At 33.6% G+C, this 72,089-nt stretch overlaps 1 non-coding gene across 1 annotated transcript; it reads left to right on the top strand.

Annotated features, from left to right (window-relative positions):
• The first annotated feature begins 35,541 nt into the window (after positions 1-35,541).
• On the top strand, positions 35,542-35,648 carry LOC138396123 (U6 spliceosomal RNA). Its single transcript, XR_011235603.1, has one exon. It is a non-coding gene; the product is annotated as a U6 spliceosomal RNA (small nuclear RNA).
• The last annotated feature ends 36,441 nt before the right edge of the window (positions 35,649-72,089 follow it).

The following is a 72,089-nucleotide window of genomic DNA, read 5'->3' as shown; positions in this document are numbered from 1 at the left end:
GAACATTTAACAAAATAGTCATAGACAGGACTTACCTCAAAATGATAAAAGCCATATATGACAAACCCACAGCCAACATCCTACTGAATGGGGAAAAATTGAAAGCATTCCAACTTAGAACTGGAACCAGACAAGGTTGCCCTCTATCACCACTTCTATTCAACATACTGCTGGAAGTTCTAGCCAGAGCAATCAGACAAAAGAAGGAAATAAAGGGCATCCAAATGGTAGCAGAAGAGGTCACACTATCACTTTTTGCTGATGATATGATCTGATATCTAGAAAACCCTAAAGATTTTGCCCTGAGACTAGTGGAATTAATAAACAAATTCATCAAAGTCTCAGGTTGCAAAATTAACGAACACAACTCAGTAGCATTCTGGTAAGTGTTAAATAGAGTACTTTACTGTATTCTGCTTCTATCCAGGGTATGCAACAATTAAACTCAACAAACTGATCTGCACCTTTAAGAGCAGAACAAGTCAGCTGCTTTCATGAAAAGTGGGCAAGTGGATATTTGCAAAGTTATTACACTGGTTTTAACAAGTATTTAAATTTTAAAAAAATCCCTGTATTATAACTTAAGTACCAATAGTTATATTTAGTAGATCAAGATTAGCAAATCAAATTAATTGAAACTGAAAAATATTACCATGTCTAGCATATTTAGGAACTCAGTCTATGGTTCTAGAATTGTGTTTCTCTGAAATTTCTATAAAAATAAATCAAATTTTCCAAATAATGTTTAGCATGACTACTAAACATTTAGATAAATGACCTCATTTTTAATATTTCAACAGATAACTTGAAATTTTGACAGATAGTCTTTATTAAGCCTGTTTTTCATCTTTTTGATTTTTACCAATTAAACATCAAAATTTTAATTAAATCAAATTGTTATCCTTTAAAGTTGCCAAGGTGCATTTTTTAATCAGCTTTATATGCCATATAATTCTACCATTTAAAATGTATAATTCAATGTTTTTTAGTATATTCGCAGAGTTGCACAACTATCACTGCTCTCTGAACCTAAAACATTTTTATCATCCCTCTTCCAAAAGGACCTCAAACCCATTAGCAATCACTCTCATCACCACTCCCAGGCAACTACTATCTACTTTCTGTCTATTATGAACATTTCATATAAAAAAATAATGCAATTTGTAATCTTTTATGACTGGTTTCTTTCACATAGCGTAATGTTTTCAAGGTTCATCATGGTGTAATATGGATAAGTACAACATTCCTTTCTATGGCCAAATAATACTCTGTTGTTTCAATACATCACATTTCATTTACCTGTTAATCGGTTGGAAACAAAATTGAGAAATCATTTTTGTGACTCTATTCTTTCAATTGGTAACAGTGAATATGATAGTTTCATATTGTCTGCTTTGAAGGGATTCTGACATTCCTTCATTATCTGGAATGAAAACGTTATTTAAAAAGAAAAATCTAGAAAACTTGAATGAAACCTTTGTTAACAAATAGTTGACAAATCCAAAAGCACAAGCTTATATTATTTGAATCTATCCTATAATACATGTTTTCAATGTACTAGTTTGTTTTAAATAGAGAATCAGTTTTCCTACAAATAAGTTGGATTTTAAAGTGGAGGATGCAATAGAATAACAGATAAAGCTAATAAATTATTTTATGTAACAATAATTTATGTATTTCTAGAAGTTGCACACTCAGAACCAAAATAAAAATGCAGCCCCATCTGCCTAGAATATAAGCTGTTAAAAAAAACAGCTAAATTAATAGGGTCATTAATATCAATTAATTTTACTCAAGTGGTACAAAAGATCACATTTATTAAATTAATGCAAAATAATGAAAAGTTCATGTACCACATTACAAAGTTAAGCTAAAATTATAAAATAAATCCTTTTGAACCAAATGCAAATATCTACATTTTTATTCAGCTTTAAATAACACTGCATTTGTTTGAAAGTGATGGGGTTCAAGACACAGTACCCTAAAATAGGCCACTTTGTCCTTTGAGAAAATAGCAGAAGGAAGGTCACTCCAACCTTCCCCCAGTCCTTCTCTTCTGAAATACATCGTAAAACCTAGGATTTTATGACCTCTTGACGCAGGTCATAAGACCCTCATGTGAGAGGTGCCCTCCCTTTATTAGAGGGAAAAGAACATCTCTGAATATGAAGGGTCATAGAGAAAAATTTGAACAAACAGGCTGTGCCATGTTTATTACTATTAGATCGTACTTTTTTACCCAATCATACTTCTCCACGACTATCCACTTCATCACAACTAGCATAAAAAACACAAAGATTTACCCATTTCTTTGGGTCTTCATTTTCTTATTAGGGCTCCTATGTCATGTTAAACTTATTAAATAAATTTGCATGCTTTTCTTCTATCAATTTGTCTTAATGAGGTTTTTTTTTTTTTTTTTTTTTTTTTCAAAGCTACCCAGGAACTCAAAAAGGGTTGAGGAAAATCTTCTCCTCCCTTACAAAAAATAAAACATTTTTAAAAAGGAAGTGGGCAAACCAGAGTCATTTAAAACTCTCTACCTTGATTTCTTTATTGTAATATATTGAAATTGGAGTAGTTCATCTTTAAGTCCCTTCCTGTTCTCAAATTCTGTTTCTTATGATACTATTATTGGATCTCTATTGTGTCAGGGAAAACCACGGCTAGATGTTTAATCAAACTTTGTTTATTTTCCCCAAGGAATATATGTGGTATAAATCATATTGCTTTAACCACCAGATTTCAACGCACAGAATTAAGATATTATTTGACCTCAAGTTGTCATAACGTGTGAAAATGCAGTATGCAATTTTATATGCTTTCTTGTGTCTTCTATGCATTCTGTAAGCTTTTCCATTTCCCTTCTTCCCATGGTTATAGATTTCAAGCATCTGAATTTTATTTTAAGTCAATTGGAAACATTAGGTTGATGTGGATTATACACAGGGGATCTGAATGGGAAACTTGTTTATTTCATCCATATGGGTTTATTGTAACTTCACCAGAAAAGCCTACAAAAGAGTACCTCAGTGAGAGAGAAAATGGCATTATTTTTATTTTCAACTCCAAAAGGGAAAACTAAAATTTCATCCCAGGGAGCATTCCATCTAACCAGATCACTCTTATGTTAACAGAATCCAAGCCACGTGGCACTGTCTTGCACTGCTGAACTTAAAACTACTTATTACTGCACTCCCCTGGAAATCTAATAGAGTTTGAAATTCAGAATACTCAACATCACCTGACAGGTTTCTCATTTCAAATGGTCAAAACTCCTGAGAAATGCAGGAATCTATGACCCCTTTCTAATGGCCTGATGATGTTTACTCTACTTGAATACACAAAGGGCCTTGTACTCTTGTTCCCCTTCAGTTGCAGAATCAGGACAAGCAAGGACATGTTTCTTTATGATGCTTTCCCTAAGCTTCATTTGTGGTCATTTGTTACAAGGTGACATTGTCTTTGGTACTGGGACTTATTAAATTCTCTCCTGAATGAGTCATATTGAGGTACAGAATCTGAGATAAGCAGACTTCTTCAGACTGACTTATTTTTCCAATCTAATTCTCTTAGACATTAAGTTGTTTGGAAAGCTCTGAAAGGATAATAATGGTGTCTTAGTCTCTGGTTTTCATGCATTGTCAGAGGCTTTGGAGATAGTTTAAGTTAAACAATTTAACTACTTAGGATATCACAAAAGGAAACCATGGATATCCAAACATCATAGAGAGTGAAAACAAAATACATTAAATAGCGATGAGTTTCATGATTTCTGACATTATGGAATGAAGCTTGAAGGGGTTAGGCGTTTTTAACTCTTCAAAGGCAGGGATACTTTAACAGTCAATTTCTAAAATGCATAATAACTTCTCAGAAAATTCAAGAACCAGTTCTAAAAGTTATGCATATTATTTCACTGAGAATCAAAAGTAGTCACATTCTGAATTTTTTAAAATTAAATTGCAAATAGAGAAACAAAAATATTCCTGATTCAGGAACATATGTATACCTACCTAACTAAATGGATCTATCAATCTATTAAGAGAGAATTTCAATATATCAATAACTACAAATGGAAGAGCTAATTTGGTGAACATTTTATTGGTAATAATAACTAATTTTGTGACTGTGCTTTCCTGTTATTATTTACTCCTGATTGCAGCCCAATGCTAGATATAGATTTTATCTTGTTTCACTTCGTGTAGACAAGGAAAAGTACTGAAGGACAAAGACATTCTATTATATTGCCCAAGGTCATACAACCAGTAGATGGTAAAATGTAACTCAAACCCTGGCTGCTTTAGTTAGCATGCTTTATTCCTTACAGAAAGGATTTATAAAATAGTTTTAGGAAACTAGTATTTTATGGATTTCTAGAAAGTGCTTTCTGCAAAAACACACAGCTACCTATTTTCAGGTCTGGTTGTATTAATAGAAAAGCTTTCCTTTGAATTGATTGGTATAAGGCAAATTGATTGTTCACCTTTTAGATATTACGATGATAGCAAAGTTATAGCAACTGACCTAAAGCTAATTGACTTAGTAAAGCTGTGAAAACATTACCTCTTAGAAAAGGGTTAGTTTTGAGTTAGTAAATTTCTCTTTTTACCGAATAATTCTTCAATGGCTCAATTAGATACTGAAGTCCTCTATATTGTTAGAGAAACCTGTCTTTAGTTATAAAATCAATTGCCATCCTTTTACTTCCCTTGCCTTAAAGTAGGAAGTGGCAACATTTTTCTGTAAAATGCCATGTAGTAAATGATTTAGGTTTTACGAGTCCCATACAGTCTGTCACTTATTCTTCTTTCATTTGTCTTTTTTGTTTGTTTGTTTTGTTTTTGTTTTTGCTTCCTTGAAATCCTTTAAAAAATACAAAAAAAAAAAAATTAGTTATGAGCTTTACAGATATAGACCACAGGCCAGTTTTGGCCCAAGAGTCCATAGTTTTTAGACCCTTGCCCTTTGTGTGTCTTGTCTTCTAGAAGTTGTTTCATGACAGTGATCAAAGTTCATTATATAAAGTTTAAATTTTATATACCTATGTATATACATATACACATAAAATACATATAAACAGATATCTGTAGATATTTTAAAATGTTTTTGACTTGCAAATTTTGTTTATTTCCATGCAGCTAACTCATCTTATTTTAGAGTTCAAAGTGCTTTGCGTGCCATGAGATAGTCTGTCTTTTTTTTTTTTTTTTTTTTTACATATGGTCTCCATAAGTGTTATTTGAAGATTTTCCAGAAAATATTCTAATTTGGAAGAGCTATGTTACTGTCTTTGCACTCATTTCAGATTGGGAAGTCTGCCATCAAGTATAATATATATTGCTAAAAAATTTCAGTGTTTGAAAACATCCCTAACGATCTTTCAACTTTTTCAATTTTTATCTTTCTAAAATGCCCCTTCTCCTGTGCTGCCAGCATGACATCACTGATCATGGAGTGGGGTAAGATATGTACTATCAGCTTCCACAAGCTGGTATGCACAGGCTCTACCCACACCACTGGCCTGAATCATTGTTTATGCCCAAAGACAAAAAAATAAATAAACAAAAGCTAGTAAGGGTTGTCTTACTCACATTGTTTCTAGCTTGACTGCAAGTTGTCATTTTCAATCTCTGTGTTCAGACTACAGCCAAAAGAGTAATTGGCCTTGAATGCTGAGTTATAATAGTAGAAAATATTTTTAAGCATTGTATGCAAATATTGGATTTGGTTGAGCATTTAACTTTTGTTCAATGGGCAGGAAGGACCTGGATGTCTTAGAGTGATTTCAGGTTTGTGCTATCTCAGGTAATCTCTTGGAAGTGGGGGATCTCTTCCACATAAGTCTTACAGGGGATAATTGAAGAATAATTTTATGCCAGGAAAAAAAAATATTTCCAGTGAGTGTTTCTCGAAACACTTATATTTTATGTATGCATTTTAAGGAAAGCTCTTTTATTATTCTCATCTCTATCACATTATTTTCCACATTGTTTTAGAATTATGTGTAGGCTTGGAAGCTTCCCTACTAAATTTTTTAAGCTCTTTGGGGGGTAGAAAGGTTTCTTTTTATAAAATATTTTTTTACTGATGCCCACCAAGTTGTATGACATAGAGAGGATTTTAATAAATATTTTGTTTTATTTATAAATACACAGAGGAAAGCAATTATGTATGTATGAGTGAAAATGCAATACGAATAGAGACTTGATTACAGAAATCAAACAGAATGTTATCTGTTAACATTTCTTTTTCATACTCTAGGTTTTATAACAAAAATATCATAGAACATTCTAACAAAGTGGCAAAATCAACAGATCAAAGTACAGATGCATTCTTTGTCATACATGGAATCCTCTTCTGATAATTACTTTGCTACTGCTAATTGATTTGCAGGTGCAATCTTAATAACATTCCGAGCATATTAGCAGGTAGATCCCATCAGACTCCTGAGATAGCAATAAGATAGTTTCATTTTAATCATGTACAACAAGCCAAAAATATGATTGAGGAAAAACCTCATGTCTATAGGCAATTCCCTAGGTCTCTTATTCAGTTTCTTCCTATATAATTTGGTTTGGCTAATGGCATTGCTTTGGATGTATGCGAAATAGTTTAGTCCAATGTGAGAATACAGAACAAAGATGTCTGACTTCTACCTCCAGTAATGATAGCTGCCGACAACTGAAAAATGTGACAAAACATACCTAACAATTTCCTAAAAGCGTACACAAGATGGAGAGGAATTAGTGGACAAAATTAAGACAAATGTGGATATCCAGAGAGGTGAGCCTTGGCTTTGAGGCCACGTTTGTCCAGAGGATATATGTTGACTTAGAATAAGCAGATCTCTGTTTTTATTTTATGATATATAATGAACAAATGATAAAATTCACTTTTTAGTGCAATTTTATGAGTTTTGATGAATATGTACAATTGAGTAGCCATTACGGCAATGAAAATAGAGATTTCCGTCATCATCAAAATTTCTCTCGTGGTACTTTGCCAATCTCCTTCCCAGATTCCCATGCCCGGAAACCGCTAATCTGATTTTCATCCCTATACCTTTGTCTGTTTAAGAAGTCACATAAATGAAATCATGCCCTCTGTGCCATACTTCTTTCCTTAGCATAATGATTTTAGATTTATTCAATATTGCATATTTCACTGTATGAATATATCACAGTTTATCCATTTACCAATTGATGGGTATTTGGGTTCTTCCCAGTGTTTTGCTATAAAAAATAAGACTACTATAAACAATACTGCACAGTTGTTTATATGAGCATAATTTTCATTTCTCTTGGTTAAATGCCTAGGACTATGATTGTATATTATATGGTACATGTATGGGAAGTGTGTTTAACCTCATATAAGAAATTACTATGCTATCTTTCAAAGTAGCTATACAACTTTGCAACCATCAGCAATGCATGAGTGATTCAGTTTATTCCATGTCATCACCAACACTTGGTATTATCAGTTTTCTTTCTAATTTTAGTGATTTTAAAAGGTGTGTAGTGGAATTTCATTGTGACTTTATTTTATATTTGCTGAAAACTAAGGATGTTGAGTATGTTTTTCATGTATTTACTTGCCATTCATATATTTTTTCTACACATATTTGTCATTCACGTATATGATTCTAAATTGGAGGGGCAAGTCCTCCATAGAGTTTGGGTAGGAATAGGGAAGAATTCAATGAAGAACTTTTGTTCTAATCTCATAAGCTTTTCTATAATTCTCTTACTTGCACTGATAATAAGAAAAGATTGAGGAAGCATTAAATATAAAGCAATTTTCAAAGTGATAAATAACATTATTAATAGTGAAAGTAGACATCTTTGAATTGTTTAAGACATAAAACATTACTTTAAATGTTTTACTTTAAGGGTAACATTGGTTATTTGTTTTTAGAGCTTTTATTTATCATGTTAAATAGCAGTTTTAATTAGAACTATTTTTTTAAGGAATTGATGTTTAATTTAGCCAAATCATCTTTTGCAGTCTATTGAGTTTTTTTTTTTTTTTTCTTCTTTGGATTAATGATGTGATGAATGCTACAAATAGACTTCAGAATATTAAACTGTGTATTGGGAAATAAAGCCAACTCTATCATATTTTAAATTTTTTTAGTACATTTGTGGATTAGATTTGTTAGTTTCCTATTAAGGATTTTTTTCATTTGTGGCAAAATCCCCCATGCTTTCTTTGTTAAAGAGCCTTGATTTATTTGAGCAGCAATGAGCCCAGCTAAAGGATTACACTGCTCAGACTTTCTTGATCCTAGCTGTGGCCTTGTAACAAAGTTGTGTTTATTCATTACAAGAAATATTGTGTGTGACTTCTAGGAAATCTTCTTAAATGGATCTCATTTAGCTATGAGATACACCCCTTTGTTCTTCCCCTTTTCTCTTTTTTCAGCCTGGAACTTATACATTTGGAGCTCCAGCACCATTCTAGACTATAATCTGAGACGGAAGCCTCATAGAGAAGAGTGGAACAAAAAGGTACCATGAACCGGGGCCTTACATTTCTGCAGCTGCCATACGAGCCCCAACTTGCCTAGGTTTGGGCTACATTTATACAAGAGAAATCAACGTCTATGTTAAGTGTAATTTTGCATTTTCTGCTGCTTCACTTGAACCTAATCCTAGTAGATTAGGTTCATTCATAGTCATAAGTGAGGCTGGTCTGCAATTTTCGACTCTTTAGAATCTATGTGATGTTTTTGATATAAGATATGCTAATTTTGAAAAGTAATCAGGATACTTTCCAGGAAAACCTTAATTCTGAAACAAATAAAACATTTTCCTGAAATTGTCAAGCATGGTTTTAGAAAGAATGCTTACAGTAGCCCCATCTTTGGATTTCAAGCATAGTTTTAGAAATAATCTTGGGAAGTCTTTTCTTCGTTTAAATATTCTCCTTCTCTATTTTTAAAAATAATCTGTTTCATTCACTTTATTCAAATTATGTGCCATTCTAACGTTTTATCTCTTCTGTGTTATATATTCATTCATAATATAAATTTGATCATTTTACCAGATTAAACTTGATATATGTTTATAAAATGAATGCTTTTGACCTAGTCCAAAGACTTGAATCCTGATTGGTCTAATTCATTCATCTTTGTCCCCTTCCTTTTTCCATTGATTGGTTTGGCATAGGCAGGATATGGTTTTATGGCCAAAAGGCTATGAAGGGAAATATATTGGGGAGTCTCTTGTACTGGTTTTCTTGTGCTTCAAAAATGACACAGAAAATACACATTTAGATGTCATGTATGGAAAGGGGATCCTGGGAATGTTATGGCCATGTTGTATACATCAGTAGAGTTTACCTTTGATAAAAAATAACAGACAGAGAGGGTAGAACCAGCACCATTATGGGAAAACTGCCTACACCATACTTAGAGTAGCCCTATCTTTGGATTTCATGCTCTGTAAGATAATACATTTTCTCATTAATCTAGTCAATTGATTCAGAGTTTTCTTGACTTGTGGCTAAAGGCTTACTATTTTCTAATTTTTCCTTATATCTATTTCTTCTTCATGTTTTAATCTATCTAGTTATTCTTAGGTTCATTTCTGTGTTCTCTAAGTTCTCAAGCTGCCTATGAAATAAAATTTGCTTTATTGCTTCTATATTTAATATACTTTCCTCTAAGTACACCTTTGGTCAAATGACAATGTTGATGTTTATTAGTTTCATAGATAAAAATTATTTTTATTAGGGGAGGAAAAATGGCAGAGTAAAGGTGACCTCCTGGCTCCCTACTCCCAGAGAAAGACGAGAAGAACTCGGTCTGCTACGTGCGAGTGGATCGCTCCCCCACAAGAACAGTGTTGTGAAACTACAGAGAAACAACATGGGACACACAACACAGGAAAAAAAAAAAATGAATGGGAGATAGGATCGGGAAGTCTGGAGAGTGCAAGATAAATAATAGAGAATAGAGTGTGGGACGGCCGGGCCCACCTGGCCAGCGAGTGCAGTGGGATCTGACCCACAGGAGAATATCCCGCTTCCCCACTGACCTCCACACCCACTCAGACAGGGACCTGCCTGAAGTCAGTGCAAAATTGTGGCAGTAGATGTTGGGCTCTGTGGAGAGGGGACAACAGTGAGAAGCACCTTGAACTCCCCGGAGCTCTGTTCTGGGACTGCAGTGGGCCGGGAGAGACTGGTCTGAGCTACCACTGGAGGGAGTTAGGAGACAGGCACCTCCCCTCTGGCAGTCAGCAGGACCAGATCAAAGGAGGTGAACACTGAAAAGGGACTCTATACTGGAAAGCACTGTAGGCAATTAGTCTGGCTCAGGGCAGGTCAGAAAGTACAAGAAGTCCTGCCTGACAGGCACGAGATCGTGGGAACGTGACACACAAGAGATAGCAGGTGTCCTGTTGACTCAGCTCCCCAATCTGGCATCTGCCAACTCCTGAACAGTCACCCCCAGTGCTAGCGCTTTGGGGGTGGGCAGCCGCCACTTTTGGGGTCCACAACCCAGATGCTGTGGTACACTATGGTTTCTGGCAGCACCCCTCCTCCAGCCCCAGCCCTCTCGAAATAGGCTCTGCCCTTCCACGACCTGTAGTCAACGAGCCAGGCCCGTTTTGATAGGAGAATTTTGAGTGCTTCCCCAGTGGTGGGAGGCTGGCACCCAAGGGATTCACAGGTGCTGGGGCGCCGGGCCGACTTGGGGATCACCGTTCCCCCAAGTGTAGCGACTTTTGGGCTGACAGTGGTAGGCTCCACCCCTGGAGGTAGTGAGAGGCAAGAAAAGCCACTTTCCCTGTGCAACTGGCGTGAATCTATGGGGCCTTGGCACAGATCAATAGTTTACAGCCCAGTGTCTTGGCCTCTCAGACTGCTTAGGTCATCCAGTAGTATCATAACTCTGGGGCCTGATCTCCACATCTGGGTAGCTGACAATAGTGGGTCTCGAAGTCAGGGAAGGAAAACTCTGACCAGAAGCCACAGCAAGTGCACCAAGTAACCCCTCCCCTCAGGAGCAGCCTCCCAAGTGTGGTGGAAGAACCCTGAACGACATATTAGTGGCTCTCTCTAGTGGCAGATCAAGCATCCATAGAAGAATACACATCCAGGCTGGTAGGCAGCAGCTGTGATCTGCCTTGCTCCTACCACCACTTTAAGGAGGAATAGGGTCCAAGTAACCCTCAGGACTGGCAAGATCCTTCCTAAAGATTGGAGCATTAGTATTCCATACCTGGGGACCAGAAACCAACACAGAGACATCAGATTACCTCAATAACTGGCACTTCCACACAATCTACAACCAATGACATAGAAGATAACCCCACAGCTCAACACAGTGCCTTCCATCTCAAGCTATTAGAGGGCAGCAGGGTTATACACACAGGTGCGATTCACCACATAATAGCTTAAGCTGGAGGGTCAAACTCACTAATCTCCACTGGCAAAAGGTGAAGACAACAGGCAAGAGGTAACCCAACTTGCCAAGATACCTCTAAGGCAATACAAAACCAATGCACCTCCTCCCATCACTGTTAAGGGCGCCCCTTGGGGGCTTGAAGTTAAGGGCACAAACCAGTCCTAGCACTCCCAGTTCTCAATCAGTTACCCTAATGAGAAAGAACCAGAGAAAGAACACAGGGAATATGAAAGAGCAAAGAGAAAAGTCATCCCCAAAAGAAATCATGAGACCCTCAAAATCAGATACTAATTTAAATGAAATGATTACATTGAAGGAGGAAGAATTCTGAATATGGATTGTAAGAAAACTCAGTGAAATTGAAGAGAAAATAGAAACCCAACACCAAGAAACCACGAGAACAATACAGGAAATGAATGAAAAATTCTCTAAAGAAATTGAAATATTACAAAAAAATAAAACCAAAAATCTTGGAAACGAAGCATTCAAGGAACTTCAAAACACAGTGGAGAGCCTTAAAAATGGAATGGATCACACAGAGGAGAGAATCTCAGAGCTTGAAGATAATGCCTATGTGCTAAACAAATCAGACAAAGAAAAAGAGCACAGAAGCAAGAGACAAGAGCAAAACATATAAGAAATGTGGGATTATGTAAAGAAACCAAATATAAGAATTATAGGCAACCTGGAGAGAGAAGAAGAAAATGCACAAGGTCTGGAAAATCTATTTCTTAGAATACTGGAGGAAAATATGCCTGGACTGGCCAGAAACCTAGATATCCAGATACAAGAAGCACACAGAACTCCTGGGAGACTCAATGTGAAGAGGCAAACACCGCGTCACATAATTATCAGACTGGCCAAAGTAAACATGAAAGAGGAAATCCTTCATACAGTTAGACAAAAACAACAAGTAACCTACAAAGGAAAATGTATCGAACTAACTGCAGACTTCTCAAATGAAACCCTAGAAGCCAGAAAGGACTGGGGACTCCTCCTCAATCTTCTTAAATAGAACAGTGACCAACCTAGAATTCTTTATCTGGCAAAACTGTGCTTCATCTACGAGGGAGAAATACAGACTGTCCTGGACAAACAATCACTGATGGAATTTGCAAAGACCAGACCTGCTCAGAAGGAAGTACTCAGACATGCACCATACACTGAACAGTGCAATAGACACCCACCAAATTAAAAACACTCAAGAGTTAAAGCCTACAACCTGTATTCCACAATGGCTCAAGAGGTAAAACAAAACAATAAGAAATTACCCAACAGTATGAACAGAAATTTACCCCAAATATCAATCCTCTCAATAAATGTGAATGGCTTGAATTGTCCTTTGAAGAGACATAGACTGGCTGAGTGGACAAAACATTATAACCCAAGTATCTGATGTCTCCAGGAAATGTATCTAACCCACAAAGATGCTTTCAGACTCAAGGTCAAGGGTTGGAAAACAAACTTTCAGGCAAATGGAAACCAAAAGAGAGTGGGAGTAACAATTCTGATTTCAGATAGTATAAATTTTAAAATAGCAAAGGTGAAGAAAGACAAAGATGGTCACTATATAATGGTGAAAGGAAAAATCCAAAAAGAAGACTTAGCAATTCTTAATATCTATGCACCCAATGCAAGAGTACCCAGATATATAAAGCAAACCCTGTATGATCTAAATAGCATGATAAACAGTAATGCCATAGTAGCAGGGGATTTCAACACCCCACTGTCTGAAATGGACAGATCTGCCACTCCCTTTTGGTTTCCAAAACAATCTATTGCTAAATGACTGCTGGGTGAAGGAAGAGATTCAGATGGAGATTAAAAAATTCTTTGAATTAAATGATAATGGAGACACAAGCTACCCATTTTACATCTGAACATAATACTATGATGCAACATTCCAAATATCTAAAATGGATTCCAACAGATTAGTGTACTAACTTGCTATATGTATCAAAATAAGTATGAAGTACATTTTAAATCTCTCTTTGGCAGCGCAGTAGTACTATTAAATTTTTCAATGACATTATAGTTCTCAATATACAAATACTTATGCATATGTGCTGAATAAATGATGGGGAATAATAAATGGAGGCATGCATGCAAAATTGATATTATAATCTTTCAAATTTAAGATGTTAAAATAAATTTTTAAATCATAAAATTAAAGCTTTTAGTCAAATCTTCACTTTTCATCTTCAAGTTTATTCAAATTATTAGTGTTTATCCAAATCTTGTTATAATTGAACTATATTTTATCACACATACCTATTTCTTAGGTATAATTAACAGCTATACTTCATTTCATTCATATGTATATAAGAAAGAGCTGAGTACTACAGATCTGAGGCCCAATTAGATAATGTTAAAATGTTCAATAATCACCAAGCACTAAGTATAGATTTTTAGGTGCCTTTCTTAGTACATAGTTGTTCATTTATATTATAAATATATTGCTAATTTGAATTTTTTTCGAAGAAAACAATCATCTGAGGATCATATGGAATGAATAATTATAGTAATAATAATTGATGAGTTAGTAGTAATGGGCAGTGATTGAACTGGGTAAGCACAGAATTTTATGAGGCTACTAATATATATCAACTTACTCATAGAAAACTATCATATATGAAACATCTTTTAAAATCAGTAAAAGAAGAAAAGAAAAATAACACATGAAAACTATGCCACAGTCCTTCCAGCACATATATCAAATGATCTTTTACATGGCAAATAAATCAAATGAGATTGCATTGCTGAAATAAAAAAAATCTTAATTATAATGAAAATGCTCTCAGGATATGCTACTAAATAAACACTACATACTTAATTTCTACATTCTATTGTAAAAAATTTACTTAAGGTATGTATGAGTTTTATTAAAATACTAGACAACTCTAACTCTTACATCAATTAAATATTTAAAAGTATATATATGTAATGTATATGTATAGCCTAATGCCTTTATGTGTAATTATCTCACATTAAAGAATAGGATGTTTTCTAGGGACATTGAAGAAGTGTAATAAATACACTTATTATTTCATAGATGGTCAAAATAAATAGATGGTCTATGTAGGTGTTTTTTTTTTAATTTTTTTTGTTTCATTGTTTGTTTGTTTGTTTCCTGGAACACAGTATTTGTGAACTGATAAACAGATGTGGGACCACGTGTGTTTCAAATTATTTCTTTTAGTTTTCTGCTTATTTATAAAAAATGTGTATTATATTTGTTTTCACCTAAAAACAGGAAAAAAAATTCCAAAATATGTTCTTCGTGAAGAAACTATTCAATACTTCTAGAATTGTTACATATTTCAGAATTTAGAAAAAAATGAAACTTAAACATTTAAACTGGAAGTAATTAAGTCTAACATATCTTATTACTGTCTGTAACAAAACAACTAGAGCAAATTATTTCAAAAATATCTGCCTTGGCCCAGTTGTCCACATCTCTCCTAACTAGAACTTGCACAGCTGCTCTGCTTCCTGTGAGAAATACCTAGTGGTTCTTCTGTCTCATGCTGGGATGACTCTGCAGAACTAGTTGGTAAATGAAGCTCCTTTTCTCTCACGTTATTCTTTCAGTGAATGTGATGGTAGCTGGAGCTTTTCAGGAACACACAATAACGTTAAGTTTTGCAACTTGTAGATGTCCTGCAGTGCTTGTTCCTCACTGTTCATTAGTTTAGATTTAAGCTAGGATGCATTAGGCACATCATTAATTGTGCCTGTGGAATTTAATGCCTCAAGCAAAATCACTACCTTGGTAACTTTGTTATAGAGTTCAATTTTATAGACACACAGAGTAAAAACACATTCACTATATATGTACAAGAAGCTATCTGAAGGAAGGATTTCATGATGTCCTTGGTGGCTGTAGCCAAGAGTGAACAGAGAATATTCTGATGATTAAAAATATTACCTACATTTTATAGGTATAAAATTATTACTCATAAAGAAAATATATAAACAAATACATAAATGGAATGGGAGTACTTGTCAAACCTATAATTCTTAGAAGTTGTACTAATGCTGACAGATTAATCTCTGTTTCAATTTGCTTGGTTTGGTTTGGTTGCCTGTTCTGATTGACATTAAATTCTTGAAATGTAGAAAATGGAATATAATTTTCAACCTTGAATTTTCCTGCTCTAGTATTTTATTATTTTAGGGTGAGTATCACACATCTGCTTCACATCTTGCTGTTTACAGTATTCTGTTTCATTTGATTAATAGTGTGATAACACCAAATGCTAAGCCACAGGGAAAACGGTGATGTTTTTATAAATCATTGTTCAATGGCATGAAAAATCAATTTTTTAAATGTTTTTACAATTGATTTTCCTTACGTATGTGTTAATAAAATTGGGAAATCTGCTTATCTGGATAATATTAATGATCATTATGGCATCCAAACACCTATACTTCCAGCTGAGTTTCCATCTATGCCATCAACAGTTTGCATGATTGCCTCCATAGCTCTCTAAATATGCTTGTTCAGTCATTTATATTTCATTTTACTACACCAGGAAATAAGAGAAGCAATAACAGATTACTATTGTCTATTCTACTTAAAAAATTGTTTAGTTCATTCATTTATTCAACAAATACTGATTGTCTACTATATAGATACAAGACAAATCATGTATGTTAATGATTACTTTAGTAGACAAATATGTAATATTCTTTCATTAGTTTTTTGCATGATATTATTTTAACACAAAGTGTTTTTCTAATATGCTAAGCATCTTTTTGTTGGGACTACTCCTATCCACCTACCATGCTTACAGCCCTATATTTTAGCATATCCTTTATACCTCTATTCTCAGGCAGTGTCCCACCTGTGAATTTTACCTCTCTCCTCCTTATAATTTTCTATCAAAACTCATTCATTTACTCTTCCATATCCTGAATTACCAATTGATTTCTAGTTTAAATAGGAAAAATGTTCTCTAAGCATCAATTTGCATTTTTTAAATAAACAAAACCAATTTTAAATAACTGAAGACAGTTTGGAGAACTCTGGACTTTGAAACAGCACCTCACTCAAATCCTGCATTAAAATGAAATTGAATAGTCTCCTTCATCCCTGTATACTAAACTCTGTGTGTTCTAGTGGCTGTATAACCCGGCACAGGGAGATTAAGTCAATAATATGATAAAAAAAAAAAAATACAGGTGCTACACTTGCCAAAATATCTTTCATGTCTTTGGTTGTTGTTATGAGTTGAACTGTGTTTCCCAAAAAAGTGTTGAAATCCTAATCTCCAGTATCTGTGAATGTCATTTTATTTGGGGAAAAAAGGGTCTTTGCAGATGATCAAGTTAAGATGAAGTCATTAAGTTGGACCCTAATATGAGTAGTGTCCTTATGAAAAAGGGAAATTTGGACACAGAAATAGACAAGCACACAGGGGGAAAATCATGTGAACATGAAACGAGATCTAGATGAGACATCTACAAGCCAAGGAATGCCAAAGATCGTTGCAAACAACCAGAAGCTAGGAGAGAGGCATGGAAAAAATTCTCTCTTACAAACCTCAGATGAAACCAATCCCGCTTATATGTTGATCTTTAACTTCTATTCTCTAGAACTGTAAGACAAAAACTTATTTTTTCAGGCACTCAGTTTGTGGTATTTTGTTATAGAAAAGCTAGGAAACTAATACAGTCATTTTCTGTATTCTCTTGTGAAAAAATATGCAGGGGTTGGGATGATAGTGCACACAGAAAAATTTTTTCCAGCATTTTAAATTCTTGATGATGTTGATTTTTTTCTCTCTATTTCACCAGATGATTTCTGCACATACATACTACCCAATATTCTTGCCAACCACTAAATTCATATTTGAACACTTCAATCCAGAAAATCATTAGGACATGAATTGCAGGTTACTTGCTACACTCAGAATCATTGGTAAGTGAAGACCTATTAACAACTCAGTACCTAAGTCAACTCATGTAATAATTTTCAGTTCAGTTCTGCAATTTTTACATATACTAACCTCTTCCACAACAAGTTTTCATATGAAGCTATTATTAGTTCAGTGATACGATTTAGTGGCGATGAGGAGAGAAGCAAGAGGGGCATTTTTGGCCCTATCCTACAAGTGTGGTCTCTCAGGGAGGGGCATAATAACATCTTTAAACAAGGAAGAAACAGCAAATAGCTTCGATAGATAAAGAAGACGTTCTGTTCTTGGGGATTATTCCTTGGGGGGTGAATTAGAGTTCATCTGAATCTTTTGATTTTTCTCAAATGTCCCTATTATTTGTCACATTATTTTTGGCCAATGTCCTACTTTCACATGATTCTTATGCCAAGACTGAATTTAGCTGAATATATAATTCAAAAATCCGAAACATCAAATATGGAACTTTGTTTTTTACTCATTCAGCACAGCAGATAAAGAACTAAGACTCTTTAATAATCAGAGAACTCTACTTATTTCATTCTGTTCCTCAAAACAAGAAGGTAGGTATTTAACTTTGTTATTCTTTTGCTTTAAGTTACTTAAGACCTCAGAAACCACCTCCACAGTCCTACAATTCCTCATCCTTTTGTTTCTTACCCCTGTACTCTCATGATATGACCAAATCTTACCCTTAGCAGGACTGTGATTTTCGTTAAGTTAGGTAAAAATTTAATTAGACATTTCATCACTGTATGCTATAAGCATCTAGATTCGCATAGTGAATATGAGATGATTGACAATATAAGCAATTGCCAATATGCTACATTTTTCTGAGAATTTTTGGCTGCAATTTATACTCTGATTCTATTTCCTGTATAAAATAATGTGTTTTGTTTCTCTTTTTGGTTATAGGTAACAAGTAGTGACTTCCTTGGTCTAATATAAAAAACAAGTTACTTGAAGGATATGGGGGAGTATGCAAGACTGAAGGAAAAGTTGAAGAAATGGCTTGGACTACGGAGAAACCACAGAAGTTCAGGAATTTTTATAAACAGAAAGTGTCGTTTGGCTTGTTATCTATAAATATGCCTAAAACTACAAAAGGCAAATATAACTCTGTTGTTACTAAAAAGTATGTGCCACAAAAGCTAATAGTTTCCTGGTGAATTAAGTCGGCTCACATGAAATAATGAGGACTATCTTTGGCCTTGAAGCCTCCTTTTGCTTAGCACAGTGATCTCTTCCATGAGAAAAAACTAGGCTCATAATATCCAAATGGGCAACTCAGAGAGCAAACTCCAAAAAGGTCGAAGATAAGGAAAAGAGGATTTATGTCCCCTAACTATATTTTTATACCATTTCTGTCCCAGAGAAAATTTCTAAAAAGGGAAGATAAAAAAAAAACATTTATTTATTTGCAAAACCAAGCAGTGAGGGTAAAATAATTCTCTGAGTAATTGAAGTAAAAGAGAAAAGAAACAACAGAATTATTTTCTTTCATTTTTTTTTAATCTTCCCTTCTATTTATGTTATAACTTAGTTGCTCAGATTATATTTGACACATGGTAGGTAACAAAATTTAAGTTTATAACCTGAAAGCTATAAAAGATAAATATACTTTCTTTTCTTAGAGTTTAAAGAAAAAGTTCAGGGAAAGAGTAATGCCATTACCTGTGAGCAGATGACCACAGTTGACAGAACCAAAGGAAGCATGGTCAGCCCAACCAGAACACGATCCATGGAAGGTCTCTTCTTCAAAAGGGAGACATATGGTTGAGTAAAAGAATTTTCTGATTTCTACAAAAACTGCAAGTTATTTTATGTAGCACTAATTCTGCCATGGAATTTATTTACATAAATGAGAAAATGAACCCAACATGGGATTTATTTTTATTGACTATCATGAAGCAAGTGAAATTATAGGCTTATAAAATGCCAGTGTCCTGTAATAATATCTACATATTTTTTTTTTCCAGAAAACAGCTTCTGTTGTACTCTTTTGGAGGGATTATTCAATTGCTGTGTGCTAACTTTTGCTAAAAAGTGAAAAAAAAAAACACAAATGAAAATACATTTGGTTGGCATACTTATCTGACAAAAAGGAGTAACTGTAAAAAGAACTACTCCCAATTGAGAAAAGTCCATTTTAGCTTTCATTCTTGTTTTTCCTGATATGGAAAAAAAGAGAATAGGAAAAAAAAAAAACAAAACATTTTTCACAGGAATTTGAAAAAACTATATTGAATTTTTCTTTCTTTTTTTTTTTTTTTTTTTTTTTTTGTGACAGAGTCCCACTCTGTCATCCCAGCTAGGGTGAAATGGCTTCATGATAGCTAACTGCAACCTCAAGCTCCTGGGCGCAAGCGATCCTCCTGCCTCAGCCCCTGGAGTACCTGGGACTCCAGGGACCCACCACCATGCCCAGCTGATTTTTTCTATTTTTAGTAGAGTCAAGGTCTTGCTCTTGCTCAGGACTCAGGCTGGTCTGGAACTCCTGAACTCAAGAGATCCTCCCACCTTGGCCTCCCAGAGTGCTAGGATTACAGGCATGTGCCACTGCACCCAGCTGGATTTTTTTAAAGCTCAAGGAGTCAGTACAACCAGAAGCTTTGTCAAAACTGCTGTCATGCAAGAGGTGAACAAAGTAGGAAAGACCTGGCTAGAGAGAAATATTAGAGTGCTAAAGTCAAATTATCAAAAGGGTCTTTTAAAATTCAGAGTAAGGTGGTAAAAAAATTAGTATGGCAGATACTCAATATGTTTATCAAAGTATAAACATAATCCTTAGAATAGAAGGCATGAGATGATAACAGAAAATGTCAAATCAGAAGACCTAGCTTGAGACCATACCTCTTTTATTTCTGAGTGCCTGGCACATAGTAGGATCTCTGTCAATAATTTGTTGAGTGGAGTAATGCGTATTTAACATGTCTTATAAATCTAAACATCAGTGCCTTAATTTGTTCATGCCACTATAACAAAATACCATAAACTGGATGGCCACTAAGCAATAGAAATTTATTTCTCACAGTTCTGGTGGCTGGGAAGTCTAAGACCAAAGCACTGGCGGATTTATTGTCTGTTGAGGGAATGTTTTCTCATGCATAGATGGTGTCTTCATGCTATGTTATCAAACGATTGGACTGGCAAGGCAGCTCTCTAGGGTCCGTTTTATAAGGGTACTAATTCCCCTCATGAGAGCAGAGCCCTCATGACCTAATCACTTTCCATTCACCTCATCTTCCAATACTATGACACTGGTGATTCAATTTCAACCTATCAATTTTGGGGGTACACAGATATTCAGACCATAGCAATAAGTCTACATGTATTGTATTTTTACTAAGATGCAGATATAACTTCAGTTAATTATTCCATAAATTGATAGCTATTGTTAACCCATTAATGAAAACAGATTTGAGAATCTACAAAGAACTCAAGCAAATCAGCAAGAAAACATTAAACAAGCCCGTGAAATAGTAGGCAAAAGACATGAACAGAAGCTTTTCAAAAGAAAATAGACAAATGGCCAATAAATATATGAAAAAATGCTCAACATCACAAATTATCATGAGTTTTTTAGACATACATTCTCTAAATTACAAATATTCAGAGAATTTCTAAAGATCTTTATGTTATTGATTTCTAATTCAATACCATTGTGTTGAGAGTGCAAACTCTGACTGAGATACTTTCAAACATATTACATTTTTATGGCCCAGAATAATCTACCTTGGTGAATGTCCCATTTATTACTGAAAGTGTATTCTGCCACTGTTGGGTGCAGTGTTCTATGACTGCTAATTGAATTGAGTTGGTTGGCAGGATTGTTCAAGTGTCCTTAATTCTTACTTTTTTGCATTTGTTCTATTAATTACTGAGAAAGAAATGTAGTTTTATCTATTTCTCCTTTCATCTCTATTCATTGTGCTTCATGTATTTTCAAGCTCATTACCAGTAGCATACAAATTTAGAATTATTATGTCTTCTTGGTGACTTGATCTATTTACCATTGTGAAATGTCTTTCTTTATCCCTTGTAATAGTCTCCATTCTTACATCTACTTGTCTCATATTAATACAAACATTCCAGCTTACTTTTGATTAATGTTTGTATTGCATAGTGTGTTCCATCTTTTTACATTAAACTTATCTATACCATTCTAAGTGGCTTCTTATATGAGGGCTATCCGGAAAGTATGGCTGGATATCTTCTAGATAGCCCTGGTATCTAGTTTAGAGCTGGGTCATTTTTTTTTTTTTTCCTTTACCTATAGGGCAATTCTGCTTTTTCACTGGGGGGTTTAGATCTTTTAAATTTAATGTATTTATTAATCTAGATATTTGATATTCAGTTATTATTATCCTCTGAACCATTTCTTACTTTTTAAATCTTTTCTTGGCTTCCTATTGGATTAATTGAGATTTTATGATTTAATTTTATATCTATTACTGACCTATCATCTATATTTTTGTGTTAGAATTTTTAATGATTGTTTTAACATTCATAAAATACATCTTTATTTTATTACAGTTTTCCTTCAAATAATATTAAGCCAATTCACACATAATATAAGGTCTGTAACAGAATCTTTTCATTGTCTCCTTTTGCCCTTTCTACTTTTTGCTGCCATATATCCTAATTTTACTTTAAACAGTCAATTATCTTTTAAAGGAAGTATAATTATAAAAAGCTTTTTTTTCCCTATTTCTCCATATATTTTATTTAGCTACAAATTTCCATCTGTTCCAATTTTCTTTATGCCTGGAGAACTTTCTTTATCATTTCTTATAGTACAATCTGCTAAAAATGAATTCACACACAGCTTTTGTTTTTCTGAGAAAATCTTTATTTCTTATTTATTGAAATATTTTTACTGGGTAAAAAATTCCAGATTGACAGATGTTTTTTTCAGTACTTTAACAATATTGCTCAATGTTCTAGTTTTCAGTCCCTGATAAAAAAAAAAAATACTGTAAATCTTAAATTCCTTTCCTTATAAATAATGTTTCTTTTTTCTGGCTGCTTTTAGGATTGTCTTCTTATCACTCAATTTCAGCAATTTGATTAGGATGTTCCTTGGGATACCTTTGTTTATTCTACTAGGGGTTCATTAAATTTCTTGGCACCTGTTAATTCATAGTTTTTATCAATTTTAGAAAATATTAAATCTTTATGTCTTCAGTTATCCCCTTGATTCTCTTTCTGAGACTCCAATTACACATTTCTTGCAAAAATTACCATTACACATTGAAACCATTTTTTTTCAGCCATTTTTCTCTATATAGTTCTCTATACTTTGGATAGTTTCTTTCACTATATAATCAAGTTCATTAATTTTTTTCTGCAGGGTCTAGTCTGTTACTATTCTAAATCAACTAACTTTGTAACTTAGATATACATTATTCCTTCTGAGCCCTTTTTAATCTTCAGTTTCTATTCTTATAATGCTCCTGTTTTTTCTGCATTCTTGAATGTACACAGCATACCACAGCTTTTTTCACATCCGTGTCTACTAGTTCCATCATCAGGATCTATTTCTATTGGTTGTTTTTTTTTTTTTTCTTGATTATGGTTCATATTTTCCTGCTTCTGTACAGGCCTAGTAGTTTTTGATTGGATGCCAGGTATGCTGGACATTGTGAATTTTAAGCTGTTGATCACTGCATCTTATTGTACTCCTATACATTTTGTTTTTGTTTTTGTTTACTTGTTTGGTTGGTTTTTGTCTCCTATGTAGTTATATAGGGTAGTTCCAAAGTAGTATTTTGTCTAAGGCTAATTTATTCCCAACAGTACAATGCTACATTTCTGTCAATTCCACCTAATGTTTTGTATATTACGAGGTCTTTTTCTTCTGGATAGTGGAAATACAAGCTTTTCCAAAACCTGTGCGAATGCCAGGACGTTTGCTGTCTATTACTTTCCAGTTCTTCTTTCCTCAGATTTAGTTAATTTTCTCTCATGTTTGTACAGATTGATGTTAAGGCCAAAGACTTGAGGGGACTTTAAACTTCCCTTAAAATTTCAGATACATAAACCTAAATCTTTCTGTAGCATTCTCTAAGTAGATATTCAGTATATATTACATCTGTAGTTATATAAAGCATTCTTAAAAATATGATTTTTACACTTTTATTAAGTAACCAATTTTGTCTTTGTTAATTCTCTAACTGGTATCTGTTTTCCAGTTCTCTGATTTTTTTATCTTGTATTTATTACTTTGTTTCTTCTATATGTTTTTGATAAATTTTCTTATTCTATTTCATGTCCTTCAGTTGGACATTTAGTTCATCAATATTCCATATTATTTCTTTTTTAATATAAGTATTTATATAAATTGCCCTTGAGTCATTCCTTTAGTTGTTCCAGTGGAGTTTAAAATAGCATATTTTCATTAGCATTTTGGTCTGCATTTTAGGCCAAAACTTGTATTCTAATTTTTTGACCTGTGAATAATTTACAGTGCATTTAAATATATGTTTATACATTTTTATAAGTTATATTTCTCAATTTTTTTCTGACTTAATTGCTTTTACTTTACAGAATATCTTATATCTTATATATAATATCAGTTCTTTAAAATTTAATAAGATTTTGTTAATAAATTAGTATGTGGTCAAATTTTATAACATACTAGGGCTTGAGTAAAAGGTATTTTTCTTATTTTTTTATTCTATATATGATGATTAAATAAGTCTTGATAATTTTATTTTTCAAAAGTCTTCATTTTGTTATTCAATTTTAATTATTGTGTACTTAATCAATCAAATACTAAGGAATTTATTTTAACATCTTACAGTATAATAATTTGTCAGTTAATATGAAATTACATTTGTTATATACTTCAGTGAATTAAATATTTTCTCTGTTTTAAATTAACTGTCTTTATCTAAAATAATGCATTTCCCCTTAATTCTATGTTTTCAGCTATTAATATAACCATAAGTCTGGGCTTCTAAGTCAGGACATTTCCTTATTATTTTTCTGTATCATTTTTATACTTTTACTTTCAACGTATCTGAATTTTTCTCTTGTAAAAAGCAAAAATTGGAATTTATTTTTGTCTACGAGTCTGCAGATCATGCTCGATTAACCTCAGCTAATTAAAACAACATTTTACATTTTGCATATGTGTCCCTGGGTAGTCTATAAACTGTAAGCTCTGTTTCCTTCTGCCCTTACTCCAGAACCTAGGCTAGAGAGGGAACACTATCTTCTGGAACATTATTTTTGCCTGTGGCAGATGAAGCAATATGGCAAAGTACATACTCTTAATGCTTTGGCACTGAAGTAACATATGCTATTGCAGCTCACATTTCAATACTCAAAGCAAGCTGTATGGTGAAACTAACTACAAATTATGAAGTGTGCAGTCTTACTATGTGCCAAGATTAAGACAGGGCCCAGACTATCAGGTATAGTGATTAGTTTTATATTGTGGTTTATATATTCTTCATGCTACTTAACTTTTTCATTTTTTCATTACTTTTTTAAATATTATAACCAGTTAAGTGATAAGGTAAGGAAGTTAGAAATATTATTTCTCTGCTATTGTATAGTTCAATAAAATTCTAGAGTTAGAATAGTCCGTTTTGCCCTTTACCTGTTGTTATCTGTAGAGACACCTTTCTGAATGGAATAGCACCTAACTCTTCAGTAGTATGAATTATAATGTGTTTTTTCACACTTAGCTGGAAATATTTAAAGTCATTGGGCTATCATATAAAATGCAAGATTAAGAAATCAGAGGTTCCTCCTGTCTGAATATTTGTGCTATTCATTTAAAATGTTTTTGTAACTAATGAATAACAAAATCAGACTTCATAGAAATTAATTACTCATATAGTTTTCAAAACTATAGAAGAATCTTTGTTTAAAAGAGCATAGCACTAAAATAATTATAGTAATATATTAATCAATCTTTCTAATTTATTAATATGAATTACATAACAATACTGGATCTAGTTCAAGGTATTATATTGCTTAAAATCAATAACACTTCCTTTAGGATCATAAGACTATGGATGCATTTAACAATGTTTAGGTCAGTTCTCTCATACAGATGGGGAAACTGAGGCTAAGAGAAATACAGTCATGTTTCTGGAATCAGAGTTTCCTAATCTTGAGCTTTTGTTTAACATATCTTATTATATAACTGTAATCTCCACAATTCAAAGTCACTTTTCCTCAATTAATATTTTGAGTGTTATAACACTATATTCCTATTGCTCATTATTATAATAATAATATAATAAAATACCATAAATTGACGTTTTGGGGAATATTTTAAGTTATATGCTTTTTTAAATTAACTACAGAATGCTGCCTGAGGAAAGTATAAATGCCAAGAAAATGTTTAGGACTCATAAATTATAAAATTTTTTTCCCAAGAAACATTCAGACATCATTGGTCATCTATTTACTTTATTGAGTATTTTCCAGGGTTCAGTGTTTAAATGATATGTGGTTAGTCCAGACAAACATCACAGATTGTTACAGACATAATGTGTGAGTTATAGTCATGCATAACCTGCAGCTGTCTCTGTTATTTCACATCTATTTAGGACACTCTTTTGTGAAGACTTATGAACTAACTGCCTATGAAATGTCACATATTGTAACAGGGATAGTGACAGGAGCTATGGATGACTAAGAAACATCATGAGTTAGTTTGATTCTGGTGCTATATCTTAAAAGATATAAATCAAAACACATCACATAAGCAAAATACACGAACTATTCAGCCCAGATTCTGAATTCCACATAGGAAAAAAAAACCTGTCACAACATTTAATGATATTGTCAGTATATATTTCTCTAAGATTTGCAAAGAAGATAAAGAAAAAAAAAAAAAGCTCTGCCTTTGTTAAACTTATACCAGATATTTTCTTTAAGTTAATACTTGCTGGGTAGTCAGCTGCTTATTCAAGTGATTTTCTCCCTTTTTTGGCTATTAAGTGATAGCTTTTATGATATTCCCTAAAAATGCTAAGGTATTATGTATTAGATAATGTTTTAGGTGACATAAAAGAATCTGCTTTCTGAATGATCTTTAGTCATTCTATTAGTCCTTTTGTGCTAATATTATAAAATTGATCAGACATTTGTCAGTATTGACAACTTCTTTTTTTTTTTTTTTTTTTTTTTTTTTTGTTGAGACAGAGTCTCACTTTGTTGCCCAGGCTAGAGTGAGTGCCATGGCGTCAGCTTAGCTCACAGCAACCTCAGACTCCTCGGCTTAAGCGATCCTACTGTCTCAGCCTCCCGAGTAGCTGGGACTACAGGCATGCGCCACTATGCCCGGCTAATTTTTTCTATATAGATTTTTAGTTGTCCATATAATGTCTTTCTATTTTTAGTAGAGACGGGGTCTCGCTCGTGCTCAGGCTGGTCTCGAACTCCTGACCTCGAGCGATCCACCCGCCTCGGCCTCCCAGAGTGCTAGGATTACAGGCGTGAGCCACCGCGCCCGGCCCGACAACTTCTGATATGGTGTTTTGGCCCAGAAATTTTAGGGACTCAAATATTTTTAGTTAGTTGCTGCTTCCTGGAAATGCAAATAAGAAATACTATCTTAAAGCCCTTACATCAGAATCTGACACATTTCATTCAGTTTAACAGACACGTATTAAGCAAGCCCTTTTTTCCTCTCCTCATTTTCTTCTCTTATCACCAGGATCACCAGGATCCACTTCTATCACCAACACCAACCAACATTCGAGTCTTCACTAAAGCTGGGAACTCTGATAAGTCATGCAAATGAAAAGATCACAGTCTTGGCCCTTCAGTCATTCATGGTAAGGGTTATATTGCATTGTTATTAGGTGGTTAATCTTCTGTATGTCCCAAATATTGTATGGGACGTATTTATATTGAAATACTATACCTTGTTTTTGTGAAATTCAAATTTAACTGGTGTGTATTTTTATTTATTAAATCATCCTAGCTGTCAGGTATTATGGGAATGAGGGGTTAGAATTCTGGCTTCTCTGAAATATAAACTCAATGCCAGGAGTACTCCAGACCTGGGCAAGGGAAGCATAACCTAATACTTTCTATATGAGGTAGGGAACCTGAGACTTCAAGGCCACATGTGGCCCTCTGGATCCCCATGTGTGGCCCCTTGACCGAATCCAAACTTCACAGAACAGATTTCTTTAAAATTTGGATTCCTTCAAAAGGCTGCACTCAAGGATCCAAAAGGCCATATGTGGCCCCAAGGCCACAGGTTCCCCACCCATCTTAGAATCTGTTTAGCTCACTTGAAGTTACTCTTAGAATATTGTTATTATTTCTTTTCAAAAGAGTAAAATGAAAGATGTTCCATACAGAAGGACATTAGTAAGTGGATACATTAGATTTGGTGAAAAAAAAATCAGAATAAAAAAATATGAAGACAAGTGTGCTCTATTCAAAATGACGAATATTTTTAACTTTCCTATAGAAAAAGTTCACACTTCTACTTAAGCCAAAACATGAAGCATAAAAAGTCATGGAAAAGAAATGTCTTTTTTATGTCCTGTTCAATCTTTAGAGAGTTAAGCTTAAGATAAAGAAAAGTAGCAAGGTTTTTAGAAGTGAAGCTGCCAAAAAGAGTGTAATAATAGTGAATCTACTTTAATTAGAGTGCTATTTAGGAAAGGCAGAAATGTAAACTTTCTAAAGTTTTATTGACAGATGAATTATAGATGCAAGTTCTTGATGGGATTTCCAAAAGCCACTTATGGTTAAAGCCATATTCTGATTTCTCAGGGAATTTCCAGGTGGAGCCATAGTGCCAGGAAGTGTATTTGTGCAATAAGATCAATGGCTTTAGAATAAAACAGACAAGTGTGAATCCTGCCAGCCTCTCCCTCTGGTCAGCTGTATGTAAATTTCTGAACCACAAGAGTCTCATTTTTGATATGGGAATAAAAATACACCCCCATAGGGATATTGTGGGAATTAAGATATAACGTGTCTAACAATCACCAGACACTCAAATCCTAATAAATGGTAACTATTACTATAATTATGCTATCAATATTGTAAAAGAAGTAGTCAGTATAGTCAGTACAAAGATTTTCTTTGTGATATTTTTAATTTTCTCTTCTTTGCAGTTTCTTCTATGATTAATTTCTCATGTTGGTAAAGACCATGTGGCATATTGTTCATTGTCACACTGATTGGCATGAAAGACAGATAGCACATATCATTTCCAACAAAATCTGTCCCTTTTTCCTTCAGGTTTAGAACACTATGCATAAATTAACTTTAACAATAAAATGTACGAAATATTATACTTTTCTTGAAATCTCTGTTTACTCAGTAGCAAATAATAATTGCTATAAAAATTATTACAAAAACTTTATTTTAAAACTGCCAATCAGGCCAGGCACAATGACTCACGCCTGTAATCCTAGCACTATGGGAGGCCAAGGCAGTTGGAGTTTGAGACCAGCCTGAGCAAGAATGAGACTCCGTCTCTACTAAAAATAGAAAAATTAGCCAGGTGAGGTGGCGTGCACCCATAGTCCCTGTTACTCCGGAGGCTGAGGAAGGAGAATCTCTTGAGGCCAGGAGTTTGAGGTTTCTGTGAGCTAGACTGAGGCCAGGGCACTCTAGCTCAGGTGACAGAGTGAGACTCCGTCTGAAATAAAAAAAACAAAAAATCCCTGCAAATATGTTTTAACTAGTAAGACTTCTTTAAGAAGACATTTATCTAGAGTTTTCAGTCTGTGCATTAAGTGGCAGGAAGATACTTCAGGATATCTGAAGTGGTTATGGGGCTTGACTTGCTAATTTCCATTTGTGATCTCATCATATCATTTGTCAATTCCATTCCCCTTTCAATGATTCACTTAGGAATGGACAATGTGTCCCAATTCTGCCTAATAAAACGTCAGAGAAAGTCAGCTTGGGGAATCTTGGAAAGGATACCTCTCTCCTAAAAAGAGAACTGAGGCAGAGAAAGTGTCTTTCTCTGGACACTGTCGTGTCTAGTTATGATGCCTGGAACTATTGCTGCCATTTTGCAACCCTGAGTGAGCAGAGCCAGCTTCAGGGCAAAGTCAACAATACACTTAGGCCAATGGGAGCAGAGACGCAAAGCCTGTGTTTTTGATGATCCTAACCTCTGTGGCATTCCCTACTGCTAGACTACATATTCCGAGCTAATATGTTTCCTTTAAAATAAAAACCAATTAGCATCCTTCCTTTCTGTAACATATAGCTGTAAACAATCAGCACAGATGTTATCCCTCCACAAAAGTTAACTTTCTCCTCATCCTCCTCCTTTTCAATATCATCATTATTATCAGTATTCTTGTTTCTTGCTGGTAGCCTCACTCAAGCTCTCCCTGCGCATGAAAGGCATTGTCTCATCTCTTAGCAGTTTACTCCCCTCCTCTCCATCCCTCAGAGTCAGCCCAAGGCTGTTCTTTCAAAATCATTTGTTCTCATAGAACCCTGTCCTATTTTGGCATGTCACTTAAAGCAATTGTGGTTAAATCAGAGTTTATTAGTTGATTGTCTCTCTCATTAGATTGTAAGCTCAGAAGAGCTGTAACCTTTTCTGCCTAATTTGATGTTGTATATCCAGTGGATAGCATAGTCCCTGGAAAGTAGTTCCAGGAATTCAGTATACGCGTTGAGTGCATGAAAGAAAAAATACAAGTGAAATATATGTGTAAAACATGAGGAATAAGTATCCTACTTTTCAATAAACTAAATTATTCATTCATTCTTAAAATGTGTCCAGTAAATATGCTACTTACACTTGGATTAGGACTTGACAGTATTTTATTGATATTACATATTATAAACCAAGAAACTGTCCCATAAGCAGTATATTTAAAAGAAAAGAAGGGAATTGGGAATGACTATAGAGTTGAGGACCTGAAAAGAAATCTGTCAGATATACCAAAAATTATGGTACTCAGGGGGTTAATGGCTTTTATTTGGCAGTTGTGTTTCACGTTACTTTAATTGGATATACAATTTTCTTTGCGTTTTGCAGTTGACAACTCTTCAAGGACAAATACTGCACCCTGTGGGGGAAGAAAAAAAAATAACAGATTGCCAGATAGACTAAAAAACAATTTAGCACTCAGCAAGAAAAGAAACGAGAACCCAAGTTGAAACATCCCATGTAAACAATGTCACTACATTTCTTGATAAAAAATAAGAAAAGCATGCCTAAACATCTCAATTAGAGAATCAAGGTGAGCCAGACCATTTTCCTTGAAGCACTGCCAAATATTTGACATAAACTTCAATTTGCAGCAATGAGCTTCAAGGTATCAATTATAAGAAAAATTATCTTTTAGAAAAATAAACCAGGAAGAAATATGCTTAATGTTCTCCTCATAAAGCTCATTTTGTTTAATTGATCTGAGGACCTGTCTGCTGAAAGACAGACCTGCCCATTTCTCAATGTATATCAGTTTCTTTTTCCTTTGCTATGATTCAAAGAAAATTATAGATAGTTACATAGATAAATACATACACATATACATATACAGAGGTATATATGTGTGTGTTTATATACATATACACACACATATATATGCAAGTAATTTACTAGGGAACCAAAAGCCAATTACAGTGGGCAGATTGAGTGTTGGTATGTTTTATAAAGAGTCTTCTTTAATTCTTCTTCAATGCATGCAACTCTGTTCACTTTCTTAAACATCTTCTGTTACCAAGAAATACATTTTTAATTCTAGAGTGTTCATAGTATTTTTTTCTCTCTTAAAATTTAACATGCAAATCTAATTGTATTGAAAAATAAGGAATGGCCCTGTTTTATGCTTAAGAGTTCAAGAAATCACCAACTACTGAGGTAGGTTCTCTCCCATGTAGAAAGTCTAATTCTCACTTAGGGAATTACAATCACTTAATTTCCACTAGTGATGCCAAAGTGTCAGCAATCTCTTCATTTCCAGGCAAACATACAATTAGAAAAGATTATTTTCTCCACTTATTCTTACTTCAAGATTCTCTAATACCACACCAACCCCTAATCTACTACTGTTATTAAAATAAGTAAATGAATAAGTGAAAATAAAAGCCAACAAAAAAGAGCTCTAAATTTAGAAAGGGTAGAAAAACGAGCCATTGTAACTGCCAAAATGTTTTATGTAATTATTTAGCTATTTGTATAATTAGAATAATTTCAGTAGCAGTCATTTACTGTTCTTGCTATTGGGGTAGGAGGGAGAAGAGAGTTACCATATCAATATCACGGGAATTGTTCAAAATTAATACAAAAAAAGAGGAAGGGGTTACTATTTTACCACAACCAGCAAACTAAGGCTGTGTGATTGTATTTCACTAGGATGTTTCAAAGAACATTTCTCCATTCTTTAAAAAGCATGCACTTACAAAGTCATTTATCGTGCATCTTTGACTTAGATACTTAGCATCAAGCTACAAGGGCACAGAGATGAGTGCACATATTGTACTTCATAAAAGTATACACTTTGAAGCTATCACATTGGTTTACCTGGAAGCACTATTTCTTACTACTCATCAGGTGTGTGACCTTGGCCAGCTGACTACTTAAACTTGTTTTGCTTTCATTTTTTCATCTAGAAAATACGGACAGAGTGCCTTCTTTTCCTGGAGCATTAATAAACTTTCATTTATAAAGTTGTGTCTTTATGGAGTTGTGTCTAACACACATCAAACGCATATTAAAGATTAACTGTTTTTTTCTATTATAGAATATATAACTTGTCAGAACATTTAGATACATAATTTATTATATACTACCATGTGGTATGTGCCATGTAGAAATATTTACCGTGTTCAAAGAACTACTCATACCTAGATAATTCAAGGAAAGTTTTAGAGAAAAGGTTACTTTTGCCTAAGGGAATCATCTAATTTATGATCTGGCCACCATGATTGAGAGTGAAAAGTAGTGGTATTTATAATTATTCTGAAACACTGAATATAAAGCAAAACTGACCCCAGGAAACCCAAATACATGATCACTCGGCTTTTACCTAGCTTAAACATTTAATTTTGATGGAAAAGGAAGATGAGAGGTGAGATCAAGGGTATCTGGATGCATAATCTAAGCATCCTAAAATGGATAAAGTTTTTAAGTCATAGAAAATAATTTAGTACGGCCTTTATATGGAAATATGGATATGGAGAAGTAAATGAACAGAAGCTGAGATTGTCCTTTCAGCCCCCAAATGGCATTTTATTTTACAGATAATGAAGAATTATTAAATGGTTTGAATCATGGATCTGACATTATCAAATCTACATTTAGAAAGAAAATTCTAGCTGCTTTGCATGGAGGAGAGTGGTGAAAACCTACATGCAGAAAGCTGACTATAGTAGTGTAGGCTGCCAATGGTGAAGATATCAATTAATCCAGGGCCGTAAGAATGGAGAGAAGCGTTGGGATTGAGAGTCATTTTGGAAGTTGATTTGACAAGATGCATTAAGCAATTTGATGTGCAGAAATTAAGGAAAGGAAGAAAATAAAATTGATCCAAGTTCTAGGTTGGATGACTGAATGAATGGTAATTACCTAAGATGGGGAATAAATAATAGGAACAGGTTGGGAGAAGAATGTAAAGAATTGTACCTTAAACACAAATTCTGTGTTTGAGATGTTGCTAGAAAAACTATCTAGGAGATGCCAAGTACACAACTGCACATTGTGGAATGAACACTCTGTGTTATTTGAAAGAACAAGATATTTATGACATTGTCTTCATGTTCTATTGAAATAAATTGAAATAAGACACTAGACATGTACATTATAGTACTTGTCCTTAATAAATATCATTTTTAAAAAATTGTCAAGTGCTTGTATAATTGTTTTGTTTTTCGATGAGAATAAAAAGGAAGTTTTTAACCAAAATTCTCTTAAACTAGCCACCTGGTATAGAGTCATATACCAGTAAATAGCTTACTTTCCTTTCTTAGACAGAGAGCAATAATTGAATAAATATTTCAATTATTAAAATATTTAAAATTATTGAATTGATTGTAATGGATCTTAACTTATTAAAATAAATCTTCAAACTAAAGAGAAAACAAACTGGGAAGCATAAGATAAAATATTTTGAAAGAATCTGTTTATTTCCCTTTTGTCTTTCCCAAGGCTGTGTTGGATGATGGCTCCGGAAGCCAGGCAGGGTACAATGACAGATGGCACCACCTATGTACTCAGCGAATGCTGCTCATGTCAGGGGCACCAGGTGGTCACAGAAGAGGTACAGGGCATAACACACCAAGAAATCCCAACTGCAATGGTCTTTCCTCTTGGACTTGAAAAGTGTCTGGGATGGGAAAGTTGTTTTCTTTAAAACCAATTCTCTTGGCTCTCAGCTTTAGACAAAGTATCACAAGATATGAATTGCTTTGGAATATGTGATACTATTTATTTATTAAGGCAGATAGTTGGCATTAAAAAATTATAGTTTGAAGCACTACATATACCTTAAAATTGTACTGTATTTCTCTCAAACATTTAATTCCTTTTCTTTAACTTAATTGATCCATTAAAATATTTAAATATTTATCCAATTACCTTAAGGTAAATATTGAATTAAAAATCAAAAAGAGGTACAGCTTATCTACAAAGAGAGCAAGGTCATTTTCATTATGCTAAGGAGTTCTGCCTCAGTAAAATTTTTTTTAGTAAAAACCTGATGAGCTCTGTCCATGTGAGATGTCTGCTACTTCTCCTTCTGCTGAGCCACTGGTGTCTGATCCCGAGAACTACAGATGCTAATGCTGAGCCCTTGAGAACAATTCTGCTTCCTGCTGGTGATATATAGATAAGCAGGTGGCCCCATGTCACCCTATCCATGATGTTCTTCCTGGGGGATCATTTCCAGAAAGACAGACTAGAAATGATTGCCAAATGCTTCGAAATACATATGTCTATTTTAAAAAGTTGGCTATAATATTTTGATTCTGCTCTTGCACTCTTAGTTAGCAACCAGTGTTCTATTCCTTTGCTCTCCAAAAGAGTCTGTCCTCCTTTCCAAGACAAAGTCTGGGCACAAGAGCATATACATCTGTCCCATTCAAGTCATATTAAAATGATGTGGGAAGTCTAAGATTGGCAGAGAGAACTGTAGTTGGGACAGAATGCTACTATCCCAAGCCTGGATTGATGCTGGCTACTGACTCAAAATTACTTCAATTCTCCTCTAACTTTGGCTACTGGCTAAGAATAGACTTTTGTTCTGTAGTATGTAAGATAAAGCAATTAATAGGATGAAATTCAGGAAGTCTGATGCCAAAAAAATTCTTCCTGAAGTCTGGAAAGCATAGATGAGATAAAGAAACAAAAGGAAATTTTCTGTTGTGAATTTCCAGTCATCACATAGCTGTAGAAATGCAATAATTTCATATTTAGAGAATTTTTTTCTAACAACACCAAAATCCCACCATTATGCATTTATTCCTTTCTTTTACAATCTTTATGAGGAAAATGAGGCATTGGAAACTTTTTTTTTTTTTAACTGTAAGTATTGTCACATTTCTTCTATTGAGGCTATATTGAAGCAAATAGTTTTCAAATATCATTAATCTTTAATTTTTTTTTATTATAGACCTGAACATATACATTGAACCTGCATGTATTAGTGAGTGGCATTTCATTGTCTTTATTCAGCTTTTTTATATAGTATTGCCTACTGTACTGAAGTCATAAGCATTTGACTATGGCAAATACACTAGACTTTGTTTTTTTAATAATGGACTAAGCACTCATGAAACCACCGTTAAACATGAAAATGTAAATCTTGCCAATGTCCTCTGCTTCTCTTACCCAAATTTGCCACCTAGCTAAAAGCTATGCTGATAGTTTTCCCACTTTTCTAAAATATACCTGGTTATGTACGTATGCCTCATCCCAAGATGAAGATTATCATATGGATTTAAATATTTTCTGTCATTTGTTATTGTCAGACCTTTATTTTTTTTTCCAGTCTACTATGCTTAAAATGATAATATAACATAATCTTTATTTGCATTTGATCAACTCAATAATGGGTTTGAATGAGCAAGTTTTCATTGTCCTTAATTCTTTTCATTCTTAATTGCATAGGCCAGAATGCATGCTTCTTCTTAAGTATAATATGTTAGTTCACTAAAAATCATGAAAAAGAATAGAGAATCTTTCAACTCAACTTACTGTGATGTTGTTTTTACTTTATTGAACTATTCAAAGTGTATATTTTTGTGCTCACTTTGGCAACACATATATAAAAACTGGAACAATACAGAGAAGATTGGTATGGCCTCTGGGCAAGGATGAAATGCAAATTCATGAAGTGTTCCATATATTTTTTAAAGTGCATACTTCAGGAAAGTAGAAAATAGAAATATCTAATGATCATCATTTTTTCATGTACATTTAATTTTTCGTTTTCCCTTTTAGGAACTTATGGGGAATGAGTTTATTTTATCAATTGGGTCCACTAGCAAACAAGTGGAATCCTACTAGCACAATAAACATAATACTTAGGAGAAAATACCTAACTCTGAATTGATATAAATGATTAATTTGTACATATAAGTGTGCACTGATGTGGTTGTGTCTAGGAGCATCTGTGCTCGTGTGTATACACAGGAGTAACAAAATCAATGTTAGGACAACATTTATGTGTCACTTTATTCATGCTGCAATCAGTATTTAGGAAAAAAACTAAGTTTAATCTAAAAAATAACTTGCAAAGATAGTCTACATCTTTATTTTGGAACCTATTCCTTTTATGAATTATGGCTAATATCTCAACATCAGAATAATCAGAAAGAATTTAAAAATACATTTTTATGTATTTACCTTCAATTTTTAGCAGATAACTGATTTCTAATCACTTGCAGAAATTATTCTGGAACTCAAACTACTGTGTTATTATCATTAAGTAAAATTGATGCCCAAGATTAGCCATATTTATCATGGGACCTGCAACTCAACAAGGAAGTGTCTGTGTAGTACAGGATCAGAAAAACTCCTTTAAAGCATTTAAGTCTATATATTAGCTATTAATAAAAAAGAGAAAATGTTTTATACTAATGAAACTTCTTAAATTTTACTGTAAAGCATAACACTTATTCTAAAAAACTCTTTCCAGAAAGTCATGAGGTTTCATAGGTTTCATTGGGAACTTTCAATTCCTCAGAGTGCAAATACATTTTAGGAGAGGACATTGATTGGTCAGTGTGAATTCTGGTAATAGTGCATGCTGGATCAAATGTCTGCATTCCCAGCCAGTTACTAAAGTCAACTCTAATCGACAGTCTCAGGCCTGTTTAATTTTTTACCATGGCATTCATCAAGGCTTCCGTCTTCCCTCTCATTTATTTACATTAATAATGGAACTGTAGTTGCTATGCTCAGAGTGAAATATTCTTCTCAGAAACAGTTTATGGAGCCAAACTCCTTTTCAGTGTCAAGTAGAGCTCAAGTCGTTGACTCATTGTTTTTGTTTTTCCAGATAATATCAAACATGTGTCTAAGATCATGTATAGTGAACCTGCTCAGAAAAAAAAATCCTGACTGCATTTGTTGTACAAAGTTTGATACCTGCTGCCAGAACTTGCATATTTTGATGTTGGCCAGATGTTGGGTATTTGTGCATAAAAATAATAGAAAAAAAAGATGCTTCATTCATAGTCTAAGTTTTCTGCCAGCTGTTACTCTGAAGGAGATTTTTATATTTAGAGTACCATAGAATCTAATTTTTAAGTGGAAAGAGTAGGTCATTCAAACAAAATATTTTTTGTCAGAATTATTGTGGTAAAAAAAATGAGTGATCATGAAGCAATGTAATTTCCAATCATCTATGATTGATTTTGTTTTGTGTCTTCTGGTCACCCCTTGCCATTCTTAATTTCAATCTATGTACTTAACTGTAAAATTCTGAGATGATATGGGGTCATTTTATCATTTGCATAAGGATACTATAGGAAGTATATCATAGATATGCAAGTAAGAAGTGAAAAATTGTGTGACTAGTAAACTGGAGAAAGTTTAGACATTAAAATTTTAATCATTCAGAAACAAGTGCATCTTTGGCATAAAATATCTGAATATTTCTGATACCTTGACTCAATTAGGTTATTCAGACAAGCCTTCATTATATGATAGAGCTCTCATGTACATTTGAGACTTAAGGCAAAATTAATTTTCCTTTCACATGCAATATAATAAAATCCTACTAGTATTGTCTTTCTTTAAGTCCCTTTAGATAAATGATCTTGGGAGCATTTCAAACTTCTTAAAATACTTGACGGAATGAATGGAAGCAAACCCTGAAGAACTAAAGATAGCGCGTATATCAGTATTAAATAGCCTCAAGAAAGTAAAGATCAAATGTTGAATTTGACAGATATGAATTTCTGAGCTATATGGAGAAAACCTGAAAAAAGTCATACTTCTTTTCATTGGAAAGTTACAAAATTTAACTTAAAAAATCATTTTTTTCTATACATAAAGTAGTAAGAGATATGGAAAATGCTATCGGCAAATCTTTCTGCTTTTGACTAAGGAGAAAAGTATATCAACTGGGTCACAATTAAATGGTTAATGTAGTCAAAAAATAAAATAAAAATATGAAGTATCTACATAGAAATCTGGTCCTAATTTTTAAATCAGGTAAATGCAAAATTAATATACACATAAGTAAAGGACATTTGAAATGTGAGTCCACTTTGTCGTAGAGCAGTAGTCCCCAACCTTTTTGGCACCAGGGACCAGTTTTATGAAAGACAATTTTCCACGGACTTGGGGGTGGCGTGGAGCTCAGCTGGTGATGTGTGGCCCAGTTGCGGGTTGGGGGCTGCAGATGTTGAGAATTGTGCACTCATTAGGTCGATAAAAGTGATCAACCTTACAAATGCATTGCATTATAGGTAATATTAATAGTAATAGCATTGGAAAGCAAAAGAAGAGACCTGAAAGATTTTATCTAGTCTGGGTGATACATCTTAAATACAAAAACAATTGACTACTTTGAACTCAGAGTTCATACATTCATACATGAACCCAAAGCAGAGGAAAATGTTCAGGTTGTCTTTCTCAGTTTCAAATCAGGTAGGGGTTGTGAGTACTATGTAATCCAGTGAAGGAGATTCTTTTCTAAGATATAGTAGCATGTCCATACAACATTGCTGTAGGATTATGCATTGGCACTGAGCAATTCACTCCATAAAGGCTACTGCATTATTCTGGCCAGTCATAGCTAATTGAAACAAGTATATGTTTTTATAGGGGGTTGCACCAAATAATTGTAGGAGGTTGTTCTTTGATTATCACTTTGGTAGCTACAGGCCTTGTGATACCTAAAAGATATCTAGTACCACCTATTTAAGTTCATCCAGAGTGCAGAGAAGAAAATTCTTTGATAGAGACTGTGGCAATGACTGTGGTGGCAACAGATACAGTAGACATAAATCATGTGGAAAGAAATGGAACATTCATCAGAACGATGGTGTCATTGCATGTAACATAATTAGAATTCACTTAAACTTGCATAAGTCAAGAAAGATTTTACACAAAAAGTAAGCTATAAATATTAACAATATCAATATATTGTAAAATCCTCGCATTCCCAGCAAATACCTTAGAGCTTTGCAACTGCATGCCCATTGGAACCATTTTTAAATGAATGAAGGAAGGAAAGAATAAAATAAAAATTCAATTTTTATTAAAAACCCCACACATTATGTATTATTGTTCACAGTATCATAAACAAGAAGAAAATGCAAAATAATTGTACCTCACTGGGGAAAACTTTTCATCCTATTTATTTAATGCCACTTTATAGTTTTTAAAATATGTGAACTTTTTTACTCTCTCTGACATCTTCACCATTAGTTGAAAAGTGCTTGGTTAGGTTAGGTACCTGAAAATGTTTTGGATTAGCATGAAGACAAAATATGCTTTTATGATTAAAGCTATGTATCAAATTAATATGTATTATCCACCAACAATTATAGTTGATTAGTCATCCCACCTAAGAAATATCTGGAAATTGAATAAAGCAGAGCACTTTGTTGTGAGATTCTCTCATTCAGCTCAATTAAATATAATTTCCACTTTGTGGCAGTAAGTAAATTGTAGAATAGGATCAATGATGACTCCTTAAAAGAATGCATTCCAGGAGCTTTCAGTGTCAGAGCACTTTGATACCAAAATAGAAGTTCAGGGTGAATTTAAACAAAGATATATACTGTACTTACCATTTCTAAGAACTTTAGCTGTAAAATATTCTTTCATAACAACAAAACAAGTGAATATGTTAGAAATTTTTCAATTGTGTTAACTTTCTGCACCTCTTTGAAGCAAGATTTTTTTTTTTTTGGCAACATTTACAGTCATTTGAAGTACGTAGTTGGATAATGCAACCTAAAATGGTTAGTAAAATCTCTGAACTTTAGAAAACTGAATTTAAAATAAGGAATCCAGGTTCTCAAGTGGTTATTTCTTTATCTGTCATCTTACTGGTAATTAATTGTAATTATATGCATTATAGTCAATTTAGGAAGAACTCAGAAAATAGTGGGCTTTAAAATTTGATGTAAACAAGGGAGAAAAACTCTACAAAAGCAAACAAAAAATTGTCTCAGAAAATGTCTGAGAATAGGATTAAAGAATACACTTTTACACTTTCTATTTGACCATTCTTTAGTAAACACCTGCAGAAAATAAATGAAAGATGTGAATTTAAAATATAAGTGAAACAGCAGTGTAAAGATGTTCCTTAAATAATTAGGGAAGAGGCTTCTGGTCCTTGTATACATGGGAAAGGGGCATAAGTAATTATCCTTATCCATGCTTAGGAGAAGTATGAGAAGCATGTACTGATCATAGAGGAACTGCAAATTAATTTATGTAACTCTTTCCTTTCTATGTTGTTTTTTTTTTCTCTCAGGTACTCCATGAACCTTCAGAAGACATGAAAAGTACTGTTAAGATCACATTGACAAGACTAGGTAATTCATTGGCTGTAGGGGCCAAGAGAAAAGAGGGAATGAATCATAGCTCTGATCTTTTGATTAGGGCGTGTGTAGGGGGGGTGAGTGGGAGTAAAGTGAAGGCAACTTTCATCAAAATAGCAGTTAGAGGAATAAAGTGTGAATCTGTAGATAATAAGGTAATGTTTCAAAATTTGGCACTAGGACTCAGAATAGAAACCAGGGTTAAATATATCAATTTACAAATAAATCATCTACATAGCAATCATAAGTAAAGTCATGATTCTGGATAGAATTTCTGTAAATGGAAGATTTTAATGGGAGGATAAAATAGACATGAAATTATATATTTGAGGAGACATATATTTAGAAAACTAAACTAAAGAAAAAGCAGAGATACATAAGTAGAAAAGGCAATTAGTAACTGAGGAAAAACAAGAAATAAATGAATGATCTAATTGAAAGGAAATATTCAGGAAGTAGAATAGGTAAACAATAAAGTCTGAGGAGATGGACCAAGAGGAAACAGGCAGTGAAGATGAAGAAATAGGGGCACTGCTCATGAAGCAAAAAGCTGAAGAAGACAGAAAGAAAATAAGCCACAGTGTGAGTAGAAAGCATTGAATTTGATAATGGATTATAGCAGATATAGATTAATTAAGACTAGAGGAAAATGTGAGGTGGAAAGAAAAGTTGAAGACACCCTGTTTTGTCCGTGTATGAAGATCGAGAATAGACCAGTTTGAGAAAGGTGAAATAAAAATGGGAGCAGGAATAAATGAGAGATGATGGGAAGTTTCTAAATGAAGTTGAGGTGCATATAAATGTGGTAGGAGTTGGCTTCTGTTCACACAACTTTCTTGAACAACATTGGGCAGCCTAGGAGCAGGACCAACAAACATGAGATCAGTGTGAAAAGAGGACAGAGGCTCAAGGGAATCAAAATCCCAGTTAAACAATTACTAAATTGCTACCAGAAGTAGAGCCTGAAGGGACAGGAAAGAAGGACAATAAGGAGATTATCCATTCCCAAGGCCATGAAAGCAGTTGAGCACTGAGGTTACCCAGTTGCAGCACTCATTCATCCATCTATTCTTTAAGTATTGACTTTTTGAACACCAGTAATCCATTGAACACTATGTTGAAGGCTCTTCCTCAATGGTCTTCTTCTACTTTGTGAGGGGAAATGTTGATTTCCCCCAAAAGCTACTTTAATCTTTTTCTTTCTTTTTCTTTTGTTTCTTTTTCTTGCTCAATATATGGATGTAAGTAGATTAAAAGAAACCAATACGTGAGAAACTAAGTCAAAATATTTTCCCAGTTTATAATAAAGCTGAAAAAACTATGAAATGGCACAGTACCATTTTTCTCAGGGCGGAAGTCTAACTTTCTGCTGAAGATAGTCACGTTTTCCGAGCTGATAGAATTTTCTAATTTTTAGAAGTAACTTCATTCATACATCTAGAATTAAAGTTTTCTTAAAATGCCTGAGGGGAAGAATGGGAAGTATTTTTTGTTGTTTTCCCCCTGACAGACTATTTCACTTTTATTGCCTTCATGATTTGGGGGATATTTGATAACAAGGCAAAACTCAAAGGGGTGAACTTTATTACTCTCATTTATTTTGCTCCAGGGTCAAAGAGAGTTGAGCCATTCATCTCTGTAGTATACTTTCTACACACATTCATGGCATAGGCATAGACTCATGGGTACATGTGAGAAGATTCATACTTCAAAAAATTAATTTTGCTTAATACCATATCTGTTAAATTATTAGGCACAGGACTTTCTTAATTAGTATAAACAATAGTAATACACAGATTGATTCAGTGAAAGGTAATTAGAAATTGTAAAGCTCTCTGAAAACAGTTATTAAAATTAATTTTAAATATCAGCCCTAAGACTTGCTCATGGCAAAAAAATTCAATTTTAGAAGTGGATGAGCTTAAAACATCAATTTTATACATTAGAATAGAAAGACTGGAGAAAATAAATAATTCAATGCTGAAAAGATTATAACTATTTTAGAATCCAAATCTTCTGTTTTCCACAATAAGTCTCTTTCTATAATTTTGTAAAAAGCAGTAATAATTCTAAAATAATAATAATAATGAACACTGTCAAATTATCTATGTACTATCTTTACATAGTCAAAATCCACAATGATGGCAATCATTACGCAAACTTGTACCAGTATCTGATCTTATTTAATTTTCATTTTTATTATTTTTGTTCTTGTTAGCTGCATAATTTTTGTGTTCTCAAAGTCCATCAATTTGACTAATTTTATTCTCACTTTTATATAGTAGCTGATAAATTGAATTTTGTTCTATATTTTCTATAACTATTACACCAAAGCTAAGTTAAATTTCCCAAAAAAGGGATATTAATTACATTACTGATTAATTTTGACCAAACTAGCATTATTCTCCAAGTTGTTAAAATTTTTGCAAACATTAGCAAAATTTGTAATAATCAATATTAATGAAGCCAATATACATACCAACAATCATCTAATTGTCTATATTATAAATGGAATGGATCTTAGACTTTCTTTAACCAACATTTTCTTTTTGGAGTTATGAAAATTGAAAAGTTTAAATTTTTGCCTTGTCTAACCAGCAGACTGGCACCACATTTGGGATTAGAACTCAAGCCCTGTATTTTTTTCATTAGGGCTTTTTAAAAACATATATGCCAAAACTTGAAAGCCTTTTTATATACTATAATCTCCATTTTTATATACTTATGATCTTTGAGCATTTTGTTCCATTATTTTTTTTTATAGGGGAAGAGAATGTATCTTAGTAAGCTACTATAATGTTCTGGACTTAGCACTCTTTTTATTGCTTTAGTTAGGTTATTTTTAACTGTTGAAAAAGTCTCTGATATCCTTTTATTCCATTTTCCAGACATAGAGACAGAGGCTCAGATTACTAAATTTGACCCCCAATAATATAAAAGGTAATATAGCACAGCAGTTTCCACCAGATTATTTCTACTTCAAAGCCCATTCTTCCCTCGGACACTCACCCCATGGAATAGCTCCTCTCATATCCTCCTCCTTAATATTAATTGTTTATTATGTAATATTTTCCAGCCATAATTTCTTTCAGCTATAAGCATTCTCTTTAATTCACTAAATAGGCCTCTCAGATCACCTTATGATCAATATTTTTAGGCATTTATATAATTTGTTTCCTGAGGAGTATATATATTTTGTTCTTCTACTTCCCAGTGGCATAAATCTTTTTCATTAGAAAAAGTGCTCAAATTTTACTATTTTTTATTTCTTGAAATAACATCTTGCCTAGCAATACTATACTGATAGTGAGTTCTTAAAATAAAATCTCATCCTAGATAATTTATAGGAATTAAACCAAAAGTCTTGTCCTCACTGTTGGATGACAAGCTAGGGATTAAACAAAGATTACACTGAGATGAATCAGTGGCTCAATCTTAAGGAAAACCAGCAGACTTCTATATTATGGCAATTTTGTATTTTTAAAGCATGTAGTCTGATACTTTATGGTATTTTTGTCTACAGGACATCCTCAAATATTACTTTGTAAGTATTGAGAGATCCACTTAACAGATGAATTAACCAACAAAAGGAAATTAGATGCATGTTTGTGGTCAAATCAATTACAAGTTGCTTAAAAAAAAAAAAAAAAAAAAAATCCAAAGCTTTGAGTCTTTCCTTGTTTATTCAACACTGTAATGAGATGATAGTTTCACATTATTAAAATGGTGCTATAGGGGAAAAGGAATATTTTTTTTCTTTCCCTTTTAGGTTCATGGTTGAGGCTCCTATAACAAAGCATAGATTAATAAGAAAGAGCATACACAACATGGTAGCCTTCAGACATGAAGACCCCCCAAAACAGCTAAACTTGTGTATGTTTCTGCTGTCTGATGAAGAAATAGATAATTGTGGAGAAGTATGGTTACAGGACAAAAGGGTATGGTCTAATAAAAATAACCTTGGGAGATCTCAGCAAGGCCTTTCCCCGTGTCCCTGTGTCTTCAGAGATAAGGGTGCTCCTTTCCTCTAGTTTTGGGGTGGGGGACCTCTCACATGAGGTTCTTCTGACCTGCTTCAGAGGAAGGTCAGGAAATTCTTTTCTGGGTTTTATGGCCTGCTTTAGGAGAGAAGGGCAGGAAAAGTTCAGAGAATGACCTTCTTGCTTCTGCTGTTCTCTCAAATGCCAAGCAACCATGTCTTGGAGCAGAGTGTCCTTAATTTCACCAGTTCCTAAACCTACATAGTCAGCTGTGTATTATCAAAGGTGTTACTCATAAATAGTAAAAATAAATTATTTCAAAGATATGTTCTCTGTATACTGGTTTGACATATTTTACTAATGAACTAATAAAAAGTTGTTAGTTAATTGCTTTTTAAGAGATTAACTTAAGATGGTATCATTGGTTTGATTTAAGGGGTCTCTTCTATATTATTTTTGACTTTTTTAAGCGCAAGCGCGCGCGTTCTCTCTCTCCCTCTCTCTCTTTCAGATACCATCCTTTTCCTATCTGTAAGGGTTTTGCCAATCTGGCTTGAGATAAATAGAATTCTTACACTGAAAGTGCTATTTATGACTATAAGCAACAAAATGCAGAATAGCAGCTCTGGGATAGATTGACAATCATAATAACAACTATTATCCTCTAAAGCTGTTTCTGCTACTTAAAGGGGCAGTATCCATTATGGAAGGAATATATAAGTCATTCTTTAAAGTATGGCTCCACTGGAAAAATGTTTTGTTATGGTGATTGTTGCAAATATGAGTGTATTGCCTTTGGCTCTTTGAAATGAAAGCTGCTTCATTTCACTTAAGAAGGTTATATGAACACATTTAAATTGGTAACATTTGAATTCATGTGTAGTTAAATCTTTCTTCCAGGGAGAAAAGAAGAATTATTCTTCTCCAATTCTCCGAATATAATCTTAAGCCCGGATTTACCACCTCACATTCTTAGTACAAAGCCCTACTTGTGTTCTCTACACTTTATCCACACTATTCAGATGTACCAGAATAGTCACATTCAAACTTCATAGTGATCATATTTCCCTTTTTCATTACCCTCTACCTATATCCGACAAGTTAATAAATAAAATATAAATCTATTAGCTTGGCATTCAATGAATTAGCAAATGCTGCATTGGAAAAATATCCTAATTTCCTTCATTTTGGACATGGAAGTCTAAAAATAAATGCGAGGAAGTAAGTGCAGAAGGAAAATACAATAATTAAATTTAGAAAGCTTGAGCATTTACTCTATAACAATAGAATTCTGTATATCACTTTATCAGGATGGGTTTTTGTAAGATTGGAGCATAAAAAGATACCTATAGTGATCAACAATGTTTTTTTTGTTTTTCTCTTGCATTTTCTTTTCTTGGGGAACAGTTCCTCCCCTATCCTTAATCTTTACACAGAATTCTGGTTTTCGAAGCAGAAGATACCATATTTCTGAACAAAAACCCTGGTTCAGGGTTAGGTATAATGGTTCCTCTCTAGCAATCTTGACAGAACTACATAGAAGAAGGCATTTGTTTTCTGAGTCCATAGATACTAAGAACCATGGAATCCTGGAGACATAAAAAGTTATCTCTGTCTATACAGGTAAAGAGGCAAGAGCTACCTGAAACCAAGAAAAAGAGCCAGAGGGAAAGGAAAAACATTTCTAATTAATTTTTGAGCAGCAAAACTCAGATGTGTCTGAAAGCATTTAACTGAGTTGAAAAATATTCTGTATGTCATTAAAAAAAGATTAATTTGTGCTTTTATTACATACAATTATAAAATTCTTACCAAATGTTGTTAAACATCTGCTTAGGGTGATTTGATTAAAATTATTAAAAGTCATTCAAGAATATTTTGAGGTAGGTTTGAACAATATGAAAATTTAATAAATAATGCTTGATTTACTGTACTGTATATAAAATAATTTTAGTAATTAAAATTATCAAAATAAATTAATAGTCATTCAATAAATATTGTATTACTGCTTATTCATTTTTGGTTGTAATACTTTGTACTTTCAGTTTTTATGTAACTTAAATTTTATTTTCCATTACATTTATTCAGTTAATTTTAATGAATAGGATATTCAGTCACTTGTCTGATCATCTTTCAAAGTGTAAAAAGGTATTCAACACAATGTCTCCCTCCCAACTCTGCCTTTCCATTTGCACAGATCCATCCCCTCAAACAGGTGCCAGGCTATGATTGAATTCTTATGTTGATTTCCAAAGATTTTTATCTACATATAAATAGACATGTTTATATACCCATCTCCCATTTTTACACAATAGGGAGCATATTATACACAGTGATCTTTCCCTTACTTGTTTCTGATTGCAAACAAAGAGTAACTTTTTTCTAGATCTATGAAATATGAAATTGGTGTTTTGGTGGAAATTGCATTGAATCTGTAAATCACTTTGGGTTGTATGGACATTCTAAAAATATTTATTCTAATGATCCATGAGCATGATATGTTTTTCCATTTGTTTGTGTCATCTGTGAGTTCTTACCTCAGTGTTTCATAGTTCTCTTCACAGAGATCTTTCACTTCCTTGGTTAAGTATATTCCTAGGTACATCATTTTCTTTGTAGCTATTGGGAATAGTATTGAGTCTTTGATTTGACTCTCAGCATGACTGCTATTGGTATATAGATATACTACTACTTTGTGTACATTGATTTTGTAACCTGAGATTTTGCTGATTTTTTGTTTTTTATCAGTTCCAGGATTCTCTTGGTGGAGCCTTTGGGGTTTTCTAGATATAAGATCATATCCTCAGCAAAAAGTGATAATTTGACCTTGTGTTTTCCGATTTGGATACCCTTTATTTCTTTCTCTTGCCTGATTGCTCTGGCTAGGACTTCCAGTAGTAGTTGAATAGAAGTGGTTACAGTGAGCACCATTGTCTTCTTCTAGTTCTTAGTGGGAATGCTTTCAACTTTTCCCCACTGAGTGTGATGGTGCCTATGCGTTTGTCATATATGGCTTTTGTAATTTTGGGATACATTACTTCTATGACTAGTTTGTTGAGGGTTTTTTATCAAGAAATGGTGCTGAATTTTGTTGAATGCATTTTCTACATCTATTGACATGATCACATGGTCTTTGTTTTTGCTTCTGTTTATGTAGTGAATCATATTCATGGATTTAAGTATGTTGAACTATCCTTGCATCCCTGAGATAAAGGCCATTTGGTCATGGTGGATTATTTTTTTGATCATCTGATGAATTTGGCTTGCTAGCATTTCATTGAGGATTTTGCATGTATATTCATAAAGAACAATGGTCTGTAGTTTTCTTTTTTGTTGTATCTTTTCCTAGCTTTGGTATCAAAGTGATACTGGCTTCATAGAATGTGTTGAGGAGGATTCTTTCTTTCTCTATGTTATGGAATAATTTCTGCGAATAAGTATCAACTCTTCTTTGTAGGTCTGATAAAATTTGGCTGTGAATCCACCTGGTCTGGGATTTTTTTGTTGGAAGGTTTTTTATTGCCGCTTCATTCTCCTTGCTTGTTATTGGTCTGTTCAGGAGTTTTAGTTCTTCCTGAATAAGCCTTAAGAGGTTGTGTTTTTCCAGAAATTCATCCATTTCCTCTGTTTTTTCAAGTTTATGTGCACAGAGATTTTCATGGTATTCACAGGTAATATTTTGTATTACTGTATTATCAGTTGTAATATCTTCTTTTTCATTTCTTTTCTTTTTTTTATTTCAGCTTATTATGGGAGTACAAAAGTTCAGGTTATATATATTGCCCATGGCCCCCCATCCCCTCGAATCTGAGCTTCAAGCATGTCTATTCCCCAGACAGTGCACATCGCACTCATCATGTAGGTATACACTCATCCCCTCCCCCCACTCCCCACCTCTGTCCAATACCCAATTGGTGTTATTCCCAAATGTGCACAATTGAGCTTCTTCGAATCCTTTCTCTTCTGTTCCTGGTTAATCTAGCAAGAGGTCTGTCAAATTTGTTTATCTTTTCAAAGAATCAACTTTTTGTTTCATTGACCTTCTATATAATTTTCTTGTTTTTGATTTTGTTTAGTTTTGCTCTGACCTCAGTTATTTCTTTTCTTCTGCTGGCTTTGAGCTTGTTTTTTTCTTCCTTTTCTAGTTCCTTGAGATGTGTCATTAGATTGTTAATTTGTAATCTTTCTGTCTTTTTTTTGTAGGCATTTAAGCTTATGCATTTTACTCTTAAGCCTGCTTTTTCTGTATCCCATAGATTTTGATAGCTGTGTGCTCTGTGTCATTCAGTTCAAGGAATCTTTTAATTTCATCTTAATTTAATCTTTGATCCAATAATAATTCAGCAGCAGATTGTTTAATTTCTATGACTTTATATAGAATTGGGTGTTTCTCTTGGAGCTCATTTCTAGTTTTATTCCACTGTGGTCTGAGAAAATACATGATATGATTTCAATTTTTTTGAAATTGTTGAGTCATGTTTTGTGTCCTAAGATATGATCAATCTTGAAGAATGCTCCATGTGCTGATGAGTAGAATGTATATTTAGTAGTTTGGGGGTAAAATGTTCTGTAAATGTCCAGTAGGCCAAGTTGTTCTATACTCCCATTTAAATTGAGTGTTTGTTCATATATTTTCTGCTGAGAAGTCCCTGGCAATTATAATCTTTCTGTTTATCTCCACTTAGGTCTGGTAGGGTTTGCTTTATGAATATCGGTGTTCCTGTATTAGGTACTAAATATTTAGGATTGTTATGTCTTCTTGTTGAATTGCTTGCTTTACCATTATATAATGACCATCTTTGTCTTTGTTTACTATTGTTGATTTGAAGTCTATGTTATCTGATATAAGAATGGCTATAGCTACATTCTTTTGGTTTCCATTTGCATGAAATATTTTTTCTATCCTTTGAATTTGAGTTGGAATGAGTTCTTGTTGGTTAGATGTGTTTCCTGGAGACAGCAGATACTTGTTTTGTATTTTTTTATCCATTCAGTCAGCGTATGTCTCTTGAGTGGGGAATTCAAACCATTTATGTTGATTTATAGAATTGATATTTTGGGATGCTGTTCTATTCATCCTGTAGGTTAGTACCTTATTGCTTTGTTTTACTTTCTGCATTATTGCTTTATTCAAGCTCTGAGCTTTAGCTTTTGGGTGGTTTTACACTGGTGAGTGTCTATTGAGCTGACCCAGGTATAATGCAGTTCTGAGTATCTTGACAAATTCCCTCAATGTTTGCTTGTTTGGAAAGGTCTTTAGTTCTCCTTCACATATGAAACTTAGTTTTGCAGGATACAAAATTCTAGGCTGGCATTTGTTCTGTTTAAGAAGACTGAAAATGGGGCCCCAATCTCTTCTGGCTTGTAGGGTCTCAGATGAGAAGTCTGCAGTTAGCCTGTTGGGTTTTCCTTTGTATGTTACTTGACATTTTCACTTTATGGCTTGCAGGGGTTCCTCTTTCGTGTTGACTTTGGCAAGTCTGATGACTGTGTGTCTCAGTATGAATCTCCCAGGTGTTTGTTGAGCTTCTTATACCTGGATGTTTATGGCAATCTAGGTTCTAGATAGATTCCTTAGTTATGGATATCCTTAGTGTGATGCTCTTCTCAGTTGCTAGTTGTTTGTAGGCTTTAGCAATGGTGAGCTATGTGTGTGGGCAGATTCTTTGTCTCTCTTTTTTTTTATTTCAGGATATTATGGGGGTACAAACATTTTGGTTGCATGTTATGACTTTGGCACACCCAAACCATGATTTGAGGCATACCTTTTCCCCCCTACAACTCTCACTGCATCCATTAGTTGTGAGTTTACCCATCTCCAACTCCCCAATTCCCTGAAGAATATTACTACCATAGGAGCACCATAGTGTTGATCAGTTAGTGCCAATTTGATGGTGAGTACATATGGAAGCCTTCTGATGAGAGAAGAAGGAGGCCTTTGAAATCCTTTCTCTATCCCCAGCCCTGTGGTCTTCTTAGCATTGTGAATTGTAATGGCACACCCAGTTTAATCACTGAGACAGTAGGTGGTGCTGGTGGGTGAAAGATGACCTCACCCTGTATTACTGAGTCAGTAAATGTTGAAAAGAGCTATACAAATATAAACAATCTTTCAGACCTTGAGTCAGCATTGGTATTTTCTGTCCACTCTATATGGCCAAATCAAAAGTTAAGGGGTGGGAAGTGTGTCCTAGCCATCACGCACATGCAGGCCAATATGCATGAAGAAGAGAATGGATAGAGGGAGGAATGCAGATTAGGGGTCAATAATACAAATATCTATTTAGCTAATAATTGACATAGCTGGGCCACTCTGACTTTAATGGACTCTTGGGAACCAAACACAAAGAAATCCTCCATTTTGCAACGCAGCAATAATGAATAATAGAGAGCTCTTTTACCAAAGCCAATCATGTCTAAGAGACAGAGTTGTAAAAAAAGACAATATAAGTACATAGCCAAAACTTATAGTCAATGTATACCTTTTAAACAACTAATGGCCTAGCCATCACTATATTCAACTACCTCTCTAAGCAGACAGCCATAGATAGTACCCTAATGTTCTAATAATATTAATAAACTAATAAGGTATTAATAATTTAAGGTGGCTTAATATTTATTTTCCCTAACCATTCATTATTATGAGTAAATCAAGTTTTATAAAGAAAGTCTAATACTCAATTATTTAAATTATTTAATGCAGACAATAAATTCAGCATTTTACTCTAGAGATATTTCAAGTGAACAAGTGTGTCAACTTTCTTTTAATGCATTTCCATAAGGAATAAAGTACATCACAGGTTTAAAGTTCCTGTAGGGTTGGGTTTAACTACTAAACTCTGTGGTGTGTTCAGTGAATTACACTTGTTAGTATCTGAAACTTCTTTGTTAGGGTCTCACGCAGTCTGCATTTGCTCTATAATTTTGCCAACTGGGAGACTATAAGAAAGCATAACAGCCCCTGTACAGCCATAAAGGGACAAGAGATTTCAGTAAGGAGTATTCTTTGTTAATCCCACAGAATAGATTTAGTCCTTGTCAGTAAAGATAAAGGAAGCTGTTTTTACCCACTGTAAAGATTAAAGAAGCCTTCAGATACATAGGTGTGGATATAGATATAGATGATATAGATATATAAAATTACCATTTTGTGAACATTAGCTAGTACAATACAAGATTTTTTATAAAGTTAGGGTATCAGTCCATTAAAACTTACAGAAGATTTCTCTTAGAAAATAGGTCAAAGGGTACATATAGAAAAAAATTAATGAGGTTAAATATTCAATCTGGGGACTTTCTATTGAGTTCCACTGGGTTCATTTGAAAGAATATGGAATTTAAAATTATCTTATTATGGAAATTAGTCACTGTACTACTTTCAAATTTAAACATTTGGTCTAACATTATAACCAATGACTATTTTTCTCTTATGTGAATTGTCTACATGTTGTTTTATAATGCATACTACAAAAATTTTTCCTTCTTTTGGATGCCTTTCCTTTCATATTTTCTTTGATTCACATGTATCTATAACAGAAAGTTATCTGTGACAACGTGTGATCTACATGAAATCGTAAAACTACTGAATTTTGAATAATTTGAATGGAAATCAAAACAATCTCAAGGAATATATACTCAACTTCCTATTTGTATTTCAAACAGTGAAGTTTGGGTAATAGTATTATTTATTATTTCACTATATGACTTATATATGCATTACATATATTCATTTGTAAGCACATTTCATTAATGACTGAATGGTAGAAGTTGGAGTTCTGTTTCCAGTATAGCTGACTAAGCCCCTAATTGGACCAACTCTGCTTCACACACACAAAGGCACACTCACAAACACACATTTTCTCAATAAATAATCACTTATTTCTCCATCCTAACTAGGTAATTTCTTTTAAAAATAATGATGAAACTCATAGTCATGGAGTATAGGCAAACAAGTGCTATTGGGATGTTGCCCCAACCAGAATATAATTCTTAAAACATATTGCTTGACCTGTATAAGGCACAATTTCCTCTTCCGTGAAATGAGTGTTTCTAATTTTTCTTTCCAGTTTTAAAAATTCCCAAGATAAAGTATCTTTACACAAAAACAAACAAACAAAGCAAATTAAGTCAAATATTCCATTTCTACCATGCAGACACAAAGTATACTGTTAAGAAAACCATCTATACCTGGGTTTCTTCCATGGGTCTACTACACCCTGGGAAGTCTTCAGTGGCCTTCTTGTTACAAGCACATAATAGTCCAATTTCAGTCTTTAATCCAACAATTACAAGAAATCTTTCTTTATATCTTCTTAAAATCAGATTTTTATTTCCAACATTTACATGAATTTTTTTTCTTTCAGAGAAACACACATTTCTTGAATATTATTTCTATAACTTCCCTTAAGTGGCCAATGTTTTCTGATTTAAAAAAAATTAATAATTACATTAAGATGAAAAAAATTCTTCCTGATGACAATGAAGCTTAACATACCAAAGAAACATTTAATTAACCTATATTGAGCCATTTAGAATCTATGGTGAGTATTAAGTAAAACAATCTTGCACTATACAATGTTTACTGTAGGTGTCAACCTCACAGTAGAACAGCCAAGCCAAACTCTGTACCACAATTAACCTGAATGTGAGCTATGTAATTAGAAGGCTATTTGCAGTATTATATGAGTATGGTTACAACCATTCTGGGGATTTTCCTTAAACAAGTTCTAATTACTGATTCATGTGGTATCAATAATAACTAAATTTTATGCCCCTATAAGAAACAACACTTAAAATACGGCTACATATGTTATTTTAAATGAATTTAGCATTTGTTTTACTTTTCAGAGCAATAAACTGTAATTGTGTAATTTATTTTCAGGTGTAATGCAGTGACTTAGTTTTTCTTCTTTTGGCTGATAGGGCACTTTTGTTTTAGAGCTTATTTTGGAATGTTAATAATACACTAAAACTTTATTATTAATATTTTAGTTTTTGTTTTAGAGCTTATGAATGTTACAGATGCACTAAAATTTTATTATTTCATTTTAATATTGGCTGCTTTTCTATCAACATTTTTATAAAGATATGAAATTCAAACAATGAAAAGAAAACCATCTGGAACACAAAAATGAAAATGGGTTATTTATAAAATGAAGGGAAGCCATAATTGTGAGTTTTTCATTTCTCTTTGGTTGATCCTGTTCTTATTTACACCTGACAGGAAATCCTGGAGGACAATTAATTGCCTTCTTCACCAGAGAAGACATATCATTTTTTTTTCTTTTAGCGACGACCCTGATCTCTATGTCCAATGAAAAAGACAGATACACATTTAGATGACAGGCTCGAACCCAGTAGCTCACCTGTATGACCACTTCCCTCACAAGCTGCTGGAAACAAAGATTACCCTTAACAATTAAAGCTATAAGCCCAACAAAACAATATGATGACTTGAGAATTTGCAATCTGTACATTTAAATACTGCTTAGTGGCAACAAATCAATGAGGTACAAAACAGGAATAAACAGGTTGGAACTTTCTTTGTGAGGAAGATAATGATGACAATGAAAAGCATTAAGAACATATAATTGAATAGATTAAGCACCACCATAGCTACAAAATTATCTATAAACAAGAGAATGCTATCCACATGTCCAAAGTAGAGGTTTCTGTTTTTGACTACTTTAAGGCTGGGACCTCTTTGTTGGCAATTATTATTGTTAAGGGATTCTGAAATGGAGTTGAAAGTAAGTACTCCTTTCTTTATCTTGACCCTTAATGTAGCTTTCTCTGAGTCTGCATACAACCAGGATTTAAATGGCAAGATTAGGGCATAAAAGAACCATGATAGAAGAAGGGTTCTCAAAGCATACCAGCAAATCTGAAGGTTTAATAAAATGTCAAGGCTCAATTGTAACTAGTATTTTTTTTTTCTTCTAGCTCTTGGATCAATAAAATTATAACAGGGCATTTCAAGGGAAAACTATACAGAAATTTTATTAAGTTTAAATATGGTTCTATGTTCATATTTCTGTTAAGGCACAAAAGCCAACAAACAAATCACAACACAAGCAAAGTAAAAATCTGATAGATGTTTACTTTGATAGACTAAAGTAGAAGAAAGCTTTGGGCTTAGTTGTTAGAGTAGATATGAAACAGATCCTGGGACACATACACCCAAACCTTCAAAACAGAAATCAAAACACAGATTTTGACTGCTATCAGGTCACTTTTATGTACACTTGGGATTTAACAGCCATTTCTCTAGTGTCTCATCTGAGGAATCACTTAAATTGGATACTTGAGGGCATAGACTTTTGCCTCTAGAATGGACACGTTTTGTGATGCAGAATGGGGGCTCAAAAATATCTGTTCAGTCAATTAATAAATAAATAAACTATAATTGCATCAAAACCATGCATGCCAACTGATACCTCAGATATGGAAGCCTGTATATGTACACATACTTTGTTGTATACAAGGAGTTAGCTAACTGTGGAACACTGTGTGCTTTTGTAAGTAAAGTTTTATTGGAATACAGCCATCCTCGTTTATTTACATGTTGTCTATGGCTACTTTCATGCTACAGTGGCAGACCTGAATAGTTGGAGAGAGAGTTTATGGCCTGCAAAGCTGAAAATGTTTATTATCTGGCCCTTTACAGAAAAATTTTCTGACTTCTGGTCTATGCTATTTTGTTTAATCATAAAAGTTTTAAGGCTATAGAAATAATCATTTGCTAGATTGCTTTCCAATAATATGTACTAGATTTTTTTCCTGTTACTCAGTTGCAAGTAGTCTCTCAATCCACTATCTCATGTGCAGTGAGTTTCACAACTACACTATTATTGATCATCTCCATATCCTTTTCCAAATATAGCAAAATTGAGCAGTCACAGAATAGAATTCTTTAGAGTCTTCTGTAACTTGCAATTAATCTGAAATTTTATAGATCTAATTTAATTATATGACAAAATGTATATGCTAAATATTTTTTGGTTATTAATGATTTTTAATAACTTTCTTGTAAGAACTTGAGTAATTTCTAATGGACAATATTGGATCCTGATAGACTTGTTCACATTCATAAATGATGTTAGAATGGGTCTAGCTTAAATAAAATATAATTATATTGGAAGGATACTACATATTTTATAAAATCAAAGGAAGACCTAAATAACCAGATCAAGTGAAATACATAAAGACATTTCCAGGGATCTCAATAGTGATATTTTTTGTGAATCATCCTATTAGGACACCAGCATTGAATAACAAGTCTAATTGTATTTTCTCTCTAAATTCCTACTTGAGATTAAAATCCCTAAGGCAGAGTTATATCTGCCTAGCTTAGGTCTGATAACAACCAGACAGGGAGACATTTGTTGTCCACAATTGATAGCTTCACAAAACCCACACAGAAGAGGCATTATTTTTTTTTTTCAAAATAAGGAATATGATGAAAAACTAAACAGAAGACCTCCATGAAAGCATTACAGGCAAAGGGAAAAATGTGCACAAAACTGTACCTGTGTGACAACATATGACTTACTCTGAAAGCAAAAAGGAATACTACAAGGTTAGAACTACAGATTTTTACAAATTGAACGTTAGAGCTGACATAACAGAAGATAGAACTTCTAATTAGAAGATAGGTCAGGGCTTTGTGGGCCATATGGTCTCATAACTACTCAGTGTGGTAGTGTGAAAGCAGACATAGACAATACAAGCAAATAAGCATGACTGTATTTCAATAAAACTTTATTTACAAAAACAAGTAGGAGGTTGAATTTTACCATAGCTGGCTCACATCTTGTCTAGGTCCATGGTTGCCAAAGAAGACTGGATATATGCCAGGGACTAGGCAAGATGAACCCCTAAAATGTGTGTGGGGGAGAAAAATTTCATTTGTATTTATTTTTTATCCTTTAAAAATTCCTGGGGGGTGTGTGTGTGTGTGTATAAAATTGTCTAGGATATATTTGTAGAATAATATATGACTATAATTTAATTATAAATGCAGATCATATATTGGAAGTGATTGTTCAACATAGTTTTACTGACATGGCTATATGACAAAAAAGATATGTATAGACAACTGCTTTAGGCATTAGGTAATCATCATACTTTTTATTTTTTTAAATCAATAAAGTATCCTAATCAAATTTGTTTTTCAGAAGGATAATTTTGTGAGCTGTATTTTCATTATACTTAATTTCTTTACCAGGAATACAGCTATCATTTTCTTTTTAATTTAGAAGTTTTTTTTTTTTTTTAATTCAGTCTCTTATCTCTTTGACAATCTTAGTTTTTTATCAGATGTAGTGTTTCCTGATAGTTGAACCAAATTAAAGCCATAAAAACCATCAGTATTATAGAAAGCAATGATACCAAAATTAATAAAGAATTTCAGTAACTTGATGAGATCTCATTGTACCAAAATAATTCAGTGCAATTTTTGGTGTTGCTGGGAGGAAACAATGAAACCATTCAGTAGAGCAAATCTGATCCTCAAGATTGAACTATTACTGCCAAAGGAATATTACAAGGGGCAGTGTAGAATGTGTCATGATTTGATACAATAGGGAAATTGCATTTTAAAAATTTAACTAAGTCAGGATGTCTTCCTGTAGAGAGAGTGGAGTACACATTTCAGAATTAATACAGTACAGCAAAGACAACAGCAAAGAGCTTATCAGGCTGGAAAGAGAGTTGCAAGACTAAAGAAACAAACTCATCATTGTTTTAACTCTGGAAGGCATAGTTTCCAGAAAACAATAGAAGGGAAAAAAATGGTATAAGTATCTACTAGAGAAGTTTTGTTGTGAAAGGATAAACAAAAACAATGCCTCCCAAAATATCAACAAAATCAAGCATTCACATTAATAGCATTTGAATTTAAACAAAGGAAGTTAACCAAATCCTAACATAGAGGACCTAAAGAAACAGTACAGCAGAGGCTTAGCAAAAGTAGAGCTAAGTGGAATCCAGTATCCTCTTGTCCACCAAGTAGGGTGCTTGAAAAGTGTTATATCCACTTAGATAACCCATCTTACATTCTGGCCTCAATATCGCTGCCACTCCATCCTAGGCTCTCATCCCTGTGGTCCCATCCTGAATATCAGTATTACTAAAAGTTGTGCCAACTTTCGCCATTTGCTTCCATTTTCCTTGGTCATTTGCTCAATGTCCTACTGCGATAATCTTTTTTGCCTTATTTAGAACTCTAATCAATTGACTCCAATAAATTTCATTATCAATTATTTCTTCAGGATTAGATTAGCTTCCTAGATTCATCATTACATGCTTTTGCACATACTCTAAACTTCTTGCCTAAAAATAACAAATTATCAAGCAAGTTATTTTAATTAAACGTATGCATATATCGCTGTTGCAACATCACAGTCTGCTATTTTATGCTAAATTGTTTGCAATGGACAAGTGGTATTGTTCAGCTATAGAAGAGGACAGTGAATAATGAAGTCAGCTTAAAACAGGGAGGCCTGATCTGGGATTTCAGAATGTATAGGAGTCGGATGTATGGACGGATATTTCCAGGAGAGAGATCCTGATAAAAATAAATGGAAATACATGTTTCAGTAGTAACTCAAATAACTAAATTATGAGCTTGTGTCTAATGAAATACATGGGATTAAGAAAAAAATCCAAGAATACTTTAAAAGTATGGGGTGCATTTGTGTATATAGAAGTTTAAAAGGTTAAATGAACCTATACCTACAAAAGTGATTGTTGCACAGGACACACATTGAACAGAAATCTAATTTATAGGATTCATTCTTAGCCAAACAATATTTTTCATGAGTAGAAAGAACATTATTTTTCAACAGAAAATACTACATTTTTATATTTGATTATATTTATTCTCCTATTAATTTGTATATACATAAAAACATGAAATTAATTAAATTTTAACATTTGATTAAGTCTCTTTTATATAATATCGTGCCCAGTATTTTTTACTGCTCCAATTTTTTACTGCATAGCAAACAGGATTAAAGGCACAAAAGCTATTTCTTGAGCTCAATCAGCATTTTCCACACATCTGCATTCATGGCAGACTTTTATTTGCAACCTGGTATAATTTGAAATCTAAGTGTATACATTAAAGACGATTAATCATACTAGGTTAGTGTTTTCCTATATCTTGATCTATGATAGCCATCTTCTGTATTCATAACTTCTGTGAGATATTTTAAGAGCTGAAATAGTAATTTTAAACATTAGGGCAAAATTTGAGATTTCCACAGCTGTGTATCAGAAAAAAATATCTTTCCTTAATAGTGGAAAATGGTTGCACTTAAAAAATGGTAATTTCAGAAAATGTTCCATATTTTTTCCAAAATTTAGGAACAGACAGCAAATTTTACAGAACATAATGGTAGTAAGGGTCCGATGTATGCAAGGTTTAACTTAACACAAAACATTTTTTAAAGCATTTCTTCTGAATATTTTCTCCAGACATAAATGTTTTACATTATATAGAGTTTAGAATGAGAAATGACTCCAACTCTGAACAAATGGCCAAAGATTAAGTCTTAGAAAATCTAACATTTCATTATTATAAATAATATTTCTGAGGATTAGCTGTTGTCTGGGACCTGAGGAGAAAGAAGGTAGAAGAAAAGGCAAAATAACATTGAGCTGACCCTGATTCTTTATCTAAGTAGTTTATTAATGGCTAAAATAGAGATAGCTGTCTATATTTACACATACCTCATATTCCATTAATTCACTTTGAATAAACTTACAATGACCTAAGTAGCCAAATCTGTCAGAATATGCAACCTGCATTGTTCATGTATTGTGCATTGATAGTCTGAGATTCATTAGTTCTATTGTTCAGAGGCAAAAGAGTCAAATACTGCATCAAGTGCCATATCTCACTTACAAACTTATTGGTGCAAGTCACATATATATTGTATATGAGTATATATATATATAAAACAAACTGTAAACAAGATTTCAAGATAATAGAAATACAGGAATAACTTTTTAAAATATGGTCATTAAAAAAGAATACAGAATAAATTGAGTAGATGTATGCAAAAAACTTTCCCAACATGAAAAAGGAATCAAACATTTTACTCGAAAGATTATAGTTGTTTTCTAATATAATCAAGAAAGTAAAACTCACAACCCTTAATGTACTTGAAAAATTAAAGTAAATCCTACTTGCACAAAATTTTGAAACCAAAATGCACACAAGTAAACAAAAACTTGATTGTTTTAGCCTTTTTATTTTCAATAGTAAATGCTGACAGAAAACATTGGTTTCAAGAAAAATGCAATTGAGAAAATGTGCTTATAAGGTTAGAGTTCTATATCCATCCTCAGATTATATGTGAAGATTTATATGTGAAGGCCAATAGGAATTTATTATTAGACATATAAGGAATAAGAATATATATTTATATTCTTGTATATATACCTGTATTAATATATTTTCCAATTATATCAAATATAGATGTGGATATATATAGACATATAGATAAAGATAATGTATATTTGCATAAATAATGAAACTATAATACAGGTGAAATAACACTGAAAATCCCACTGAAAACAAAGAATATATGGGAGATAAGTGTTAAAAATGCATTGATACAGGTTTTTTGGAATAGGTGGAAAAACTTGACTGAAGAAAACTAAAGCAAAGAAAAAAAGAATTTTTTAAAGATAAATATTATAATATAATTTAAATATTATTACATTTAGTGTCTTATTAAAAATAATTACTATTTGCTACTAAAAACTCAAATTAAATTAGCATAGTCTAAAATGAGAGATATATATGAAGAACATGCCAAATTCCTCATCTTAAATAGCAAGAAGTAAATATATGATATCATTTTTGTCTTTGTTCACTAATAAGACAATATTATTGATGTAAGACTGACCACATGTATCAGATATGTCATCTATTTTTTCTTAATTTCCTTTTCTGACCAAAAGTACAGTATTGTGGCTAAGAACACAGAATCTGGAATCAGACAACATGAGGGTTCAAACCTAATCTAATGTTTGCTGGAGTTTGGCATTGTTTTAAATTTTACGCTTTAATTTCTTCACCTGTAAAAGAATTATAATATACCCACTCACAGGATCCTGATGACGATTCATTTAGTTTAATTAAGAAATGCCTTTGGAACAGTGCCCAGTATAGAAACCTTAGGTAAGTATTTTTTTTTTTGTTATTATTGCTAAAAAAAACAAAAGATCTCAGGTTGTGCAAATTTACAAGAAACAAATTTAAACAAAGTAGATGCTAAAAATTAAGAATAAGAGTTTGGAAAAATACATATAAGCCAAATAGGGAAAAAAGAGAGGAATATAAATATTAATATCTAAAGAAATTACATATCTATGAGAACTAAATGGAAATAAGAAGATGAGTAAAAGTCAAACTAATATTCATAAAAAGGATTTATGAATCAAGATTCTCTATTTAAATATATGGTAATAACATCTATTTTAAAAACAGTTGGAAATTCAAAGAGAAATGGACAAATACATAAATGTATAGGGAGATTTAAACACAGCACTATTGGTCTTTGAGCATAATAGATTAAATGGATAAAAGTAAAGATACAGAGGATTTGAATAATTTAATAAAGTTGAACTTTACTTATATATCTTTGATATTTGTGTTCTATCACAAATATACATCTTTTCCATTCAGAAAATGCCCCTCAAAAAACTTGTCTAAAGAATTACAAGCTGTATGTCCCAACAGAAACAAAAACCACACTCAAATTTTAATAATTGAAAGAGGGTTCATTTACAAAGTGACTATTTGTAAGGGTGGGAGTCGGGTGTATCAAACTACAAGGAATGCTGCAGTAACATAGGGTGGGGGCAGCAGGCACATGAGGACAGCAGAAAAGGGAGGTTAACAAATCCAGAAGGATGATTGGAGAGAGAGAGCTAAGCAGAGTAGAACATTTGAAGGACCCAGGCAGGCACAGACCCTCAGGAAGGGATGCAGGGAAATAAACATCTTGTCTTTACTTGTCCTCTTTCCTTCATTGCTCTGCTGTGGCTTACCAATGGACAAAACCAACTGGAAGCCAGAAAACTGAGAAATCCATAGATGCAATTCCAAATAGGTCCAACCTCTAGGGCAGAAAGAAGCAGGGAAAGTGTTAAGAATGAATCTGGAAAGACAAACAGAAGATATCTAGCAGAGAAACAACAAAAACACTTTGGTAAATTCCAAAAACTATGAAAGGCTCACTCTGACCACAATAAAATATATATAAAATTTTAATAACAAAATTTCAAATTAAAAAATATATATGCATCTTAATCAATTTATTTGCTCACCCTCCCTTCTTGTAACTCATTCTTTTCTCACATTTTATAGTTCCTTTAGTAGTTCTTTCTGGAAGACTTTTTAAATACTAAATTTAGTCTTTACATATAAAATGGAATGATAAAAATGAAATTAATTCAGAAAGCAAATATTAATATGATAGCAAACTTAAATAAATGTTGACTATAAAAAACAGTAATTTGAAGGGTTTAAAAACGCAAAACTTCTTCAATACTATACAACAATAATATGGAAGATGAGATTAGGGAGCTCAGAGTTAAAGCATTTTAAGATGTTTACAGCATTTGATAGGATAAAGATATTGATTAACCTCAAACTTTATTTATGTACCTTAAAAATTTAATGGTAACTGAAAAAGATTGTAACTAAACCAATATATGGGAAAAAAGAATAAATGGATAATTTTTCAATCAAATTGAAGGTAGGAAAGAAGAAAAAGAGGACAAAGAAAAACAAACGTAATAAATATAAAATAGAAATAGATTATAAATAAATCCAAATAGATAAAGATATTTAAATAACCTATTAAGGAAAAGATTGTCCAATTAAATGAACAATTTTTTTTTCAAAAGAAGATATACAAATGGCCAAGAAATATATGAAAAAATGCTCAACATCATTAATCAGGGTAATGCAAATTAAAACCACAATGAGATACTACCTTACCCTTGTCAGAATGGTCATTACTAACAAATCAAAAAAACAGCACATAAAACAGTACATAAAACAGTACATGTCGGCCCAGATGTGGAGAAAAGGGAATGCTTATACACTGTTGGTGGGATACCATTCAACCCAGCAATCCCACTACTGGGTGTCTACCCAAAGGAAAAGAAATCATTACAGCAAAAAGACACTTACACCTGAATGTTTATCACAGCACAATTCATAATTGCAAAGATATGGAATCAATCTGAGTGCCCACTAACTAATGAGTAGATAAAGAAAATGTGATGTGCATACACACACACACACACACACACACCCCAATACATACTATAGACTACTACTCAGTCATAGAAAAAATGAAATATCTTTTTCAGCAACTTGAATGGAACTGGAGACCATTATCCAAAGTGAAATATCTCAGGAATGGAAAAACAAATATTCTCTCTTATAACCAGTGTGATAACTTTTACTGTGATAAAAATATGAAAGTGATCACTGAAAAGATCAGATTAACAATAGTGGTAACAGAGAGAGGGAGGAAAATCGCCTTGGAGAATGAACAAATGATTTTTCAATATAAAGTAAAACTGACTAAATGTTAGTATTTGTAACTTCTGAGTATTTAGTAATTGACATTTATTGCATAGCTCCTTGTGTATTTTTTTTTAAATTCTTCAATTTTTTAACACAGATAAGGAGGAGGTTTGCAAGGGTAGTAGTAAAGAATGGAGAGCAAAAGTGGTTAATATATATGCTTCCCAACTGACCATTTGTGAGATACACCACAAATATGAGGTCTTAACAGAAAAGATCAGACATTACGAAAGCGCAGATTTGGTGCTAGTGCTCAGATTCTCAGGTAGTATGTTAATCTCTACCTCTGGCATCAGCATTTGTAACTTTTTAAACTTCTTTAGAACTTCTCTTTGTTTCTCTTGTCCCTTATGGTATGAAAGACATTGAAATAGACATGAAAATATCTGGACAAGAAATGATCCTGGGGAGAAAAGAGTAACCAATGCCATAGACAACTGCCTGAGAATAATACAAACAAACAAATAAACTAGAATTTTCTGGTCTTGAAGGATACAAGGAGTCTTGAATTAAAATCCTTAATATGGCCCTAGTAACCACAATAATAGTTTACTTAACTACGGTAAGGGGTCACATTGGTTCTGAGTGGTAGCTGGGCATCCTGTAAATGGGTGAGGTAGGGCAGGCTTTAGTAAAGGTGACTGACAGCCTCATTGTAGGGGCAATGTCAGCAAGTGGAAGAGGCTATGCTGAGCTGGAAAATAAGTGTTCCTTCTAAAGAATCAGCTCTAAACATCAGTTCTTTCTAAATACCAACATAGCTCCAGTTGATATTTTTAATTTAGAAAATGGTCTTGGTTTTGCCATGTTTCTGATTTCTCAAGAGTAGATAGAAATCCTGGAAGTTATGAGAAACCTCTTGATTTTTTGAATGGTGAAAAACAATTTAGATTTACAACATTGTGCTAACCAACACTGAAACCAACCAACCCTGGCTTTAGACTACCAATGGCTTCCAGGCTTCTAGGAGACTGAGTCAACACAGAGAGTTTACCTTTTGCTGAAGCTTCTGGAAGCTTTGGTCAGTGTCCCAGCACCAAAGTCTCTCTTTTTGACCTATCAGAATGGCTGTCAGTCCAGAAAAATGCCCTTCCTGTATGCCTAAATCATTATGTAGGTATTTGTTTGTTTAGCACAGTGAGTGCTTCATGCCTGCTCTAACCATAATAACAATCGTCCTTGGACAGAACTGTTTGATCACTGTGACATCATTCATCTTATTGAAAGACATATACACAGAACTGGATTCTAGATATTATGTATAGAATCTTTTTTACATATCTGAAAGTTTTAAATTTATTCATGGAACCAAAGTCTACAATACATGTTATAACACATTTGTTGAGTGAATATTAAAGTTTGAAATAAATCACCTTCTGGGCCGGGCGCGGTGGCTCACGCCTGTAATCCTAGCACTCTGGGAGGCCGAGGCGGGTGGATTGCTCAAGGTCAGGAGTTCGAGACCAGCCTGAGCAAGACCCCGTCTCTACTAAAAATAGAAAGACATTATATGGACAACTAAAAATCTATATAGAAAAAATTAGCCGGGCATAGTGGCGCATGCCTGTAGTCCCAGCTACTCGGGAGGCTGAGGCAGTAGGATCGCTTAAGCCCAGGAGTTTGAGGTTGCTGTGAGCTAGGCTGATGCCACGGCACTCACTCTAGCCTGGGCAACAAAGTGAGACTCTGTCTCAACAAAAAAAAAAAAAAAAAAATCACCTTCTGGGTTACATTTTATGTAAGGATAAAGTTGATAAAAATCTTATGTGAAAAGATTTAGAATGAGGACAGTTCCCAAGTTTTACGCACGGTAATGGACTCCACAGTGGGAAAGAAGCTGAGTCAGGGGTAGCACTTAAGCTGAGCACAGACTACAAACTACGAACAAGGCAGCTGTGTTTTGTTTTCTGCACATGGTATTGTGCCTTCAGGGCTGGATATGTATCCTGGCACCTATATAGAAGGTCTGAAACCTTTCTGTTAATACTGGGGCACCTCTAAACCAGAAAAGTATCTGTATCACAAGTCTTTCCAGCTAAACCAAATAACTCTTTGAGATCATTAAGACGAACCTTTTCTCTTCCTGTTAATTTAATGTCTCTATTGTCCTCTTATTGTCAACAACCTGATTTCACTGTACATACTTATCTTATAATGGGCTTTACATTGGATTAATAATAAGTCATATGTTTACATGAAATAAGGACATTTCAGTGTGTTTATTTTTCATACAAAATCTAAACATAATTCAAGTAAAACTTCTCTTAAGTAAGCACATTAAAATATCATAATTTATTCTATACATTAGAGACCAAAAAGAACACTATAAAATGGAGGAAAAATGCTCTATAAATTACAGAAGAAAGTAAGTAATAGGCAGTTTATCAACAATTATTACTAAATTTATTGGTATTCTAATCCTCTGTACTTCCCAAGTTGACATAACCATAACAGTTAAAATTTTTAAAATTAATAAAATCATGTAGTTACTTTAAGGAAATAATCATTAATTGATAGTCTCAGATAGAAGAGCAAATGAGTCATAATAAGTATTCCAATTTCAATTTTAATTTACAGTCAAGCATTCCTGTCTTAAGCAGGGTTGAGCTGGCATGAGAAATGTCCCCTTATTTGGAAATATGAAGTAAAATGGTCACTATCACTGGAAATTTAGGCTACTCTTCACTGTTGAATCAAGAATTAGGTTAGAGTTTGGTTGTATATGTTTAATAAATAAATGACTCACCTTTGTGTAAATGTTATATAATTAAATGATCTGTTATATACATGCATTGATTAACTTTATTATTTCTAGTTTGTATTTGTTTTTAAAAACTAAAGTCATCTGAAAGACAAAATAGTATTGAAAGACAAATTTAGGTACCACTTTCCTATGAAGGCATGATCACAGGGTGTATCAATAACACTGTCAGACTCCTGACAAAGTTATGGCATGTACAGATGATGAGGACTTTTAAAAAAACTTATATAATCATATGTTTTGTATGTTAGAATAGTTTTGGAGAGCTGATTCACTAAAATTACAGTTGAATCAGTTTTATTACTGTTATATCTAGTGGCAGAATCAGTAAAAATCAATCATTCAGGCCCGGGCGCGGTGGCTCACGCCTCTGTAATCCTAGTACTCTGGGAGGCCGAGGTGGGCGGATCGTTTGAGCTCAGGAGTTCGAGACCAGCCTGAGCAAGAGCGAGACCCCATCTCTACTAAAAATAGAAAGAAAACATATGGACAGCTAAAAATATATATATCAAAAAAATTAGCCGGGCATGGTGGTGCATGCCTGTAGTCCCAACTACTCGGGAGGCTGAGACAGGAGGATCCCTTGAGCTCAGGAGTTTGAGGTTGCTGTGAGCTAGGCTGACACCACGGCACTCACTCTAGCCTGGGCAACAAAGTGAGACTCTGTCTCAAAAAAAAAAAAAAAAATCAATCATTCAAAATATTAGTAAAAAAGAGCTACTCTACCTACCAGAGGAAAAAATATTCTGACTGAATATTATGTTAAATATATTTTGTTTATAGTGGTCTAAACTAATATTATAAAGATTTTTATTAGTAGTATTCTATCTGGGTTAAAAATACATCAATAACAGGTCATATACCTTAAAGCGCAGTGCATATTTCAACATACAAATATATAAAAACAAATAATACATGTCAATAAATTTATTTTTTCTCTAATTCTTAATTTTTTATTTTTTAGATAGAGCTTTATAGATAAAAATCCAGAATAATTCAGGTGGATTTCTATTGAACTGCCATTTTTTCAATTTATGCTTTCAGAGTAGAGTTCATTACTTGGTTAATAAATTACTTTTATGCCTAAAACTAAAAAAAAAATCTATAATTTGCTTCTAGTTTTCAATTTATAATGATTCATTACACAGTTATTTGACCACTTTACCTAGAAGACATCCAACTATTGACTTTTTAGTGCTTATTTTTCTTAAGATTCTCTACTATCTCCAAGGGAATTATACACAGTGCAGCTTCTTCTTGGAGTGATGCATGTGTTCTTTGGTAGTTAAACTTTCACTCAATTCTTAATACAACCAAAGATAGAGCTCATTAATCATACCCCAAAGCACAAAACTATGGTTATAACTCTGTAGTTTCAAGATAGTAAGTAGAATCTGTTATCTTTTATGTCCGAAAAGATTTACTCAACTGGTCATTACACAACTAGATGCATTAACTTATCTCTCCTGTTAACTATCACTTTGTATTTCAAAATCAATAGTTAATTCTACCACAGTTATATGTGCATTAAAATAGTATACAGCAATAAAATTGCTAAGATATTTAAAAACCTAAAACTTTTAAAAAAGATATTTATTTATTTTCAATATATTTAGAGAGGATTACATTTACAATCTTTTAAACAATATTTAATTTGGAAAGAAGATTAACCTCTGAAGAACTTACAGTATTTTAATTTTGACTAATTAACTTATCCTTAAGTAAATAATAAGTTCATGTGTGTGCCTGTGTGTTAAAAACAATTATTTTAAAGGATTTTTATTCTCCTAGTGAGCATATTTGCTATACTAGGCTCGTCTGCCCTCTCCCTCCATTCTGATTTCTTTTTTTTTTTTTTTTTTTTTTTTGAGACAGAGTCTCACTTTGTTGCCCGGGCTAGAGTGAGTGCCGTGGCGTCAGCCTAGCTCACAGCAACCTCAAACTCCTGGGCTCAAGCGATCCTCCTGTCTCAGCCTCCCGAGTAGCTGGGACTACAGGCATGCACCACCATGCCCGGCTAATTTTTTCTATATATATTTTTAGCTGTCCATATAATTTCTTTCTATTTTTAGTAGAGATGGGGTCTCGCTCTTGCTCAGGCTGGTCTCGAACTCCTGAGCTCAAACGATCCGCCCACCTCGGCCTCCCAGAGAGCTAGGATTACAGGCGTGAGCCACCGCGCCCGGCCTCCATTCTGATTTCATCCTGTCTCCCACTCCTGTTTACAGTACTCCCTTCCTACAGTGTTAGCCCTTCTGATGAGATATCTGCCCACCGGCCTGCATCCTCCCCAGTCCCACACATCCCTCCTGCCCTGTCTCCAAAACACTTCTATTATGTCTTCTGAAAATCTGACTCCCTATTTAGCAAAATTCCTGACATTTCCTCTCATTCCTTTAAGAATCATTTTTCCTCTCTACCTTCTTTATATTACCATGCAGGTTTCTCACCTCCAATCAAAAGTCAATCCATCCTCATCCACTGAGTCAAAAGCCCTCCAGCCTTTTCTACTTCAATTTATTATGCTCCCAGCATTTTTTCTTCTACTTCTCACTCTCAACTACATCTGTCCCCTCAGCGTTTCTACATATGGCAAATATCACCTGTCCAAAACATAAAACAAATCAAGAGTTTTTCTCCCTCTATCTCTGTTGCCACACATAGCCAATATGGACTCCTCACATGTCAAGGATGCTCCATTTTCCACTCACCCTTCAACTCATTTCAACTAGGGTTGCAAGATTTGGCAAACAAAACAAAACAAAACAAAACAGTATGACTAGTTAATTTTAAATATTCAGATAAACAACAAATAATTATTTTAGTATAAATATGTCTCAAATATGGTGTGTATTTCATCTGGCAACCTTAATTCCCAAACATCCATCTTCTGTGATGAGCCAAAACTACTTTTGTTTGATCAGAAATTATATATCTGTTGCTAACCCAACTGCCTTAGAAACAAAGAAGACTCCTTTGCTCACCTGTAACAGATTGAAAATGCCAGGTGATTAACACTTTTGGAGGTAGACATTCTCCTTAATGAGAGATTGGTTTTGGCATGAAAATACTCCAGTTCTCTGTTTCATTTTTGGTTTTGTTTTTGGTAAGAATGATTAACAAGAGGTCTACTCTCTTAACAAAATTTTTAAGTGCACAATAAGTACTGCTAACCATAGGCTGTATACTGTACAGCAGATCTCTAGAATTATTTATCTTCCATAACTGAAAACTTATACCCATTTAACAACAACTCCCCATTTCAACCTCTACCTACAGCAAACACCATCTTTTGAGGTTTTGTGTTTTTTGTTAAATAATAGCCAACCTAACAGGTGAGAGATGATATTTCCCTGTGGTTTTGAAACCACCACCACCACCAAAAAAACACAAAGGACATGAGGAAACTTTTGGAGGTGATGGATATGTTCATTACTTTGTGGTGATATCTTCATGGGTATATACATATGTCCAAATTGTGTACAATAAATATGTACAGTTTTTCATTATACCTCAATGAAGCTATTTTTAAAATACCCTGAATCTTGTACCCCTCCCATAGAGTAATTCTGAGGGTGTGCTTTACCTCATTTCTAAGAGTTACACTGCAGGATTAAACTGGTAGCTGGCTTAAGTAATGCACCTCATATCGGCTGCTTTCTCTTTCCTGTCTCATCTCCCTATTCCCCTGCCACTGCTCCCAGCCCTTCCCAATAAACTACTTGCACCGAAATCGTTGCCTCAGAGTTAGTTTTTGGAAGAAACCAAAGACAAGGCTTAAGTCTATGTCTATTTTATTTTTCAGTTTATATCTGCTCTTGATGGTCTCTTCCCTCCCATGGTTTTAACAACTTCCTGTAAATAAATTAATATTTTCAAAGTTTCATATTTGACTCAGACCACTCTTCCTAATTTTCAGACTTACAAAACAAGTAGTATTTGATGTCCACCTGAATTACTTCTAAACATCTCAAAACTAACACGTCATTTTTTTTTTCCTTTCCAGATTTAAGGTCTTCCATTAATCTTTCAACAAATGACTCCTACACCTATCCAGCTATTTTTGCAGGAGGCTAGGAAAGGGCACTCTTGACAACTCACTATCCCTCACCTCCACATCCAAGCTTTTACTCTGCCCCACTGTCTCCAAAGTACATTTCTAATAGGTGTGTTGCTCCCTTGTGACTGCTATCACCTTAACCCAAGCCACAATAATCTCGTACATTGGAATACTGAAATATCCTCTAACCAGTCTTTTCTCTTCTATTCTTGACCTCTTCTAATACATCCCCTATAGAGTAGACAAAGTAATATCTGAAAAATATAAATTAAATCGTTCACTACTCTGTTTGTACAACTTAATTGGCTATTTCCTTTCAAATAGAGTTCAAATCCTTAACATGGACTATAGAGTTCCAGACCCAAATGTGGCCACTCTGTTGCTAAGACCTTATCATAGTGGTACGCTAGCCTTCTTTAAACTAATTTAATTACCAACCACATTGCCATACCTTAATAGAGATATTATACTTCCTCAGAGCATTCTTCATCAATGTAACTAGTTTTTCCTTCAAATTATGTCACAATTTGTAATGATGTATTTATTTTTATGAGCAGCTGTTAAATGTCTTTTCACCCTAATAGAATGCAATCTCCATGCAGACAAAGGTAGTGTCTGTTTTGTTCCATATCATCAACACAAATATTTTTGTCTTATTTGTGGAAAAGCTCAATTATTGATTGAATGAATATACTAAAAGAATAAGATATGCTGTATATAATGAAGAGTTTTAGCCTATTTACTCTTTCTTAATAAACATGATCTAAAGGAGACATAGCATTTAACTTTTATTGAGCTTCTATTCTCCAGGTATTGTGCAGGCATTTTTGCATGTTTCTCACTTCATCTTCACAAGTCAAACATCATTACACCCATTTTAAAGATAAGGAATATGAGGCTTGGAGACTTAAAATGATTAAGTGACTTACATAAGTCTAACAAGGCTTATAAATGTCAGAGCTGAAATTAAAATCCCTATGTGTCATCAAAATCTATCTCTTTCCAATAATATTCTAAAAATTATATTGAATGATATTCAATATCTATTTTATAATAATGGGAATTGATATAAACATTTTAAAATCCACTAAATTTAAACAAATTTTGGTGTAGAAATCCATAACTTACTTGATCAAATATTAGCCCCAGAAAGTTTTACTGCCAAATGACAATTTTTTTCCATTTTTTAACAGTGAAAATATCTTGGGATAAGATGTTATTTTTGTATAAGTTAAAATATGTAACAGATTTAGATTAACACTATCTTATAAGAAGTTATTTATAGCAGCATAGAAAACACTCCTGTGCCAGGAGAAACAAGATTATCACAGCATGCCACAGCACCTAAGTCCATGGACCCTAAAGCCAACTGGGTTCCAGTTTTGCTCTACACTTATCAGCTGTGGGGCATTTGACAAACCACTTATTCTGTCTTTACATTTTTTGAATCCTCTCTAAAGTGCAGGTAATAATAATATTCATCTCATAAACATACCTGTGAGGAATAAGTTAATACATACAGAATGCTTAAATAGTCTTGGTACATAATAAGTACACACTAAATATTAGCACTGATTGCCTATAATACTTCTGAAAACTCATTAATATTTTGTCACTTGTTAAATTATTCAACTGTTATTAATCACCATATAATAGATTCTTTTTGAGACAGGATCTTGCTCTGTTGCCCAGGCTAGAGTGCAGTGATATCATCGTAGCTCACTGTAACCTCAAACTCCTGGGCTCAAGTGATTCTCCTGCCTCAACCTCCCAAGTAGCTGGAATTACAATTGCACACCCCCATGCCCAACTAATTTTTTAAAATTTTTTGTAGAGACGTAGTCTTACTGTGTTGCCCAGGCTGGTCTTGAACTTCTGGGCTCAAGCTATACTCCCACTTCAGCTTCCCAATGTGCTGGCATTACAGGCGTGAGCCACCACAGCCGGCCCTTATAACAGATTTTTGAAAGACAGGTGAGATCATTGCCTCTCATTCTAGATGGGAGAGATAGACACTAAAATCATAAATGCATGTATAAACATGACCATTTCAGATGGTGATAGGTGCTGTGAATAAAATGAAACATGGAGTTATGATTCATAATGTATAAGGGTTGGAGGGTACAGTCACAGATTGGATGGACTAAAAAGGTTGACATTTATGCTGAGTCCTCAATATCAAGCCATGTGATAAAAATTTTTGGAAGTCACTTTATGGGAAAAACTAAAATATATTTTTAAAAATTATCCTTTAATCGGTGACTGAAACATGGAAATAGGACCCTAGGCTAACACTCAAGTATATTTTTATTTTGTATTGTCAGATGCTCTACTCCTAAATCATGAGGGGCCTGTTTTCTCTGAAAG

This window comes from Eulemur rufifrons, chromosome 15, assembly GCF_041146395.1.
Source record: "Eulemur rufifrons isolate Redbay chromosome 15, OSU_ERuf_1, whole genome shotgun sequence".
NCBI lineage: Eukaryota > Metazoa > Chordata > Mammalia > Primates > Lemuridae > Eulemur > Eulemur rufifrons.
The sequence above is the reverse complement of the archived record's forward strand: the minus strand, read 5'-3'. Positions and strand labels throughout refer to the sequence as shown.